Consider the following 71,084-nt stretch of genomic DNA (forward strand, 5'->3'; position numbering starts at 1 on the left):
CAATCAAAACAGTGGGGACAATGTAATAAAATCAAAAGCCTAGAAACTGACTAAGTGCACCCAGGGACTTTCTGTATCATAAAAGCGGCATTTCGGATACATGGATGAAGAACAGGTAGTTCAGCCAATAATGCAAAGACACCTGGGCCACTTGCTGAGGGGCAGCAGAAGCCAGCTCTCCATCTATGTGTACATCCCAAATCATTAAAACGTTACACGAAAAGGTCGAAACACAGAAAGAACTAGAAAAGGAAATAAATTAGGACAAACGCACATTTGAAGTGGGGAAGACCTTTGTAAATTGGACACCAGCGTTGGAGCCATGTGGGCGTGCCCCGGGAGATTTAACAGGAAGCCCTTCTTTGCGGTCCCCCCACCAGCCTCACAGACACAATTCAAAGACAAACCACAGACTGGGGGAAAACAGTTGGCACCACGCATGAAAGACTGTACATCAATAATTTTAAAATCCTCATCAGGAAAAGATAAATGCCTGACAGAACGAAGTCCTTAATGAGCTCGGTCCAGGGGAAAAAAAAAAAAACACAAAAAAAACCAAGGCCCACAAAATGTAAAAATATGTGCAAATTTGAAAGTTATAACTAATGAAAATAAAAACCATTTAATGCCATCATTTTTGCATATCAGGAAGGCAAAGATCGAAAAGAACCGTGATTCCCTCATAGGCCAAGACAGAGGCCAAAACCCCTCATCCTTGGCTGTGGCGGTCGGAGTTGCAGGTCTTTCTGCACAAAGGGCAGCCGAGCAGGTTGGACTCTAAGCCCTAAAGCGTACGTGCCCTTTCCGTCATTTCCCTTCGCTGAGCGGTTCTTTCCAACTTTCCCACAGTAGACGTGGGTTCTGGACTCCCCTCTCCTGAATTTTCCAGGCCCCACAGCCTGGGTGTGGGAAGATCAGCCTGTAATCAGCGCCCCACGCTTCTCCGGTTAAGGGCCTGTCCCCAGTGCAGGTCCAGCGGCCCCGACGACACTGCCCAGTCACCTTGCTGGCACCAGCAGGGCTTCCCGTGAGCTCAGAACAGTTCTTCCCGTGAGCTCAGAACAGTTCTTCCCGAGCAGAGCCCCTGACCATGCCCATTTCTTGGAGTGACAGTGAGACTGCTGCTTGGTCGCCACATCTGAGGCTGCAGTGCCTGAGCGGTCCTGCGCTGCTCTTCCAAGCCCTTGACCCCCAAGGCCCTCGCCCCAGCGGCCCCCAGCCACTGCACCTGGCCTGGAATCTTGTGTTCGTGACTGCCAGGAGCAGGGTGCAGACGCAGGTCCTCCTACACAACCAGACACGCCTGCATCACTGCATGACTGAGATGCGACCTCTCGGAACATGCTTAGCTGGGACCTCAAACTCATTCTAACAATAAAGCAGGGAAAAGAGAAAGAAGAAATGAGCAGAAGCAGGAAAACCTGGTATTGAGGAAAATGAGGGCAAATGAAATGAGTGTGTATGGAATATTCTAATAATTCAGAAACTAAAAATACGTGAACTTGAAGTGTCTGTGTGTGTGTGATGGGGGATGTAAAGGTCATGGGAGAAGTGAGATGCTTCACTCATTTTTCTGGTCTCCTTTCCTTGGCTTTGTAGAAATGAGGGTGGAAAAAACCAGAGGCCGGTGAGAGAGAGGCAGACAGGAGGGAAGGCAGACGCTCTCCTTCCACGCGTCTCCCCAGGGTCTGCCGGGTCTCAGCACACCTCCCCCGGCCTGCCGACATCCCAGGGGGGCAGCGACAGGTAGTCCTGCTGCTTCAGGGCTTTGAAGAGCTGAATGGCTGGCACCTGGGGGACGGCCTGACATGGGGGCTTCTTGGCCTGGAACCCCTGGTCCAGGGCCCTGATCTCAGGACAGGGTCCAGGAGAAGAGGACTGACTTCGGGGCGAGACCGGGCCAGACCCGGCACCAGGGAGGAAGCAGTAATCCCCGACCTGCTGCAGGACCAGGAGACCCTCGGGGTGTGGAGAGACCGGGCTCACATCTGCCCGGGGCTCCCTGGGGCTCAGGATGGGGCTGCTGGCTACCGGAGGGGCAGGGCTGCCCAGAGGGGACTTAGGGGACTGGCCCATGGTGGAGGGGAGCTCCACGTAGCTGTCAAACACCGACGTCAGCGGGGCTGGGGCTACCGGGGGTCCACCAGCTAGTCCGGGACAGAGGCCGTGATTCTGGTCGGAGGGGAGGCCCAGAGGGGGAACCCGGGAGGCAGTTGGCGCCCCTGTGGGTGGGGTGAGTACCAGGTCTGCAGTGCTGACATAACCGGAGGCCACAGCACTGTCCTCGGGCACCCCAGACCCAGCAGACAGGGCTGGGGGACTGTCCTTCATGCCCTGACTGCGCATCATGAGTCCAGGTGCAGGAGGGGCAGGGTCGGTCCTTGACTCCAGGGAGGGGCTCCGCTCAGCCCCAGGGCAGGGCCGTTCCTCCACTCCCTTGGCCTGGCCCCGTCCCATCACCTGGGCCAGTGGGACCAGTTGCACCTGTCCCACTTTTGGCAGGAACATGTATTCCAGGGAGCCTGTGGGCAGTGGCTTCTGGCTTACACTCATCTGCCGGAGCACCTCCTGACCCACAAGGTCAGGCAGGGACAGGTTGTGGGGTGCCCCCAGGTAGGGGCCATTGAAGTCAAAGCCAGAAACCTGGCGCTCAAGCCTGCTGAAGGGGGCTGACAGGCAGGGCAGGGAACTTGAGGACAGCTCCGTAGGCAGGTCTGAGGCGGCTGGAGTTGTCTCAGGCTCAGGTGATGAATCATGGGCATTTTTAGGGTCCTCTATATTAAGAGGTGACACCTCGCTGTTCACGCAGTCTGCAGGGGACACCCTGTGGGAGGAACAGGCGCAGAGATGTTGAGACCAACTGGGCAGACACCTCAGTTCATGCAGGAGGGGCTGTAGGGGATGAGACGCTGGGAGGTCTGGGACCAGCAGGGCTCTCAGGGAGTACAGAGCAGGGCCAGGGGTGGGTCGGACCCAGAACAGGAAGCCGGACATTCCTCTGTCTCCCTGCGGATTGGGCCCTCCATCCTCCATGCTCCTGATCAACGGCTTCCTCTCTCGGATGTGTCGCTCTGACCCTCTGCTCCTTGATATGGCCCAGCCTCGGGGCTCAGGCCAGTGCCCCGCCTGTGCATGCCCAGTCCTCCCGCACTCCTTGTCCCCAACATGCAGTGCCCTCCCCTGAGGGTCAGTGGACAGCTGGCAGCTCAGGTGCTGACCATAAGGATTTACAGCCCCTTGGCCACCCCATGAGGCTGAGGCAGTGTGGGGTGGCCCTGGGCAGCAGGGCACAGTGGGGCCACCTGTCAGACCAGAGCTATGTTTCTTGCTAGCCTAGGCATCAGGAAGTTCTTTCAGCCATCCAGCTGGGATGCCCCTTGCTTTAGTGCAAGCCACCTCCCTGGACGTCTTCACACTGAGCCACAGGCCAGAGGCCACCTCCTCTGAGCCTCCAGTGTGCACGGAGAAGGGGGGCACTCTCCCACCTCCCAGAGACCCCAGGCCTAGATACTCACCCCTCCAGCTCAGGGAAGTGCCTGTCCCATGGCCCCTTGTGTGAGGGGCTCCTACCAGTGATGACACTCCCATTCTGGAAGAGAAGGATATTTGTGGGGCCTCGAGACAGTGATGGTGGGGGCAGGATGAGGAGTGGCGGGGGGGTGCAGGGAGCCCGTAGACACGGGAAAGAGCTCGGTGTGGTCAGGACCAGACATAGCCTTCCGACACCAGGCGGGGAGGCCAGACAGGTGCTGGGGCTTCCCTGGGCTTCTCCACTCCAGCATCAAAGGACAGGGTCCCTGTTCTGGTGAGTCTGCTCCTTGGGGGTGTTGCTGCTTCTGTGTTCGCCCCCTTGACTTCCCACACTGGCCCGAGACCCTCCACATGCACAGCTGGCCCTGCCTGACCAAAGGGCTCTTCCACTCAGTGGTTGTCTCCGCCTCCCGTGATGGGCTCCCAGCTTCACCATTCACCCACCTCCATCCTTCATGAAGCGGTCCCGTCTCATGCCCCACGTAGGCCTCCTGCCCTCAGTGACCTTCCCCATCTGGCACCACCCAGATCCCTCAAAGCTTAGCTCTGCTGTCCTGTCCTCGGGGAGTCGTTCTGCCTCCCACCCACCCTCAGTAAAACGAACCCCTACCCGAGCCCACCTTGGCACTCCCAGGATACCCACACTCAACTCTCTCCTGCTCCACGTGAGCCCCTGAGACAGGGTGCCTTGTGCCTCTCTGGGGCCCAAGGGTCTTCAGGGGTGAACTTGCAGGTGCTGGCCTTGCTCTCAGAGCTCCCCAGCCCCTCCTCTGGCCACCGATGCCCCACTCTCGAAGTCCCCCAGGACGGGAAGGCGGAGTGGGGGTGGGTACATGGGCACTAGCACAGAGGAGCCCCTATCACCCCAGCCGCCCTCACAGCCAGATCCTACCTGGAACAGCTGGCTCTTACTGGGATCAGGGATTTTCTCCTCCCACTTCCGGTTCAGCCTGGAAAGATAGCAGGGAGGTGAGAGCCACCAGAGACCGCAGGGCAGCTGCCCATGCTCACGTACAGCGGGGAAACTGAGGCCCAAGGAGAGGGTGAGATTTTTCCAAGAACCCCCAGGGAATGGGTGGCAGAGCAGGGACTGCAGCAATCAGCTGTAAGATCCCTGTGGCCCCTGGGGTCCTGGGTACCCCTACCCTCACCCATCACGGAGTCCCCTTACCTGTACCCATACATGCCACAGAAGCGCAGGACCGGGAGCAAGGCGAGGGTGGTGAAGACCAGAATGAAGGCCAGGCCCCATGTGGGCAGCACTGCAGGGTAGCCAGGAAAGAAAAAGGGGCATTAGCATCAGGGGAGGGAAAAGCCGGAGGCTCTGGAGGTAGGGCAGGTGGGGCCAGGTCAGTGCAGGTGGAGTACAGGGGGGAAGAGGGAGCAGACACAGGCTAAGGAGAGGGCATTGTTCTGTACTCTCCTCCCGCCACCAATGTTCTAGTGCTAAAGGGGACACAGAGGGGTAGATCTTTTCCAGTAGCAGGAGGTGCCTGGGATTGGGGGGTCGGTGATTGTAGCCCATGGAAACCACAGGGAACGTCCTGAAGAAGGATGTCTATAGGCAAACCCTGGAGGTAGTGCAGATTTGGTTTCAGATCATTGCAATGAAGCAAATTTTGAATATTTTATTTATTTTTAGAAAGAGGGGAAGGGAGGCAGAAAGAGGGGGAGAAAAATGTCGACGTGCAAGAGATACATTGCCTCAGTTGCCTCTTGCATGCCCCCAACTGGGGACCTGGCCCACAATCCAGGCTTGTGTCCTGACTGAGAATTGAACCAGCGACCCTTTGGTTCACAGGCCAGCATTCAATCCACTGAGCCACACCAACCAGGGTGCAATAAAGCAAATTTTGTAATAAAGGAAGTCACATGAATATTTTTGTTTCCCACGGGCATAAAAATGTTATGTCTACACTATACTGTAGTCTATTATGTGTGCAATAGCATTATGTCTTAAAAAACAATATATAAAAATAAAATACTTAGGAATAAATTTAACCAAGGAGGTAAAAGAAAGAAATAGAAGAAGATACAATAAGTGGAAGCATATGCCATGTTCATGAAGAGGCAGAATTAACATTGTTAAAATGTCCATACTAACTAAAGCAATCAATAAAGTCAATGCAATTCCTGTCAGAATACCAATGGTGTTTTTTATAGAACCTACAAAAGACCCTGAATAGCCACAACAATCTTGAGAAAAAAAGAACAGAGTTGGAGGTATCACCCTACCTGATATCAAACTATACTACAAAGTTATAGTAATCAAAGAAGGAAAACTCTGACTCCAAAAAACCTCCGCTGCCTTGCGGCATACCTCTTCAGGGGAAAGGCTAAGGGAGTAAACCCCGACAGAAAATCCGGAGCCGGAGTCCCTAAGGCGGTTTGACGTTGTAGTCAACACCGGCAACTCCTGCGGCGCGCCTGAAGCCAAGCTGTATTGACTCCGTCTTTCCCTTGGATCCTTCAGCTGCGAAGAGAGGGGGGGTCTGCTGCATGGGCAACAGCAGACCCTCCATATCACCCTGCCCAGGCTCTGTAGCTTCAGCATCATCGCAAGATGTCAATTCAACACGGGAGGAGACAGATACCATGTCACTCCCGAGTCGGACTGCACAGCCATTCTCGGCGGTGCAGATAGACTCTTAAGAAGCTACACCATCGTCTCTCGAGACGGACGGCTGCCGACGATAGTAATCAAAACAGCACAGCACTGGTGTAAAAATGGACACACAGATCAATGAAACCAAACAGAGAGCCCAGAAATAAGCCCTCACCTGTATGACAAAGGAGGCAAGCACATACAATGGGGAAAAGACTCTATTCAAAATACGGTGTTGAGAAATTGGACACACGCAAAAAAAAAAAAAAAAGAAGAAAAGAAAAGAAAGAAACTAGACCACTTCCTTACACCCTATACAAGAATAAACTCAAAGTGGATCAAAGACTGAAATGTCAGACTTGAAACCATAAAATTCCTAGAAGAAAACATAGGCAGTAAATCTCTGACATTTCTCTTAGCCATATTTTTCTGATATAGTTCCTTGGGCAAGGGAAACAAAAGAAAAAATAAACAAATGGGACTACACCAAACAAAAAAGTTTTGCACGGCAAAGGAAACCATCAACGAAATGAAAAGACAGCCTACAGATCGAAAGACGATATTCACCAATGATACATCTCATAAAGGGTCAATATTCGTATTTTATAAAGAACACAGACAACTTAACACAAAATAAGAACACACCAATCCAATTAAAAATGGACAGAGGCCCTGACCAGTGTGGTTCAGTTGGTTGGGCATTGTCCTGCAAAGTGAAAGGTCGCCAGTTTGATTCCTGGTCAGGGCACAGGCCTGGGTGTGGGTTTGGTCCCTAATATGGGGCATGTGCCAGAGGCAACTGATCAATATTTTCCTCTCACATTGATGTCTCCTTCCCTCTCTCTCTTTCTTCCTCTCTCTCTAAAAATAAATAAAATCTTTAAAAAAGGCAGGTGTGTGCGTGTGTGTGCGTGTGTGTGTGTGTGTACAGAGGACCTGAAGAGGCACTTCTCCAAAAAGAAAATCCAGATGGCCAGTATACATATGAAAAGATGCTCAATATCACTATTCATCAGAGAAATGCAAATTAAAACCACAGTGAGATTATCACCTCTCACCTGTCAGAATGACTATCATGAATAAATTAAAAAAACAACAAGTGTTGGCGAACAGGAGAAAAGGGAACCCTCCTTCACTGTTGGTGAGAATGCAGACTGGTGCAACTACTGTGGAAAGTCATACGGAGTTTCCTCAAAAAATTAAATGGAACTGCCTTTTGACTCAGTGATTCCATTTCTGGGTAAATATCCAAAGAAATTCAACACTTCCAGTCAAGACGGCAGTATAGGCAGACATGGCGCGCCTCTTCACACAACCACATCAAAATTACAACTAGAGTATAGAACAGCCATCACTCAGAACCATCAGAAATGGAGTTGAGTGGAACTCTGACAACTACGGAATTAAAGAAACCACAACCATCCGGACTAGTAGGAGGGGCCCAGATGCAGAACAGGCTGGCCCCTCACCCAAGCATGGTGGATAAAATTCCAGGAGGGATATCTCAGGAGTGAGGAGTCCCAGCTCCACACCAGGCCCCCCAGCCCAGGGTTCCAGGGCCAGGAAGATAAGTCCCCACAACTTCTGGCTGCAAAAACAGCAGGGATTGAATCAGTGGAAGAAACTGCTGGAGCTCCAAGCAGTTTTTCTTAAAGAGCCCACACACAGACTCACCTGCTCAGACTCACTCCCTCTGAGCTCCGGCACCAGGGTGGCAGCCTGAAAGGCACCAGTGGCATGCTGAGAGAGATTGAGGTATCTGACATCAAGGCATGCAGAGACCATTGTCCCTTTTCTGGGCCTTCTCCCAATGGAGCCAGCAAAGCTGGTGCCATATCTGAGACTCTACCGACCTGGCTAACAGTTTTACCCGCCTCGGGGATTTCTAGAGACTCAAACAAGCAACAGCTGGTCTCAGTGAGCCCCAGGCCCAGCACTAGCAGTAGCCAGCCTACATTCACAGATTGGCTTTGCCTGGGAATCTCCAAGCCCGGCACAAGTAGCATCCATCTCAGATTGCTTTATTGCAGGCAGGGTGGCCCTGAGCAAAACACAGGTGGGAGCTGACCTTGGCCTGCACCACCCAGGAAACCCCAGGGCCAGTGCATCTAGTGATCAGCTACAGGACACATCAGAGCACCACCACCCTGCTCCTATACAGCTGATCCTCCACGGATGTTGATGGTCAGTGGTCACAGCCAGTCCATGCAGCTGACTGGTCTGGGTAAATCCCTCCCATTTACCTGCCAACAGCAACCACAGTTCAACTACAGGAGGAGGGTGTACTCAGCCCACACAAAGGGTGCACCTTGAGTAACCAGCTTGGGTGATAGGGGAGGCTGAGCCATTGGACCCTATAGGACACCTACTACATTAGAACACACTACCAAGAGTGGACTCAAAGCAGCTCTACCTAATACACAGAAACAAACACAGGGAGGCTGCCAAAATGAGGAGGCAAAGAAATATGATCCAAATGAAAGAACAGATAAAAACTCCCGAAAAAGAGCTAAATGAAATGGAGATAAACAATTTATCAGATGCAGACTACAAAACACTGGTTATATGGATGCTCAAGAAACTTAATGTGGACCTCAGCAGCATAAACAAAGATCCAGTCAGAAACGAAGGATACACTAATTGAAATAAATTAAAATTTACAGGGAAATAACAGTAGAGTGGATGGAGCTGAGAATCAAATCAATGATTTGGAACAGAAGGAAGCAAAAAACAACCAATCAGGACAGCAAGAAGAAAAAAGAATTAAAAAAAATGAGGATAGTATAAGCAGCCTCTGGGACAACTTCAATAAGTCTAACATTCATATCATAGGGGTGCCAGAAGGAGAGGAGAAAGGGGAAAGGGCAAGAAATTGGAAACCTATTTGAAAAAATAATGAAAGAAAACTGCCCTAATTTGGTGAAGAAAATAGACATGCAAGTCCACAAAGCACAGAGAATCCCAAACAAGATGGATGCAAAGAGGCCCGCTCCAAGCCACATCATAATTAACATGCTAAAAGTTAAAGACAGAGAATCTTAAAAGCAGCAAGAGAAAAGCAGATAATTACCTACAAAGGAGTTCCCATAAAACTGTCAGCTGATTTATCAAAAGAAACTTTGCAGGCAAGAAGGGACTGGCAAGAAGTATTCAAAGTGATGAAAAGCAAGGACCTACAACCAAGATTACTCTATCCAGCAAAGCTATCATTTAGAATTGAAGGGCAGATAAAGAGCTTCCCAGACAAGAAAAAACTAGAGGAGTTCATCATCACCAAACCTTTACTACATAAAATGTTAAAGGGATTTATTTAAGAAAAAGAAGATCAAAACTATGAATGATAAAATAGCAAAAATATGTATCTATCAACAACTGATTATAAAAAAAAGCTAAGCAAAGAAGAACACAGATAGAATCATGGATGTGGAGAGTGATTTGATGGTTGCCTGATGGGAGGAGGAGTGGGGATGGATGAGGAGGTCAGGGGATTAAGAAGCACAAACAGGCAGTTACAGAACAGCCATGGGGATATAAAGTACAGCACAGGGAATGGAGCAGCTAAAGAACTTATACGCATGACCCGTGGACATGAACAATAATGGGGGGATTGCCTCAGGGAGTGGGGAATGCTGGGTAGAGGGGGGCAAAGGGGGAAAATCAAGACAACTGTAATAGTGTAGTTAATAAACTATAATTAAAAAGAAACCCAAAACACTAATTCAGAATAGTATATACAACCCTATATTCATTTACAAAAGGCAAGATATAGAAGCAACCCAAGTGCCTATCAATACACAGGTGGATGAAGAAAAAGTGGTATGTGTAGAATGTGTATATATGTATATATACACATATGTGTGTGTGTATGAAATATTACTCAACCTTAAAAAAGATGAAATCTTACCATTTTCGACAGCACAGACAGCCTTAGAATGTATTATGCTACAAAAAATAAGTCCAACAGAGGACAAATACAGTACCATATAGCTTAGATTCCATGCAGGTGGAATCTAAAGACCAAAAACAAACAAATGAAATAGAAGCAGTCTCAGGTACAGAGAACAGACTGGTGGTTGCCAGAGGGAAGCGGGTGGAGGACAGGGTGAAGAAGGTGAGGGACTGGGAAGTACAGACGGGTAGTTACAAAATCGTTACAGGGATGTAGGCATAGCGTAGGGACTACACAGTCAATAATACTGCAGTACCGATGTACGGCGCCAGGTGGGGACTGGCACTGTCAGGGGGAAATACTTTGTAAAGTATATCCCAGTCTAACCACTATTCAGATCCACCACTGTCCCATCCCCTCCTGGCCTGAAATTAATAAGAAATGATACTGAATGTAAATAGTGATTGAAAAGTAAAATTAAAAATACATACTTTAATTAAAAATACTTTCTCGCTAACCATCACCCGAGCCCTCAGCAAGTCATAATCTTTTTGCAGGTGGAGAGCGCGCCTCAATGTTGATAAAAACAGACTCTCTGCAAAGCACAGTAAAGAAGTGCAGGAAAGGAGGTGTTTGCCTGTACAGCCGAGCCCTGAGGACGGGGAGGACTGGAGGGGCAGGGATGGGCAAAGCTGCGCTGGTGGAGAAACCAGCAGGTGCGCAGGCCCCTCGGGGCCCCCACGCTTCCTGCTGGGCATCCACCGGCCCCTCAGGAGCTGGGCCCCTCCAGAACGCCCCTCTTCTCCCTCCCCTGGGAGCCCTGTTCTTGTTTCCTGGTGACCAGTCTGGTAAAAAGCGAGAGACAGATGAAAGTGGCAAGTTCAGGGGAATGGGGAAGACAGGAAACCGGACTCCAATCTTCCTATCTCCGACCTGTCTGCGGGCCCAGATGTTGGCTGATGGCAAGTGGAACTCTGGGCTGAGTGGTCACTGGCTCGTGGTGATAGAGGCTAATGAAGCCATGGGTCATATTAACAGAGAGCTAAGGTCCAGTCTGAGGGAGGTGTGATGAGACCTGCTCTTCTCCGCTGTCTCAAGACCTCTGTGACACCAGGTGTCACTCTCCAATGACCAGTGACACGTGGGAGGAAAAGTTTCCCAAGTGGGCTGGGGGTCACATCTCCGTGTCCCCACCACCCCTGTCCATCCCCACAGCTGGGCTAGAGCAGGAGAGGGGGTGGGGGCAGGGCAGACATACCCCACTCGGTGTCCCAGGAGCACTCCGCACTCCACTCGCTCCAGATCCCTTTGTAGCCTTGGTAGGGCTTGACCCTCACTCTTGCCTGGTACCTGGTGGAGGACTCCAGAGGTGGCAGCAACATCTCTCTGATGCTCTCGAGGGTCTCTGTCTTGCTCTCCTGTGGGCGCAGGTGTGGCAGCAGGTGTGCTGAGGCCACTTCTGGGCTCACACGGGCACAGCTGCACACCCCTCCCGCCTCAGGACCCCAGGTCTCTGCTACCCCTCAGCCCCCCGCTGTGGGCACACTCCCCAGGTCTGAGGCAGGAGACCTCCCCCCGTGGAGGACCCTCCTTTAGGCCCATAGACAGAGAGCACTCTGGATGGGACCAGGACTATACCCCTTGCAATGCGCCATGGTGACATATGACAATACCAAGGCCATGAAACCCTAAGGGGTCACGCTATTCCAGCCTCACTTGGAGATCCCTCAATTTCCCAGTTCCTCAGGGGCAGTGTGGACCCCAACTGTGGCCTCCCCAGACTGCCGTGCAGGGTGACTGGACTCTGGACTCTGAGATAGGGGTTCAGGAACCCGGGATCTAATCCCAGATCCACCACTGATTCCTCCCCTCCTGGCCTCAGTTTCTCCATTTGCAGCCTGAAGTTCTGGGGCAGCTGCAAGGTTTCTGGTCTGGCCTCAGGGGAACCTCAGGCTCTGCACCTGGACAGAGAGCTTCCTGGGGGTGGGGGCGGGGGGCCGAGCCCTGGGCTGGGCCCTGCTTGCATCTACAGGGATAGCTGTGCTCTGAGCGGCGGCACATTTGTGTCCGGGTGAGACCCCTCGGAGGGAATGTCCCTTTATGACTGGGAGGACTCTTCATCCAGCAGCTCTCAGCCCTCCTTGCCCAGATAGTCACACTGGCATTGATATTCAGGGTCGCACGTGTTAATATTGGCCAAGTCACATCATTGCTCTGAGCCTCATCCCTTCAGCAAGGGATGAGGCAGTGACCCACCAATCACCAAGGCTTGTGATGATCACGTGCCAGTGACTTCTGACTGGTCACCTGCAGGAGCCAGGCCTCAGACAGGTGGCGCCTTCCCCCATTTGTTTCACATGCCCCGCCCCTCCACAGGCCCTCACCTGCCATGAGGCTGCCTCTTTCTTGTACTGGACCTGAAAGGTGTACTGGATGTGGTCGTAGGCCATTTTCTGCACTTCCCAGCGTAGGCTGTAGACATCTTTGCTCTTGGTCACGTTGAGTGTCGGGGGAGCCATCTGGACTGGAGGGAGGAAACTTTTAGGGAATATTGTTCCTAACATTCCTCCCATGGAACATTCCTTGTGTTCCATGTGAGTCCCAGGTGCTGTCTCCAGTGGCCCAGGACCCCAGGTCCCGCCCATCTCAGGGTCTTCGCACCCCTGCTTCACCATATCATCCGTTTTGACCTGAGGCTGGGTCTCACTTGTTCTATCGCGAGGTGGCCCAAAGCACGGGTCACTCACAGTACTTACGTAAAAATAAAACCACTACGATTGGTCCTATTCTAGAGCCGTGACTCCGTTCTAGACACTGTTAGACATGCTCAATCTGCATGAATCAGTTCCCTCAATGCTAACAGCAGCCCTAGGGTAGGTACTATTAACCTGTCACATTTTTCAGACAGAGAAACTGAGCCCCAGAGCAAGTTGCCACGTGTCAAGGACAGGCAGTTAGCAAGGGGAAGAGGTCAAGGTTGTAACCTGGCTGATACCCAGAGAGTAAGTGGTGGATTCTAACACAGACAAGTAAAACAAATGGGCCCCTGCCTGGAGATGGGGCGGAAGAACTTGGTCATCCTGAAATAATGTGGGGGTTCCTTTAAACGGGCACTTGCTGCATAACAGGAACCAGGGATAGTAACCTGCAAGGAGCATCAGCTTATCCGCCCACGCCCCAGCCCCCATCTGAAGAAGTGGACCCTCGGTCAGTTATTTTGAAGACTGAAAAGATCCATCAGGGGAGGGCTCTGGGAACCTAAAAGCAAACCGCCCAATCAGGGAATGAAAAGCGAGGTTTGGAGGGAGGACCAGGAGGCAGGGCTGGCTGAGAGCTGGAGGTTTAGTGCAGCAGCAGAGCTGGGGGGGAAGGCAGAGCTCAGGGGACGGAGGAAAGGGCACTAATGATGGACTGCTGGCTGGGGAATGTCACTTAACCTTCCGACATGCTATTTGCCATTGTCATTGTTGTATTATTGCTTCTTGAGAACTTAAAGAGGAGATTCTCATGATCTTTGTTCACGTTACTCACTGACTGGACTGCGTTTCTTGAAAGTGACAAACGTAAAGATGGGGTCATAAGGAACCCTGAGTTTATACAGGTTCCACACACAATGAAGCATAGTTGTCCCAAGATCCTCTCATCCCCCCATGGAAGGCTGAGGGCAAACTCACTGTTCTCGGAGCTCTTTATATACTTCTCTTCCACCTTCGGCCGAACAGAGATGTTGTACTGGTTGTGGTTCCAGGGATCAGCCACAGGAACCTGGCACCGGTGCCGGATGTAGTGGCCACAGGCCTCCTCCATCAGCACTGGGGCACATTCTTTCTCCCTGGGAGTCATGGCAGAGGTGAGGGCAGGGGAAGGCAGAGACCACGGGCGGGCGGGATGAGCTGAGACACCCAGGGACAGGAGGAGGCCTGCACAGGGCAAGGCCCAGAGGAGGAGAGGGGACAGAGGGAGAGGACACTCACCCTGCATTGGGGCTGGACTTGTAGAAGAGGGTGAAGGAGACAGAGCTGGTCACCTCGGACCTCACTTCCCAGGAGCAGCTGAGCACGGTGCCCCCGTCAAAGGAGCACTGGAGGTTCCGGGGCTGGGCCTCGTCCCCTGGTTGGGGAGACAGTCCCTCACTCATTCCCTTCGTCATTCCTTCCCTAGCTCTCAGTGGCTGCCTGCCATGAGGCTCACCACAGAGGGACCCTGCGCTTTAGGGCCCAAAAGACCAGGGGCTAAACTTCAGCCTGAACCTGCCCGCTGTGTGCGCACAGCTCAGAGTGAATTCTGTGGACCCTAACCCCCATGAAAACGGGGAGAATGTCTAGTTTCAGGGCTTGGGGATTTCACACAAGAACGGTGTTTTGTCCATACATGGCATGGCTGTCGTGGAAACATAGCTGCTCAGAATGCCATGGGCAGACATGGGGCCCCAGAGCGAGCAGGAAGCGGGGCTGCCTCTGCAAAGTCACATGGGGCGGGTGGGCCCTGGAAGCAGCTCTAAACACACCGCACAGAAGGTTGGTGGAATTCGCAGCGTGGACCCCTGGATTCCTTCCCTCCGGGGGCTGTAATGAGCTGCCCTCCCCGCAGAGGCTCCCTTACCTGGCTGGGAGTCCCAGCGAACCTCTGGGCTCCATGCGCTGGGCCGTCCGGAGAGCCGCGAGCCCGGGCCCAGCCGGGTGCGCACGCGGGCCACGTAGGTACTGCTGGGCATGAGGTGCCCTGGCCCCAGCTCGGCCTCCCGGGAGGTGGAATACAGGGTGGAGGCATCCTGTCGGGAGACAGGGGCTGTTGGAGCAGGTGCCGGCTGCGCCGGGTCCCTGGGGGCTCCGGGCCGAGCTGGCCGAGGGCCGTACCTCCCAGGAGTCCTGAAGCCGCCTGTAGACCACCTCAAACTCCAGGTTTGACAGCCACTGGCTCTGGGAAGCCCCGGGGGCCGCACTCCAGGTCAGCAGGAACCGGTCCCCAGCAGCCGTGATGCGGAGGTCCTTGGGCGCGGGGGGCTGCACTGAAGGAGAGGAGGGGAAGGCACTGGGAGGGGCTGGACGACTTGGGGGGCGGTGAAGGGTCTGCACGGCCTTTGTGTGGACACCTGCGCTTCCCCGAGGAGCGTGGCCCTCATTGGACAAGACCCGGGTCCTCTGTGGGCTTCAGGCCCTTCCTCTGCCAAATCGTGGGGACTCACCGTGACCGTGAATAAAGGCTGTGCAGCCAGCTGAGCCTCGATACAAGGTGGCGGGCAATTAAACTAAACGTAGCCCCCCTCCGTCTCCGGTTCCCCTGCCCAGGATGCGGTGAGTCCCCTCCCACCCAGCAGAGGGCGCTGTGGCTTCCTCTTTCCACCTGCCCGATGCTCTGTGTGTACTTCTCAGCCCAGCATGGAAGTTCCTCCTGTAGAACTTTCTTGGATCCCCTTCCCAGGGAGAATCTTTGCTCCTTTTCCAGTCCCCTCCATAGCCAATTGTGCGGTCCTTATCCTGGTGGGTTTATGTGTTTCCACATCTGCACCCCGACCTGGTAGAGGAGCTTGTAGGTGGCAGGGTTTGGGTCTTGGTCCCCTTCCCTCTCCCCAGGGCCTGCCATGTAGTGGTTCAGTGAATTTGGGGTGGGGGCAAAGTGAACGAAGAAACGAATGAAGACATGTAGGCAGCCTTCAGAGACTTTTTGTGAAATCCTTCCGTCAACCAAGAGCAAGCACACCTTTGCTGGGACCTAGAGGTCTGGGTGAGCAGCTTCTTTAGTGAATGGACAGGTCCTGCCCCCGAAGCCTCTGTGTCTGGACGCCCAGGGATGACTTTCAAACACAGAGAATTCAATGAGAGCCCGAACAGTTGGACATGTTCTACGCTGGACACAGAACGTGGCATGTGAGGGTGTGTCAGAGCTGGAGCCTGAAGGACATCTTCAGCCCACATTGTACCTGCTCCGACACCTTCATCATAAGGGGACCATTTCCTCTTCCCTTGAGAGACCAAACCCACCCCCAGGCCAGGGTCTCCACCCCTTGAAGACTCTCACTCGCTGGCACGTCCGCTGCAGACTGGCCACCCCCGGGGCCCGCTGTCCACACTGGGGACCACCTCTAGCACAGGCCTTACCATGCTGGGCCAGAACAACAGTGATCTGGGCGCCCAGAGGCCTGTCTGGTTGTAATGAGAAGTTGTCCTTGTCGGAATTGACGAACAGCATGTAAGGAATGACGCATCTTCTGGGCACACAGGGAGGGGAAGGGCACTCTGACCAGAGCATGTTGTCACTGAGATCGCAGGACACTGGCTGCAGGGGCTTACTGCCAGGAGAAGACGGGGTTAGTCCAGAGTGAAAAAGAATCGCTCATTCACAGCATTATTGGGTGGTTCCCCTGTGTGAGGCTTTGCCCAGGGGCAGGGGGCCTGGCAGTAAACAGAATACACACAAACCCCTGCCCATAGGACCTACATCCTGCTGGAGGGAGCCACACATGAAACAGCTGAATGAAATAGGTCATGTGTCAGACGGAGGAAACTTGGTGTAAACAAGTACAGCAGGAAAGGATGAGGAGCCCAGAAGGACTGCAGCGGGGGATGCAGTTTGGAACGGGGGAGACAGAGAAGGCCTCCTGGAAAAGGTGCCATTTGAGTAGAAATTTGAAGGAGGATGGGGAGGAGCCACGTAAATTCTGTAAATTCCGGGGAAAGGAGATTTCAGGTAATTGAAATAATAAGTGCAAAGGCCCTGGGGCAGGCTCAGGTTTGTAGGGTTGTATAACTAGGCAGTTAAACATTGCGTGTAGAGTAGAGTATGTGCAGTTGGAAGGTCTAGGAGTCTAATTGGATGAGGTGACAGGAAGTCAACAATTAAAAAGAATTTAAGGAATTTGGATTTCACTGTAAGTGGGAAAAATTGGAGAGTTATAAGCAAAGGAGTGACATATTCTAACATATGCTTTGAAAGGATTCCTCTGGCTGCTGAGTTGTAGATAGATTGGGTTGAGGGGGGTGGCAATATTGGAAGCAGAAGGAGCAGAGAGGAGGCTTCTGGAATATCCCAAGTGATAGGAAATGGTTTGAACCAGGGTGGTGGCGTTAGTGTTGGCCAGATTCCTGTTCTGTTTGAAGATAAAGTTGACTGAATTTGTGGACGGGTTAGATGCTCTGATGGGGAAGGAAAGGTGGTAAAAAGATTCAAACAATGACTAAACCCTCCCAGGTGTTCGGTTTGAGCCACTGGGAGCCCCCATTTAGTGACCTGAGATGGCAAGACTGGAGCTGGAGCTGTCTTTTGGGGACAGAGCAGAAATTTGGTTTAGAGTTGGTTTGGGGTGGAAAATACCCCTTTTCTAAGGGACGATGTGGAGAGGCAAGTGCCCCTATTGGTTTGCAGCATAGGGAGAGGTCTGGGCCGGAGAGAGCAGTGAGAAGTCCAGAGCCTGAGGCTGGCTCTCTGTCACCGCATCATGATATGAGTGCAGGACTGAGTCCTGGGCCATCTCACCCTTCATGTTCAAAACCAAAGAAGGGAGCTGACGAGGAGATGGAAAGGATAGGCCAGGGAGACACAAGGACAAGGAGTGAGTGTGGTGGCCAGAAGTCAGGAGAGCAAAGGGCTTCAGAAGGACACCGTGGTCAGTCCAAGTCAGGTGTGCCCCCGGGCCCAGAAGGGAGAGGCTCAGACTGACTGTTAGGCTTAGCACCAGTGAGGGCTTTGCTGGCTCTAGCGGGAGCGGTTTGGGTGGCCTGCTGGGGGCAGCAGAATCCCGGGGGAGTAGGTTCAGGGGAGAATACAGTATTCCCTCACTTATAGTGGGTATTACGTTCCAGACCCCCCACCCCCCCGCCGCGAAGTAGGAACCTTACATTTATTCTACACTCTTAAACCTATGTAACTTTAACAACATACGTATACAGTACCGCAAAATCCCATGATACAGAGAAAAATCTGCGATAAGTAATTAAATATAATAATTTTAAAAATCCCACGATACAGTGAGGCCACGATAAGCAAACCACGATACAGCGAGGGACTGCTGTAACTGGAAAGACGCTGGGTCTGCTGGATCTGGACAACCCTTTAGAGGGGTGTTGTTACAAAGGGAGGCAGAGGGTGACCTGGCTGGAGGAGATGGGGTCCGGAGGGGTCCCGGAGTTGCACCCTTTCTTGGCATCTGTAAGTGGGACTGTGAATGATTCAAGGGCGGGTACATGGATGGCACCGGAAAGAGTGGAGACCATGGTGGCAGTGATGTCCTTGAACAGCAATACCGGATGGGACCCTTGCTGCAAAATCACAGCAGGAAATCCCTGCAGGTTGGTGTTGGGGGGTGGCGGGCAGGTCCAGGGAGGCAGCAGGCGTGGAGCCTGGCAGTGGGAGTGTGGAGGGGGCTGGGGCTTCTTTCCTGGGAGTCTGGTGTCTCAGTGCAGGAGGAAGCGGGTCACAGCCAAGGCTGGGAGGTGGCGGTGGTAACAAGGAGGGTGCAGAAGGGAAGGCAGAACTTCCGAGGAGAGCAGAAAGAGAGCTGAGTGACCATGCTGTGGGTGTGACGGTGGCTCCTTCTCAGAGTGACCCCCCAGGGAGGTCCCCCCACCCCTGTGACACCAGCAGTTTAATTATTTCTATTACTGTGAGTCAGACTCTCACCAAACCCCAGCATGATGTGAGTCACTTTGCCAAATGGCATATGCCTTGGAGAATATCTGAGGGGAAAGGACAAACTCCTCAGTCTGGAGTTTTCAGGGTCTTGGGGACACAGGGAGCCCAGCCCCATAGGCCAGACACAGGATTCTGGCCACCATGGAGTGGGGATGAGGGACCTCAGCTCCACAGCCTTGGTTTCCTCATCTGTGACCAGAACGGTCTATTCCCTCCCTGCCTGCCTCTAAAATGGAACTTGTGCAGGATGATATCATTAAATTGCAACAAAATTAGAGAAGATTATCACCATCAGCAGCAACAACATTATCACAGATGCTCTTCTCAGAAACCCTGGCATGTGATACCAGCACCGGGGCCCAGAGGCCACCTGACGCAGCAGGAGCTCCTGGGCTGGGGTCTCCCTTCCTCTGTCCTCTGTCCAGCCCCTCCCTGCCCTCCGGTCCCTGCGCCCTGGTGCCACTCACTCATTCAGCCTGCGGAAGAGGGTCATGTTGATGAACTTCTGGGCATCCTGGGTGTCCGCCCACCTGCACACGATATGGCTGGTATAGTCATTATGGCAGCGCAGGGTCTGCAGCGGGACGGTCCCTGGCCTGGGAGAGGCCAGAAGGGGTTCACACCTCTCCCTTTCCGTGTCTGGAGAGAAACACAATATTCTAGTTGATTCACAGCACATTTTCTGAGCCCCTGCAGTGTCCTTCTCCTGGAACAGCGTTCTTGCCACCCCAGGTCAGGGACGTGCATCAGGCACAGGCCCTGTCGCCCAGAGCCCTTGTGTGTCCTGGGAGGAGGGACGCAAACCCACCCGAGAGGCGAGGCGGCTGCCAGCCCTGATGGTTGGAAGAGGGAACGTGCTTCCCATGGTTTTCAGAGAAGCCAAGTTCCCTGGGAGCCCTTGAGAAGTGGGATTCATGAGCCTCAGGAACAGCCCAGCTGGGTCTCCAAGCACGAGGAGATTGCTGGAGCCGAAACAGGGAGAGATCCCCCCAGGGCCAAGGGCCCCAGGGAGGTGGCAATTTGTCAAGGCCACTGTCAGCAGAGCAGAGTGGGGAGGGAAAGGGAGAGGGTGCAGAGGAAAGGCTGGAAGGCCTGCCCTGGAGGTCAGAGCCTTGAATGCCACACTGAAAACTGTGGGCAGAGACAGGGCACACACGGGCTGGACTGCACAGGAGGCCTGAGGATAACGCGCAGGAGTGAGGGAGGATGGGGGCGCGGCGCCTGGGAAGATTAGGGAGAGAGAAGAACCGAGGGAAGGGAGGGAGGGAGGGAAGGCCAGAGCCGCTGAGGCCGGTGAGTTTCCGGGGAAATGCTTGGGGGACAGTCTCACCCATGGGGCCCAGCAGCAAAAAGCAGGCTGGGAGGACGAGGGACGGGGAGGGCGTAGCCAGGCTCACCTTGGGCCCCCGCCATGCTGGGCCCCTGACACAGAGTCAGCAGGGTTATGGGGAGCAGCCACCGGGTTGGCGCCATCTCCTGGTCAGCTCTGGATGAGCAGTGGGCAGCATAGGTGGGTGCAGGTCTGAGCGGGCTCCGGGCCCTCCTGGCCTGGAATCTTGTGTCTCTCTCCAGTTGGGGGCCAGGCCATGACCTTGTCATCTGTTCCTGTGAATCCTCCCTCCAGACCTCAGCCTTCTCTAGGCCTGTGGAGGAAACATCATCTGGGAGCTGCCCCTCCCCATCCTGCACCCCAAAGGACCCAGCCCACTTTTGAGGTGAATCCAGGAGTGGCCCTGGTGCATGGTCTCCAGCCCCCACTGCTGCATCAGCCTGGCACCTTGGACTGTCCCTTCCCCTGAGCCTCAGTGTCCTTGGGTGTGACCATGGGGGAGGAGCACTCATGACCTCTGAAGAAGTGGGCTCCCTCTGGGCCGTGTACCAGGCACCCCCGTGCAGTGCCCTGGTGGTGGGAAACCCTGAGAAGGAGGCCTGGTATTCGATTTGCCTTGAGTTCCCCATGGCTACTGACCTGTGTCTGCTTTGGGGAGTCAGCGGGTGTTGGGGACACAGTGTCCTCCCCTGGGTGAGATCACGTGGACACTCACGCACCGGGGCCTGGTACTCTCCCCGCCTCTGCCCCACTTCCTGGCATTCCTCCCACACCATCTCTGAAAGCCAGTTCCCTATTCTCAGCAGGAGGCTGGGGATTTCCTCTCTTCATCCCGGGGGAAGAATGAAATGCCACTCAGCTGCAGGACCATGCGTGTACACACACACACACACCGCTCTGCACTCAGCCAACTTGACCTTCAACACAGGCTCTGCCCCACTCTTGCCGGGGGCCTGGACTAACTCAGCGTGCGCCTCCAACCTCGCTCTCTGCCTCTGTGAACTGTCCAAAGTACACATTTCATTCCCATGGTTGTCACGGGGAGAACCAAATGCGATGGTGTTTGTAGACTGCTTGGTCTGATAGGTGCTCAGGAAAGAAGAACAGGTTTGTTGGGAGCTGGGGACAGAGTGTCTGCTTGAGCTCCTGTGGATGGGGCACTGCCCTGGGGTGGGCGAGTGGGAAGCTGTGCGGGCTGGTGCAGGTTGGTCTGCCCACTGGCACTAACGTGAAAATGCAGAGCTTCACTGGGCTCTTATCAGAGGTAGAAAGGCTACGTGTGTGAGGAGAGCAATTCAGCCCAAAATAAGTTAAAGGTTTCACATGAGTCTTATAAAAATCTGAGGTTCTGCCTTGGCTGCTGTGGCTCGGTGGATTGAGCACCAGCTTGCAAACCAAAGGGTTGCTGGTTCAATTCCCAGTCAGGGCACATGTCTGGATTGTGGTCCAGGTTCCCAGTTGGGGGCGTGTTAGAGGCAACCACGGGTTGATGTTTCTCTCCCTTTCTTTCTCCCTCCCTTCCCCTCTCTCCAAAAATAAATAAATAACATCTTAAAAAAAAAAATCTAAGATTCTTTTTTGGTAAGAACTCAGTAGAAAGAAACATGTATGTGGGGAAAGCTAATAAGATATTTAAAGATAAGGAGGCTCAACCCAGTAGCAAAATGTATTAGAAAGATCTGACAAAGGAGTGTGTTGTTCTCTCTCCCCTCACCTCTCCCTCTCCCTCTCTCTCCCTCTCTCTCTCTCTCTCTCTCTCTCTCTCTCTCGCTCTCTCTCTCTCTCACACACACACACACACACACACGATAGATCAATAGACACAGACCAGACAAACTGTTTTTGCCAAGAATGCACTCTATGAGGAAGGTGGAATCACGAATCAACACGCAGGGATGGAATAAGAAAAAGTACTAAGACAATTGAACAACATAAAACATATCAGCCCAAATCCCTCTCTCACACCATTTCCCAGATATCAGGCTACTTTAAAATTTAAATGGAAGATGTCAAAGCATATTAAGTTTGCAAACCATAGAAGTGAATACCTTTAAACCATTCAAGCTTAAAAGCAGTGGAAGAAATCAGAGACGCAGGCTGACAGAAGGCACATAAAAACAAAATTTTCTCTATTTTATAAAAATAACCAAACCACAAAGCAAAGGACAAAGTGCAAAAAAGAAATGTTTACAGCAGAATACAGAGGATGGATTACTATCTTTACATTGTAGATGGTTAAAGCAAATCAGTGTCATCAAAGAACATAAGCGTAAAATTCACTCACACAGAAAATCCTTATTAGTGGCTAACAGTGATAAAATATGGACTGTGAGCCAGGCCCGGTTCAAAGGCCTGTACAGATATTACTAATCCGTGTGTCGGTTACTATTAGAATCCCCAATGTATCGATGAGGAAACAGGTAAATCGTCCATGATGACACAGCTAGTACAGGACAGGGTGGGACTGAAGGCCACAGCAGGTGGCCGCTAGGGTCTGTGGCTTTAACCGCTCTATCAACAGCGGCTGCATTTCCTCATCTCCCGTCATGGACACTGACCGAACAGACACATCTACAGCCAAAGCAAAACAAAACTTTAAAACATCTTAACTAGCGCCCGCAGGGAGGTTTGAGGAATCGCAGCCATTCAAAACAATAGGACACTATGCAAAGAACAAATAAACAGAGATCTTGGAATTTGAAGGTAAAAGAATACATAATTAAAGAAACAAACACAGCAATGGGCCAAATTACAGCATGAACACTACACACAGTCACGTTACGGTGGTATATATTGAAGACAGAGCAAACGGGCATGAAGAGGGAAAGTCTTGGAGAAAAGTTGAGACCTGGGAAAGAAATCCAGGAGTCGCAGCACTTAGAAACAGAGGACAGAGAGAATTGAGGGCAGGTATGGTAGACAGTGTTACCCAAGTAACTGACAGAAGCTCAGGTTTTATCTGGAACTTGTGCTGCACAGAAGCAAAGGCTATTCCCTACAGCCTCTTAGTGTTGGGTGTGGTCACATGACTAAATGGTTTTCAAGGAGATACGAGTGGAAACATCGGGTGACCTATCCAAAAAGGTTGTTTAAAGGGAGTCGGCTCAGGTGGGAGAGGTCTACTTTTATTCTCCTACCTTTCTTCCTTCTTCCAGCCTGAAAGTTGGAAGTGATGGCTGGAGCTTCAGCCATCATTTTGGACCATGAGGTTACCTTGGGGATGAAAGCCGTGTGCAACAGAAAGAGGGAAACCTGGATTCCTCTTCTCACTGTGGAGCAACCACACCAGCCTGAAACTGTCTACTTCTAGATATCTTTTTTTTCTTCTTACTCTCATTGCATTTACAGAGGGAAGAAGGGAGAGAAAGAGAGAGAGAGGGAGAGAGAAGGAGAGGGAGAGGGAGAGAGAGAGAGACTTGTTTTTTCACTTATGTATACATTCATCGGTTGTCCCTTATGTTTCCTGACTAGGAATTGAACCCCAAACTTTGGCTAATTGGGATGATGCGCTAACAAACTGAGCTACCCAGCCAGGGCCTCTTTAGGTTTTTATTTTTTTTTTAAATTTATTTATTTACTTTTAGAGAGATGAGAGGGAAGGAGAAAGAAAGGAAGAGAAACATCAATGTGCAAGAGATTCGGCTGCCTCTCACACAGCCCCAACTGGGGACCTGGCTCGTGACCCAGGTATGTGCCCTGACTGGGTATCGAACCAGTGACCTCTCCGTTCACAGGCTGGTGCTCAATCCACTGAGCCACACCAGTCAGGGCTCTAGACATCTTTTATGTGAGGGAAAAATAAACTTCTGTATTGTTAAACCACTGTTGTTTGGGGATTTTTCCATGTGCACCCAAATAGATACCATTAGAAATAGAAGAAAATTTCACAGGGCTTTGAAGGAGACAATAGTTAACTAAGTGAAGAACAAGAATAATTTTTAATAGTGCCATACTCAGTCACATACTGGTGAACTTTTAGTCATCCAAAAATAAAAGGGTAATCCTAGAAGCTTCCAGAAGGAAAGAAACAAATAGGTTATTTTTAATGCAACAAGGGTCTGGTTGGAAAGATTTTCTTGAGAAGTTAGTGACCCCGAACTCTAAATAGATAGTACTGTCTTGAAAATATGGAGAGAAAATATGTTTAAATCTAGAATCATAAAACATCAAGCTTACTTTGAAGTTCAAGGGCAAAAATACCCACAACATTTTGGAAATGTAAGGACAAAAAAAAAAGCTTTGAAGATATTTTCTGAAAAAAATTTTTTTTACTCTAGGATGTGTTTAAAAAAAAAAGTCTAAGAAAGAAAGAAAACATGTGTTATTGGAATCAGTGGTGAGAAAATAAACCAATAAGACTCACAGTTAAATAAAGAAGAACTGTAGAGAGGGCAAATAAATAAATACAGGATAGCAGTATTACATTTAAAAATCCGATGATTTTAACGTGGCAGTTAGCTGTGAGGTTGGGGTGGACAGCAGAGAAGTGAAAACTTGCTAACGATCTTGCCTTGTTTTGGAAGAGTATATAAACAGTAATTAAACCCAACTGTTGTTGGAAAATATGCATGTTTAAAAACTATGGGTTAAAAGTCACTAAGAGTTAGAGGTAACCTCAGAGGCAAGAGGACAGCAGAGAGGGAAAGGAGAAGGGGGGAGAGGGAGAAAAGAGAAGAGAGAAACCAAACATGTTCTCACTCAAAATAAACATACACACCAAAATCCCCAAACCTGTGAAGAAAGTTAATGGTAGGAATAAAAACTAGAAATGAGAAAAGAAACCCAAATTCACTGCAGAGGAAAACAATTTCAGAGGACAATCTGACAGAGAGCCATTAAGAAGCCCATTTGTGATGAAAAGAAACAGATGAACAGATTAAAGGGGGAAAAGGGGGAAAGTTTATCTTTTTTTATTTTATTATTATTATTTTACCCTTACCCGAGGACTTTTTTTTTTTTAATTGCTTTTAGAGAGAGAAAAAGAGGGAGGAGAAAAGAAAGAAACATCGTTGTGAGAGAGAAGCATCAATCGGTTGCCTCCTGTTTGTGCCCACATGGGGGATCATACACGCCCAGATGTGGGATCGTTCACACCCAGACTGAGGATCATACACACCTGGACCGGGGATTGAACACACAACCTTTCAGTTATGGTGAGAACGCTCCAACCAACTGAGCCACATCAGTTAGGGCGGGTCAGTTTATCTTGATAAACGCTCCTAAATAATTGATACAAAAGCCATTTGGTACAAAAGCCGTTCCTGATTAAACAAACAAACAAATGAGGAGATGAAGGAGAGGCTGGCGTTTCTGGTATCTACCAGGGACCTGTGGCAACATCAGAGGCAGAGAGACCATGAGAGCCCTTCCGGCCAGAGGCATGAAGGAGAAGCTGCCCGTGTGGTCAGTACTCTCCCAAATAATCTCTAAATTCAATGCAATCAAAATTGAAATTCCAAAACATTTCAAAAGGATTTTTAATGGGCTTGACAAACTGATGTTAAATTATAACAAACCAAAGATGAGAGACTTGCTCTATTAGCTATATAAATAATAGTGAAGATAATAATAGATAGATGGAACAGAATACAGTAAGGAAAACAAGCAAGTAGGAATTTAGGGAGTAATACTGGCATTTCAAGTTACTGAGGCAAGGTTGGGCTGTGTACACATCATTGATGATGTTGCCACAATTAGCAGGTAACTTTTTAAGTTAGATTATTACTTTATATATTACCCTCCCTTCTAAATTCTAGGTGGATTAAAGGTCTAAAAATCAAACTAAAATGACAAAAGCATCATAAATATTTCTTTAATTTAGGGGTTGAACATGACATCAAATCCAGAAAGCATTAAGTAGAAAATAACAACAGATTTGACTTAAAAGTAATTAACACATTAAAAAAAAAGATTTTGTTTACTTATTTTTATAGAGAGGGGAAGGGTGGGAGAAAGAGAGGGAGAGAAACATCCATGTGAGAGAGATACATTGATCGGTTGCCTCCCGATCACCCCCAACCAGGGACCTGGTCTGCAACCCAGGCATGTGCTCTGACTGGGAATTGAACCAGCAACCTTTCAGTTCTCAGGCCGGCACTCAGTCCACTGAGCTACACCAGCCAGGGGTAATTAACACATTTTTATATGAAACAAGATATCTTAAACATGGTAAAGAAAATAGACAAGTGATAATCTGGAAGAATATATTTTCAACATGTGCAAATAAATTGTTAATACACATAGCGAATGACTCGTTTCTAAAGTGATGATGTGCAAGTCAAAGAACCCGTCAGAAAAGGGACAATGACATTTCCATGCGCTTCATCAAAGGAGTGCCTTTGGTGAAGATGCATAGCTTCACCCATAAGCAGGAAAAAAATCCAAGAAGAACCAGATAATTTTAATTCGTTACATTGGGCTTAATTAAAAGATTCTTTTTCGCCCTGGCTGGTGTGGCTCAGTGGATTGAGTGCCAGCCTGTGAACCAAAGGGTCCCACAAAATGTCCCAGGGCCCTGAGAGGAAGAAGGCCGCCTGGCGAGGCCCCACAGCCGCGGACCCCAGCTCGGACCCACACAAACAGCTGCCCTCCCATGCACAGGGCAAACGCATACACCTGCACCGACCTTCACACACCTGCACATATATGCAGACATCCCTGGATCCCCTCCTCCCCCAATGCACCCAGCCAACACACCTGGGGACAGAACGGACACCCAGTGACAGCAGTTCAGGGTGCGTGTGAGAGCAAAAACATTCTTAGAGGAAGAAAAATACATCTGTAGGTAAGAGACTGGGCTCCTTCTCATTTTCCAAAGGGAGCCTCCCAGGCTGCGCCAAGCCCTGGGCCTGAGCACAGCAGGGTTCCAGGCTTCTCCTCAGCCCCCAGCCTCTCCCCATCCCCAAACCCTGCATTCCCATGGATGCCCTGTGTTCTCTCTCTCTCTCCTCCCCTGCGGCCCCACCCCCCAGGATGTCAGGGACTATTAACACTCTTCCCGTTCTACAGCTGAGGACACAGAAGCCCAGAGCAGAAAGTGACACCTCCAACGGCTAGTGACACCTTAGTAAACAAAGCAGAGACGGACGGTATGCGGCGTCCAACTCCCACGCCTGAGCTTCCAGGACAGTTGAATCCCACCAGTGGGATCTGTCCTCTCCCCAAGCTCCTTACACAGCACCCAAGGAGATCAGCACCCTGGCTGACTCCTCACCCACTAGCTGCCCAGGAGTCTGGGCTCAGGTCTTCCCAAGAGGTCACACCCTCACCACCCCGAGTCCCCAGAGTACACCTGCCTACTCAACACCCCCAGGTTCTCCCTGCCCCAGCCTTCCCACATTCGCCTGCCCCCCCAAGCCAGGCCATACCTCTCCGTGGGGACAGAGGACCTTCTGCTGGCGTCTCCAGGCAGCGGCGAGCCTCTCATACTTCCTATTTATGCTGACGTTGTTAGGAAACCGAGAAGCAGAAAGAGGAAGCGGTGCCCAGGCCTGTTTCCCCGCAAGTGGCTCTTCACAGGGTCACCCGGCTTCTTGGAACTGAGGAGTCCGGCCCCTCCGACTCCCAGTTCAATACTGGTGTGTGATCGGCAGGCCTGGCCACCAGCAATGATAAAGCTGCGGCACACCAGGCTCCTGCGCTGAGCTCGGAGCCATCTCCGAGGGCCTTGCAGTCAAGGACTTAGGTCCCTGGCCAGTCATTCTGTCACATGTTCTCATGCCAAGACCCCTCTCTTCTTCAGGTGCCTTTAAAGGGGCTTCCTTATTGGGGCAGGGGGAGGGTGTGGAGAAAGCAGAAAAATACATTTTCCCCACTGACTCACCAGCCACTACTTTTCGGCTCGTAGCCCTCCCCTGACCCCTTTGTTTTATTTCCCGTAACAGACCCCCCCAAGGACACTTCTTTCGATGGGAAAACATGGAAAAGGGGCAATCTGATGCTTCCTTGGGTTTCACACTCTTGCTTCACCATTGCAGTAAGTGATTAAGGCTTAACTCTTCCAACGGGGGGGCTTGTTGCTTTACCTGGCTCCTCCCACACCTGGCAGCTCAGCTCCCTCTCCCAGCTCAGGGGAGCTCCTGCCAACGTGGGGGCGGGGGTGCACCTCTGCTCTGGCCTCTCTGTGTGATGAGGACTCGGTAGTGAGGTGGCCTGAAAATAGAATATCAGGATTTAACATGGTTCAACTCTGAAAGGGAAAATCGCCAATGATATAAAAACAAGCAAACTAACAAGGGCAATAAGAAGCCAAGGGACAGTCAATGGAGAGCAGCGTAATCATGCTCTCGAGGGTGCCTTTGACGCAGGTGTGAGATGCTACAGAGGCCGGGGCTGTGGTTACTCCTGGTGGTTCTGAAGAGGGGTGGGGCATGCGGGGGGGGCGGGGGGGGGGGCGGTCCCATTCCCAGGCTTGCGGTCCTTTGGGACCCCTGGCTCTCTGCCAGGAGCCTGGCTCCTCTCTGTCTGGGACTTAGGAAGTTTTGCTCATGGAATTTATTTTTAAAGTTCTCCACTTGGATCTGCTTTAAATTGTTTTTCAATTTCCATACTTCAAGGTGTACACATCTTAGGTGGACAGTGTGGTGAATATTCAAAAACCTATCCACCCATGTCTGTACCACTAGATCAAATATAGAACATTCCAGACTCCAGAATCCCTCCTTTGTCCACCCTCCCTGTCACTATCTCTCACTACAAATTAGTTGTGCCTGTTTTTTAAAATTGTCGTAAAAGATACATAACAAAACGTGTCATTTTTACCACTTTTTTAACAAGGTTACTTTATTTTATTTTTTATTTATTTATTTTTTATTTTGTTTATCTGTTTTTAGAGAGAGGGGAAGGGAGGGAGAAAGAGAGGGAGAGAAACATCACTGTGTGGTTGCCTCTCATCCGCCCCCAACTGGGGACCTGATGTGCAACCCAAGCATGTGCCCTGACTGGGAATCGAACCAGCGACACTTGGTTCGCAGGCCGACCATCAATCCACTGAGCCACAGCAGCCAGGGCATTCTTACCATTTTTAAGCGTACAGTTCAGTGGCATTAAACACGTTCACATCGTGGCACAGCCATCACCACATCCACCTTCAGGCTCCACCATCTCCATCTGCATCCCTGTCCCCATCAAACACTCGCTGCCCGTTCCCTCTCCCCTCATCCCTGACGCCCACCATTCTGCTTTCTGTCCCCGCCATTCTGATTCCTCTAGGTACCTCACGGAAGTAGAATTATACAACAGTTGCCTTTTTATGTCTGGCTTACTTTACTTATCACATTGTGTTCGTGATCCATGCACATTGCAGTCCGTGTCAGAACTTCCTTCTTTTAAGGCTGAAGAATATTTCATTACATGCATGGACCATGTTTGTTTGTTCATCTAGGACAAGACATCCGGGTTGCTGCCACCTTTGGCTCCTGTGAATAACGCTGCTGTGAACCCTGGTGCACAAATGGCCCTGCTTTGAATTCCTTGGGGGATTGCCGACCCCATGGTACTTACGGTTCAATTATTGGGGAACAGCCGTCCTGAATCGCGCCCGTTTCTGAACTCCACTATATGGAATCATTTTATGCTCGGTTGCCTCTCAGCTGCTTCAATTAAACAAAGTGACAGGCAAAGGCCTTCTGATACCAGCTTTGTTCCCAAGCCTGCTCTGTTCTGCTTATTCGTTCCAACTTGATGATGGCTCAGATGGCCCCGTCTCTGGCTCTGAAATGATGGGCCAAGATCCCCCTCCGAGGCGCTGTTAAGAATGCAGATTTTAGACTTCCAGGTTAAATGAGAGAGTAAAGCAAATTCCAGACTGTATCTCTCAGGTACCAATCCAAATGAACAAAAAATTGGTTAAGAAATTCAGACAAAAATGTACCAGTAGCAACCGATGGCGGGCATGGAAGTGACCTGCTGTCAATTTTGTGATGCGGAAGCAAGGAGAGTCACGGAGGAGGCTGGCAGGCCAGGGCAGGGCGTCCCTCTGCCCCTTGAGTCAGAAGCAATACTTGGAAAGAGGGTGAGTCAGCAAATCCTGACAGAAATAGCCGTCCGAGTGGAGGAGGGCAGGTTAGGGGCAAAAGAGACGCCCTGCTATAATCTGGAGAAAGGCCCTCAGGTCCCCTGCACACCCCCTGCATGGAGTCAGAGATGGCTAGGCCAGCGCAGAAAGTCACAGCTCCACAATGACCTTTCGCAGGGGGCCAGGTGCTAGAGGACGGTGGGAGATCTATTACTGTATCAGTAGATGTGCCGGCCTAAATATGCAGGGGTCCCTTTGCTACAAAACTCCTGGATCCTGGGTAAACTTAGTCTTTAAAGGCATTGCTGGATTCCCAGGAGGTGAAGACACTCTCTAAGGCAACCTCACTTTTCAAAGAAAAACCAAAACCAAAAAATCAACAAGAATTGTGAAGTAAAACCGAGTATTAAGCAAGCAGGAGCCCAAGAGTCCATCCGTAGATGAGTGGATAAAACAACAATGGGACGTTTACACAAGGGAATAGTCCTTGGCTGTAAAAAAGAAGAACATTTCACCCTTTGCGACAGCACGGATGGACCTGGAGAACACTATGCTAAGTGAAATAAGCCTGTCAGAGAAAGACAATTTGAAAGTCTACATTTAAAAGGCTGAAAGAGCTGTTTCAATAAGTGTTCAAAATTCTAAGTGAGAAGAATCACTTTGTCGTTGAGTTGGCCATGTTTTTATTTTCCCAGCGGCACATAAAATAGTGATGCCTTACAGCGGATGGCAGCTTAGAGTCTATGAAATACAGTAAACTATTGGCAACAATGTAACAGGAATAATGACCACAGATTGAGCATTTGCACTATGGACACTGGCGCTTCATTTACACAACTTCTCCTATTTCTCATGATAACCTTCAGGTATCAGCTATTATTTTCACATTATGGATGAAGAAACTGAGGCATAAAAGGTGAACTATCTTGCCAAAAGTAACATAGCCAGTCTGTGGTAACACTGCATTTCTCTTTTCTTCTTACTTTTATTCTCAAACAATTCCAAACTACGGAAAGTTTTTGGGGCGGCACAAAGAACTCCAATGCACGCTTCGTGTGAAAACCCCATTCTAGCTTCACGCCTCGTCTCAGCGCCATCTTTCATAGCAAAGGGTCTGATCCAGGACCACGTGTGGCATTGAGTTCTCACATGTCTCCAGTCTCGTTCAATCTGGAGCGGTGGCCTCGGTTTCCTTTGACATTTTCAGGCCTGCAGAGCAGCCATTTTACAGAATGTCTCTCAGTTTGGGTTTGTCTGAAGTTTCCTCATGATCAGACTCAGATTATGTGGGGTTTTTTTGTTTTTTTGTTTTTTTTTTTGGCTAGAATAATGGATCCTGGAGTCTTCTCAATGTGTCCCATCAGGTTTCAATTTTGATTTGTCCCATTATGGTGATGATCATTCTGATCATTTGATAAGATGCCATTGGCCATGTTTCTCCAGTGTAGTTACTCCCCCCATCCCCTTTGTAATCATTGAGCATTTGTGGAGAGATACTCTGAGACTATGTAACTTCCATCTGTCACCTCAATGTCACCCGCTAATTCAGTAGTCAATGATGTTTCTTAACTAAATGAAATATTGTCGTGATGGCTGCCAATTTTTTAACTGCCTCACTCCTTCTACATTTATTAGTTGGCATTCTACTACAGGAAAGAGCTTTTTTTTCCCCCCCCTCCCTATGTTTTTATTCACTTATTTAATCAATGCAGACTCATGGATTCCTATTTTATTAAGTGAATTGCAATCAATTGCTACCGTTATTTGTTTGGGTGTTCTAATCATCCCAGTTTTGGCCAGTGAGAGCACCTTAAAATTGGTTCCTGTGTTCTTTTGACATATCGTCATCATTCGGTAAGGCTGCCCTGGTTTTCAGATATCATACAATACTCCCATCGTATCTTGGACTTGCCCTGCCCTGGCCTTGGACTTGGGAATTTCTCTGAGGAGCTCTGCTTCCTTTTAGTGAAGAACAGTATTTAGAGCTCACTGCTGCCCTCCAGCCTTCTCAGTAGACAGAGCCAGGAGATGGATGAATGAATGAGTGAGTGAGTAAATGAACACAGGTAGGTGCAGCTATATCCATTTCTAATTATTTGAAGATCATCATACTCCCAGGGTAATGGATTCCAGCTTTCTCCCAAACGTCTCTGCACATCTCCACTTGGTTGTGAGAAACCAGACTATCGTCTCCATAGGCTTACTCAGTGCTCACCCACCTGCATGCAGCCCACCTCTCTGCTGGGCTGCTACTCTGCTCTGACACCCACATTATGGGATTAAATTGTGCCCCCTCCAAGAGATGTTGAAGTCCTACCCCCTCCCCCAGTATTTTAGATGTGACCTCACTTGGAAATAAGGTCTGTGCAGAGAGAATTGAGCACAAATAAGGTCATTAGGATAGGCTCTCATCTAATTTGAGTGGCGTCTTTATAAAAGGGTGAGTAGGACACAGAGACATGCACAGAGGGAGGAAGATGTGACAACACAGAGAGAGAAGACGGCCATGTGGCTGGAGCATCTGTAAGCCAAGGAACACCAAGACTGCCAGCAAACACTGGAAGCTAGAAGAGGCAAGGAAGAGCTCTCCCCGAGAGCGTCAGAGAGAGCGTGGCTGGCTGACACCTTGCCTTTGGACTTCTAGTCTCCAGAACTGTGAGACAATAAACCTCTGTTGCTTTGAGCCACCCCATTTTGGGGACTCTGCTATGGCAGCCCTGGGACAGGAATATGCCCTCCTTGCATGAGTCCTGGTTGCCCGCCTGCCCTGTCTCTGCACCTCTCTTCTTGGGAAGGACAGGAGGGAGGGAATCTGGAATCGGAACTGAAATAGAGGCCCATCTGTCTCCAAAAGCTGTGCTCTTCATTATTTTACTCTTTTCATACAACAATAGGAGAGACCAAAATAAGCCTATTAGGAATCAGGTCTTTTTTTTTTTTTTTTTTTTTTTAAGATTTAATGTGTTTTATTGATTAAAATATTACATTTGTGCCACTTTCCCTTCCCTCTGCTCCCCTCTACCCGGTGGCCCCCTCCCTCCAGTTGTCCCCCCCTTTTAGATTATGTCCATTAGTTGTGCTTACAGTTCCTCCCAACCTCTCTCCGTCTATTCCATTCCCTCCTACCATGATCTCCAATTCCTATATCATCTCCCTCCCTCTCCCCACTCCCCCTCCCTGTTGACCTCCCCCCACTATATTTCCCTTACCCACAGTTCCTTTTCCACTCTCGTTGCCTGTTTCGTTTGCCTTTGTTTCATCTCCCTAGCTTCTGTTTTTTAAACCAGTCCCTTTAACTTCTCATATAACAGTGGTTTGGATCTAATGAACTCTTTCAGTTTTATTTTGTCCTGGAAACACTTTCTCTGTCCTTCTATTCTGAATGACAATTTCGCTGGATAGAGTATTCGTGGTTGTAGGTTTTGGATTTTCATTACTTTGAATATTTCTTGCCAGTTCCTTCTTGTCTGTAGGGTTTCCCTTGAGAAGTCAGCTGATAGTCTAATTGGGACCCCTTTGTACATAATTCTTTTCTTCTCTCTTGCTGCTTTTAAGATTCTCTCTTTATCTTTAATTTTTGACATTTTGATTATAATGTGTCTTGGAGTGGTTCTCCCTGGGTCCAGTCTCTTGGGAACTCTCCTTGCTTCTTGGACCTGCAAGTCTATTCCCTTCCCCAAGTCTGGGAAGTTCTCCTTTATTATATTTTCACTCAATTTTTCAAGTTCTAGTTCATCTTCCTCATTCTCTGGCAAACCAATGATTCTTATGTTGGGCCTTTTATAGCTGTCCCAGAGGTTTCTGATCCTCTCATTGTTGCTTACCATTTCCTCTCGCTGCATTGGTTGACTGCTAGTTTCTTCTCCATATTCCAGTTTGTTGAAATGGACTCTGGATTCCTCACCATCTGTCTCATATGTGGTTTTGTTCCTTTCGTTATGAAAGTTTTTCGCTTCTTTCATATCTTTTTCCTGCTCTTTTGTGAATTCTGTAAGCCACCTGATAACAATGGCCCAGAACTGAGCCTCTGACAGGTTTCTTATCTGTTCATCTGTCAGGTTCTCTATCTGCTGTCTGGTGAGTTGTGTTACCGGTATTTCTAAAGTTGCCTGCCTCATTTTGACAGATGCGTTTTGTTTTCCTGGGCTGGCTGTCGGGAGCAGGGGGCAGTGCCTGCGTACGCGTCACAAATCAGCGACCGGCAGGCGCGCGACCTATTTCGCAGCCCTGTGGTGCTTTCTGTGGGGGCGGGGGTCCAAGATGGATTCACACAGTTATTCAGCTATAGGAGACCGGGATCCGTCCTCCCGCCCCCCTGGGCCTCACTGTTCAAGGCGATGCTGCGGCTGCTCCCCAGCGCCGGAGTAGCGCAGGAGTCGCGCAGGAGTCGCGCAGGCCAGGGGCTTGATTGGAGTCGCGCACGCCAGGGGCTTAAATGCCTCCAGGATTTTTCGCCGCCCCGCCCCGCCGCTCCGCAAGCAGCTTTGCCTTCTTTAACTCTTACCTGCCCAAATGGCACCGCTGGTTTATAACTTCATATGTTGGGCTTCCGTGTAGCTTTGTTTTCTGGAATTTCTAGTTATCCTTTGTTTTGAAGTAGTTGTATTCCTCTATAGTTGTAGAGGGAGACCTAGCGTGTCTGTCTAAGCCTCCATCTTGGCCGGAAGTCCTTAGGAATCAGGTCTTAATACATCCTATTGCAGGTGTCGGTACACAGTGGCTGCAGGCCAAATGTGGATTACAGCCTGTTTTTATTCAGCCCATGAGCTAATTTTGGCTTTAAACTCTTTTTCATTGCTAGGAAAAAATCAAAAGAAGAAAACTGTTTTGTGATACGCGGAAATGCTATGAAATTGAGATCTTCGTGTCCGTGAATAGTTTGACTGGATCGCAGCACAGTCGTTCACTCATATTTTGTCTGAGGTTGCATCACAGTTTTGCACCACATTGGTCAAGTCAAGTAATGGAAATAGACATCACATGGCCAGCAAAGCCATATTTACTACCTGATCCTTTACAGAAAATGTTTGCCAGTCTCTGTCCTCTAGTAGATAGTCAAAGAGCATCTGATGGGAGTATGAGAGGTGACATCCACCCAGAGAGGCAAGGGAAAGCTCCCAGGGGCACAGGCTGGCCCTGGGCAGTGAAAGGGGACATAAGATTTTGACATTCATTCATTCATTCATGCATTCATTCATCTACGCGGTAAGCACCGAGCCTCTGCTATGTGCTAGGTAATGGAACACAAATGTAAGTAAAACTGGTGTCTGACAAACATGGGATTCATAGTCTGGGGAGGGTGATGTGCAAACCTCTCTCGCCTATGACTGTGAGGATCCCCACTCATGATGGGAAGGTGTGGAAACTGGAGACTCATCCCCTGGGAGGTGAGAGGACCCTCCACTGAGGGGGCACCCCGGGAGCTGGACCTTGGAGTTAATGAAGGCTCTTGCCAGACAAAGGAAAAGGGACATCTGAGGAGCCCTCTTGGAGGTGAGGGCTTTTGCTCTCGTACCCAGCATCCCTGGGACATACTTGTTGAGCTGGCTAGCTGAGGAGGGTGCCAGCAGTCCAGGGGGCCACAGACCCACAGGCAGTGGGTGGCATCCCCAGGTCCCAGCCACGTAGTGGCTGAGTAGAGGCCAGCGCTACCTCTTATGACGTGGGCGCAGTAAGGAATCCCAGGAGTAAATGTGAAATCTTGCACTTTCCTGCTCCTGCACACTCTGCGTCCTGGGACTCTGGGTAGAAAGACGACCAAGGAAAGCTCACCTGAGCCTCATTTCCAAAGAAATCCCAGCAAGAGAAGGAGACTTATCTCTCCCAACCTTCTCCTGCCTCTGTCCCCCCTCAGTGACCTGCAGAACCGCCACTTTAGCCCCTTCCACTCTGGGCTGTGGTGGCTTGCATTTCTGTCTCCCTGTTAGCCCAACAACCAGTCAGGAGCAGGGACCATACCCCTTATTTCTTATCTCTGATGCTGAGGAGTTGTAGGTGCTCCGTTAACATCTGTTGGAAGGACTGGAGTGTCATTGACTTGGATGGAGTTGACAGGATGGGACTGGATCAAATAGGAAAGTAAAGGCACCAAAGATGATCTCGGCAGGACAAAGATGGCCTCCCTACCTCCTCTCCGAAGTCACAGACTCTTTCAGTCGTCTTTTACTTATTTATTTATTTTTGATAAGTAATGAACCCCTTTTATGCATCATGTCTAGGAATTTATCTATAATCATATTTTTTAAAAAAATGTTATGGTATCTAAGTGGACTTCCTTCTTCTTTCTTGAGCAACTGCAACTATCAAAACCTCAATCCATTATCTCCCCGACACAGCCAGCCCTGTCCCGAGGACTTCCCATAAACGATTTACACTTGGTGCACCTGACTGTCGTGCCTTCCTACCTGCTAATAGGCCTGAATTTGTGTTACTTCTCCTCTGGCAAAAACTCAGGCTTCTGTAACTTTCTACCTGTCCCTTTTGCCACCTCCCCCACCCCCCGGCCATCGGACAGCCCCTCCCTATTGCACAACTCCAGGGGGCACCATGTACACTGTATGTGCGTTATGGGGCTTTAAATGGTATCTCCTGAGTTGTGCAAGACAGTGACCCTGAGTAACCACCAGAGTGATCTGTCACTGTCTTGCTCAAAAAGACCACCAGCCCTGGGATTTTCATAACCCAGCGCGTTAACTTGGAGCCTGTCACAGTTATTAAAGATACTCCTCCCAGCCTTTGTGCCACCTCTCCCTGCTGCCCCAAGCCAGACTGTTGTCTCCACGTGTGCTGGGACACTCCTCATTGCTAAGCCCTTGAGTCATTGAGTCCAATTCTCTGTACTATGTTTCTAAGCCAAGAGCCTCCCTCAGCCATCAACATAATCAGGTTGCTGCCATCTTTAAAAAGCAAAACTCTCTTTTCCACTACATTCTTCTCAAACCTCATTCTCCTCCTCCTTATTCATTCATTCATTCCATTTCTTCCTTCCTTCCCTCACTATTTTTGAACACCTGCCAACCCCTTGTTCAAGGCACTGAGGATATATCAGTGAACAAAGCCGACAAGGTTCTGCCTTTGGGACTCTTACGGTCTCAGAAGGGAGGTACACAATCTACAAGGAACGTAATAATTTAGGAAAGAATGGAATGCATGTAGTATTTGGGAAGGGGATACGAGCTCTGGATAACTAGAGCTATTTAAGGGGACTGGGTAGGCGAGGGGACAGCAGGTTGTAGCATAGAACGGAATGGTCAGGGGACAGACACCTCCTTGGGCAGAGGAGACATTTGCCATGTCTACAGAGTCTTGTCTACATTTCCGGTTGTCACTTCTCACCTCCCACTTATTCCTCAGCCCAGGGAAATCTGCCCCATATCCCCGCTGCTGACAAGTCCAACAGGGACGTCCACATTGCCAAAGCCAAGATCACCATATGGCACGGTGGAAGCCGAGCTTAATGCTGTTGAACACTGAGTCCTTGTCACGTGTGGGCCTCACCCTCCAGGACACCATGTATTTGGTTTTCTCCTATTTCTCCTTTGTCAGCTCTCCTTTCTCTGCCCATCCCTTAAGTGACAGTGTTTCCAGGTCCCATCCAGACCCTCGCTCATAGCGAGCTGGGTCTTCCTTAGAGAGCTCCAACCACATCTGCTATGAAATCCAAATCTCTAACCTCTGGAGAGCTCTGTAGGCTCCTTTGTTTAGGAAAGATGAGGCCACTCCCCTCCTGCCAGAAGCTCGCTCTGCATAACTAAGTTTCAGAAATCTGAAGGGTCCCCTGGCAGAGCATGAGGATGGCAGTGGCTTAGGGACTCAGGTCTGGGGTAAGAAGAGGACTAGAGGGTCTGTGGTGGTGGTGGGGCAGAGACCCTGGTACCATGGTCACAAGGGAAGCTCGAAGACAGACACCATCAGGGAGAGCTTCTTGGGGGTGTGAGTGGCCATTTTTGTGGGGGTGTCCTTTTCTCTGTGTGCACCCAGTCCTGGAATCATGGTCCTGAACAGTGCAGGGTGTTAGAGGAGAGAGCTCCCTTCTCTACCTGCCTTGAGTTCCTGTTTTTCTTGGTTTCCCTTGAGGGAATGGGTGTCAGAGTGGACACACAACCACGTGACTTATTCCAGGAGGAGCAGTGGGACTGCTGGACCCCAGATGTCTCTCAGTCACCAAGCTCCAGGTAACTGTAGAAGACACCATGCTGATGTTCCACAAAGTAGCATCCTTCCATTACTGAAAATCACTCAATGCGCAAGGGAACAAGCCACCATGGGTGAGAGCAAGCAGAAACAGCAAACCATGGAAAAAATATTGGAATAATCCGATCTTGGCTGTATTCCTATCTGCAGTGCCGAGAAGACAGAACATGGTTAATCTAAGCCACTCAGGATAATGCTCCTCTTTCCAGCAACTGGCTTAGCAAGGGGCGCATACACTCAATCTGGCCAATGAGACATGAAGGGAAAGCCTTCCCTTTCAAGAGCAGATGTCCTTCCGGATATTGTCCTCTGCCTGTGACATCTGAAGCCACCTCAGCCACCATCATGCACAGTCTGAGCTGTCCCAGCAGAAGGAGGGAAGCACGTGGGTTGAGGATGAGGCTGAGACCCCGCGCTGACTCACCCAGCACTGCTCTGCGTCCGGGCTCCATGTCTTACTGCTCGGCCACTGTCAGTAGTTTTTGGTTGTTTGCATCTGACAGGGTCCCTCCCGCTGCACCCTCATACCTGCTCTATTCTCTTTCCCCTTCGAGACCTCCCTCTCGTCTGCTCCACAAACCGCCCCAGATCTTCCCCGACAGTGATGCCAGCCAGGCCCCTGCTACTCCAAGTGTGGTCCCCAGACCACCGGCAGCAGCGTCACCTGGCGTCTCGTCAGAGAAGCAGCATCTCAGGCCTCGCTGCAGACCCAGGGACCAGAACCCACGTTTCAGTAAGATCCCCAGGGGATGTGTGAGCACGTGATGCTTGGGGCGTGCTAGGTGGCATCCCGTGTTGCCTCTTCTGTCTGTATTTGGCTTTTTTCATTGTCAGTGCCATTACTGTGGGTACGCGGGGCGGCCAGAGCGGAGCACGTGCAGGGTGGCCCTGGGTCAGCTCCTTGCCTCTACCTGCCTGGGCTCGAGCACAGCTCCAGGGCTCCTCACTCCGGAGGGTAGAAGAACGTAAGCCGGTCCTCAGACATGGCTTGTTTTCTGGCCTCTTTTTGTCTTTTTTTTTTTGTGCACAAGATCTGACTACAGAGCAAGGACATGACTTAAACTGCCCAACAAACCGCTTCGCTTGCACCTGCTTAAGCTACTGAATTTACCTACTTGACCCCCTGATGCTTTTCCTTGTTGTCATACCACAGATTGGTCCCTTTGACCAGCACCCCATACCTGCCCCCCATATTTCGGTGTCTCCTGTGGGGGGCTCAGAGGCACCCCACTGCGTGGACCTCAGACCCCCAGCAGCTCTGCCCCAGCTTAGCCTCGTGTGAAGCACGCTGTGACTGTTGCTGCCGCCTAGCATATAACCAAGGGACACCATTTCTTTAAACTCCAATGTTGTGAATTCTGAAGAGATTCTAATATCTGAAGCTTTTCATGCATACTGTCTGTGCTGATCATTAGGTCGCAATGAAGAAGTAGCTGTGTGCATAACCCCCTTATAATCTAAGCACAAGGGGAAGTTTCTGTTCTGTGCATTCAGCTAAGAGGTTATTAGGAAGTAACTGTGCATCTGAAAGGAACTGGGCATCGCCCTGACCAGTGTGGCTCAGTGGCTTGGGCATCATTTTGCAAAGTGGAAGATTCCTGGTTTGATTCCTGGTCGGGGCACATGCCTGGATTGTGGGCCTGGTTCCGCCCCCCCCCCCCCCCCCCGTCAGAATGCGTGCAGGAGGCAGCTCATTGATGTTTCTCTTTCATACTGATGTGTCTCTCCGTCTCCCTTCCTTTCCCTCTAAATAAATAAATAAATATATATATTTTAAAAATTATTTATTTGTTTGTTTTATTTTTATTTATTTATTTTCAGAGAGAGAGGAAAGGAGGAGAGGGAGAGAAACATCACTGTGTGGTTGCCTCTCACTCGCGCCCCCAACTGGGGACCTGACATGCAACCTAGTAAGGTGCCCTGACTGGGAATCGAACCAGCGACACTTGGCTCGCAGGCCGACACTCAATCCACTGAGCCACACCAGCCAGGGTTAATTTTTTTTTTTTTTTTTTAATGAAAAGAATTGGGCATCTTTTTCTTAATCAACTAGTATATCCAGCGGAGAGCCTGGATAGAACTTCGCATGATGGCAAGCGTCATAACCTTCCATATACTTTGACCTAATCCCAAATGTCCAGCTAAAGGCTTTTGTTTTCTCCTCCAAGGACAGAGCGCTGGGCTGCAAATTGGCCTTCCCCACACAGCCCTCCTTGCACACCAGTGTGGCCTTGTGTGGGGGCCTTGACCTTAGTCCTGCGTTTCCATGTGTCCAAAAAAAAAAAAAAAAAAAAAAAAAAACCTAGGAAATAACTAGGGAGGGAGGAGGTAGACGTGTGGAGAGGTAGAAAGACGCTAACCAGATGGCACCTGTGGGCTTTTTCAAATTTTTGCTGTGGGGATGTAGGTGCTTTTAGAATCATTAATATATATATAATAAAACTTCATTTTTAAATTTGACCTTGGATGGAGGGAGACTCCTCTGGGATCAGAATAAGAATTTCCATTCACCATCATTTTGTACATTTTAATTTTCCATTGTATTGCCTACTCAAAATATGTACAAAAAATACATTCTATTCATCCTTGAAAGCCATTTCAAATTCATTGCCCTTCTCCACAAACCCTTCCTCAACGCCCCCCTCCCCCCCAGATATCTCACCTGTTCTTAACCCTCACAGAAGCACATAACACATGGGACTCTTTGAATAAGGGGCTGGTGTGCCCTTGACAGCTGCCTAACACTGCGTGCTACCTCAGGGCTCTCAGACTTTGGAAAGTTACACAGCAGTAACCTTCCCCACCCACTTTACCCCAAGTTATTGCGGTGACCCCTGTAGTGTGGCCAACATTTGGCTGGAGGGGCTAGTACTAGGTAGGGACATTTTTAAAAGCAGCTACAGTCAGTTCGCTTCTGGTTCAGGGCTGCTCACGTAACTTGCCATCAATTCCTAATTCTTAAATTATCCCCCTCGCGCCCCATCATTACACTTTGGATTGGTGAGAACCTGGTCTTGGACTTGAACTTGGGAACAGTTGCTTAATTGCTCTTTCTGGGAGGGAACCTCTGCAGGTTCCACTGTTGGATCCTAAGTTTCTCGAAGCCACCTCATCTGGTAGCAGGAGCAGCACTTGGGAGAGTCAGATGTCCCTTCTGCTTCTTCACACAGACAAGGGCTCCGTCTTCTAGCCACACACAGCCACGAGGGGAAGTGGGGAACGTGCTCTTTATTCACGGTGACTACGTGCATTAGCTTCCTAGAGCTGCAGTAACGAATCACCACGAGCTTGGTGTCTTGAGACAACAGAAATTGATTCTCTCACAGTTTCAGAGGCCAGAATCTGTTGCATCAGGAGGGCTGCGCTTCCTCTGCAGATGGTGTGGTGGTTGCAGGCTGGCCTCCTGCAGCTTCTAGAGGCTCCTGGTGTCCCCTGGCTGTGGCTGCGTAACTCCCATCTCTGCCTCTGTCTTCACATGGTCTTCCCTCCTCATCCCCACGTCTCTCCTTGGCCTTTTTCTTATAAGGATACTTGTCCTTATAAGGGATTTAGGGTCCACTTGAGTAATCCAGGATGATCTCATTTCAAGATCCTTAATTACATCTGCCATTTTCCAAATAAGGTCACACCTACCTGTTTTCAAGGTTAGGATGTGAACATATATTTTGGGCCAGGGGGTTAGGCACCACTGAACCCCGTACACTATGTGTCCAGTACAAATCCTTTTATTAGGAATCAGGAAGTACAGACACTGGGGGACAATGGCCAGTCTGCACCCTGTGTGGGAGGACGGGTGTCCCTGGGAACCCACAGAGCCAAGCTTTGCAGAACTGAGAAAGTAGTCAGGGAGCTGCAGGCGGCTGAGAATGTGAGACAGCGCCTGAGACTGGTGACATTGTCAGTCGCTTCACAGCCGCACCTGCCGCCACTGTGACCACTCCACTCTGTCTCAGCCCCATCCTTCCTGCCATTGCCCATCAGCACCTGCAGCCCGGCTCCCTGACTACTCATGACTCCCGTAGGCTCTTCTGTCTCAGGATCTGTCCTCTGTCTTCTCTTTCTGTGTCACAGGCTGCGATCCCTGTTGGGCAGACACTGAGATGGAATTTATGTGTCGCAGGGTATTTATTAAGATGTGCCCTTGGAACCCAAACCTAGAAGAGGGAAGGACAGGAAGCAGGACAGACAGCAGAAGTTGAGCTGTGAATTAGATCCACCCACAGCTTCAGGCCATGATGAGTCTATATTTATTCTAACCTTGGTGTTCTCTGCCCATACAAAGTTTTTTTTTTTTTAAGGAATATAATAATATTTCTTTTTTTTTCCTCCTTTTTTTTTCTTTTTCTTTTTTTCTAGGGAGAGGGGAAAGGAAAGGAGGGAGAAAGAGGAGGAGAAACATCGATCTGAGAGAGATACACCGATCAGTTGCCTCTTGCACCACCCCCAACTAGCGACCTGGCCCACAACCCAGGCATGTGCCTTGACTAGGAATCAAACCAGCCACCTTTTGGTTCGCAGGCCGGCACTCAATCCACTGAACCACACCAGCCATGTTGCACACAAAGTAAGTGAGCAAATGCCCTGTCCAAAGCTCTGCCCACTGGAAGGACTTTTCCCTGCCACTGTCTTTCAACACCACTCCTATGCGGGCTGCCACTCCCTGTCTGCTGGCACCCACATACCCTGCTGACCCCCATATGGATCAAGCTTAGCTTTTACTTCCTCTGCCAGCATGTCCTACGGGACCTGCCACTCTCTGCAGCCCGAGTGTGCGCTAGGGGCCCCGGCAGGCAGGCTGCTTGTTCCTGCGGCTTGTTTGCTTTCTGCCCTCCGTCCTGTCCATGCTGGAGCCCAGGAGCACCACCTCCATCTCATGATGTAATGCTCCGGGCCTGCCCCCGTCATGACTTGGTGTGTTTGACGGAACCTAAATCACTGTAGCTGGTTGTGGCCACATGGTTATGGGGTACCCCATCACCAAGCATTTTGTCTTTACTGTGGCGCCATAGCATGTAAAGGATTGTCTTCCAAATGGTGTACAGTTAGTTCTCCCCTGCAAATGGCACAGCCTTGCCCCAGACCTCCAGGGATCTCCATCAGGAGTCTCCCACTGGGGCTTGCCACGTGGCAGCTTCACCCACCACTGACCCCTCCAGCATCATACAGTCTGCTGAGCCATGTGACCCAAGGGACAGGGTTCCTAGCAGTGCAGCCTGACCTACGACAGTGCCCTTTCTTTCTCTGGGTCCCTCTCAGATCTGGCAGCACTTTACATGGCCTCGTGTGTAAATTAGAAGTATTCTCAGGTTTGGCATACACGCTGCAGAAGCCTACCAAGCTCTGTATTCTCTCCAGGGTGGAATGTACAGGATGCAACATTTTGTCCTTTACTTTGGTTGGAATGTCCCAGTGCTCCCTCGACCACTGGACCCTTAAAAATTGAAAGTTGCTTCGGAGTTGTCTTCAGTTGGGCCAAGATGGCCAGGCCTTGATACTGCACCCATCAGGCACTGTATGTCTCCTCCCCCTCCCCCGGGAAGGGGCATGACCTTGGGCATGGTGGGGCTCTGCAGCGGAGGCACTCCTAGCCCTTGGGGTAACGAGTCCTTCATGATGGGGAGTCTCAGTGGTGAATCAGTGGCCACCGTAGTGTGGTTCTCAGCTTCTGTTCCCAGCACCAAATCCTCACTCTCTCATCAAGTCTCCTTTGCCCAGGTTCACAGAAGGGAACAAACAGACTCAGCTAATCTAAGCAGTGCAGACAGCCAGCCAGCAGTGGGTGGGGATGGCTTTGGAAAGGCTCAGCTGCGAGGAGGGCGTGCTGAGGTTGGGCCTCCCTGGTGCTCTTACCCATGCGACAGAGACATCACCCTCCCCCTGTCATATGCTTTTGGGGCAAGTCAATGAAATGACCTATGTACATGGCTGGCATGTAGTAGGCATGAAATTAGTGTGAGGCTTTCTGATCTGGTTCCTGCTCTTCACCCTGAAAACGGGAACCCTTCATTTCAACTCGTTTCCTTCATTTCTCTTCAGTTCAACTTTACCAACACGCAGCGTGGCAGCCAAGATCTGTTGTCTACCTGACAGCTGTCACCAAAATCACCCCGTGTCTCCCGTCTCCTGAACCCACTCCCATGCATGGAGTCCCACCAACCGTGTGCCTGGGTCAGTCTGTGGGCCCAGTGGGACAGGGCAGAAAATGGCATGTCATTCCTGATTTTAGGTTACAAAAAAGACACTGGGGCTTCCAGCTTGGGTCTCTCTCCCTCTCATCCCCAAAGCCCCACCAGATCCCTTCTTCTGGGAAAGCCAGCTGCTATGTCAGGAACAGCCCTTTGGCAAGGAACTAAAAGCCTTTTTGCCAATGAACAAGGGGCCAGAAGGTCCCTTCGGAGTCGGCTTGAGTTGAGCCAAGGCTGTGAGTGATCTCGCACATGGGTCCTTCAGCCCCAGTCCGGCCCGCAGGTGGCTGCTGCCCCCGCCAACAGCTTGAATGGAATCTCATGTTTGATCCTGAACACAACCGTCTAGCTAAGCTGCCCTAGATTTTTGACCCTCAAACACTGTTTGAGATAACGTTTCTTGTTTTAAATGGCTATGCTTCAGGGTCATTCACTGCATAGCAATAGATAATTTCTGTATTCCTTTCCCTCACTTTCTTCTCTTCTAACAGAACCGTCGTTTTTCAGGTGTCTGGTGATATGGGAACAGCCCAGGTTCTGGGGGCCTTTGAGACCACAGTAAGAATTTGGGACTTTGTCTTATGGGCACTGAGAAGCTATGAGGATTTCAAGGGGAGGAGTGATAGGATCAGATCTGCTTTTTTGACAATGGTCTTAGGCTGCCGTGCTGAGGCCAAACTGAAGACAAGGGACACCACTGAGCGGAGAGTCGCCAGAGGAAGACGATGCTGGTTGGGATTCTGGGGACGACAGGAGGAAGAGAGGAGAGGGAATAGATTCTAGACCTATTGAAAGGCTCGATTCACGGGGTCTGGTGCTGACATTACCCTGAAACCCTACAGAGCCAGGAGGGGTGGCTGGCAGGTGTTTCTCTGCGCAGCTGCGGGGAGGGAGGACAGGGGCAGGGCCGGGGGGGGCGTGAGGCCTCTGGGAGCAGTGGCTTTTGTTCAGCCGCTGAGCCCTGCACGTGGCAAGTGTTCTTTCAGGATCTGTGGAGGGAATTGATTTCCCTGGTCGGGGAGCTGCTCCGACGCCCCGGACTTGGAGCATTTGGGTTTTGAGCCCTCAGCATGCCGCCTCCCGTCACCGGACCATCTCTGTGGCTTTGCCTTGGACCACTAGCTCTTCCAAGGTCACAGGAGTGCCCAGCACACATCTCCCGCTGGCAGGGGCGTCCTGGGCCCCAAACGGGGAACTGGAAAGGAGGCCCTTGAAACCACCTGCTGTTTTTCAAGGGTGAGCCGACGCGGCGAAGGAGATAGCAGGAACCGAACTGTGTGGTTTGGAGTCACGAGGACGATAAGAGGCTGTTAGTGTTTCATCGCTACAGAGACAGATAAACAACTGCTCTCGTGCGAGGGGTTCCAGGAAAATCCCTGCCCGACAAACCGCTCCTTTCCGAGAGATGAGTATGACTCACAAGGTCTCCGGGTAGGAAGAAAGCTCAGAGCTAAGGGACTTCAGGCAATTACTAGCGGCCGGTAGCGGTCACCCAAGGAGAGGGGCGTCCCCACTCCAGGCTGATTAGGGTGACAGGGGAAGCAGGCTTGTTCTGAAGGGCAGGCTGTCAACACACCTGAGGGCGGGGCCCAGGACACCAGGTGCCGGGTTAGGAAGCCAGCTGGGGAGGGGCAGAATAAGGCGGGCCTTCATCCAGAGCTTACAAACATTTTTAAGGACTTCATTATTATTTTTTTAGAGCTGTTTTAGGTTCACAGCAAAATTGAGAAGAAGGCAGAGATTTTTCCTTATGCCCCCTATTCCCACACATGCATAACCTCCCCCGCTATCAATATCCTGCATCAGAGTGTACGTTTGTTACAGTCCATGAAGGCGCATTGACACATCATTATTACCCATGTCCATAGATTACATTACGGTTCACTCTTGGGGTTGTATGCTCTACAGTTTGGACAAATGTGTAATGACGTGTGTCCATCATTATAGTGCCATACAGAACGGTTTCACTGCCCTAAAGATTCTCCGTGTTCCTCTTCGTTCCTCCCCCACCCTGGCCACCACTGATCTTTTCACTGCCTCTAGTTTTGCCTTTTCCAGAGTGACATGTAGTTGCAATCATACAGCACGTAGCCTTTCCGGACTGGTTTTGTTCACTTAGTTGTATGCGTTTAAGGTTTCTTGGTGTCTTTTCCTGGCTTGGTAGCTCATTTCTTTTCAGCACTGAGCAATATTCCATTGTCTGCGTGCCCTACAGTTTGTTTACTGCCTCATCTACTGAAGAACAGCTTGGTCTCTTCCAATGCTGGCGATCATAAGTGAAGCTGCTGTAAGCATCTGTGCGCAGGTTTCCGAGTGGACATACGTTTTCAGCTCCTGGGAAGAAACCACCAAGCTGCCTTCCTACGTGGCGGGGCTACTCTGCGTTGCCCTCAGCAGTAAAGGAGCACTCCTGTGGCTCCCCCACACTCACCAGCAGTTGGTGCGGTCGGTGTTCTGGATTTTGGCCATGCAGATAGGGGTGTCATGGCATCTCATTGTCGTTTTAATTTGCATTTCTCCGATGACATGTGACAAGGAGAATTTTTTTATATGTTGATGTGCCATCTGTCCATCTTCTTTTTAATCAGGTTGTCTGTTTTCTTATTGTTGAGTTTTAAGAGTTCTTTGAATATTTTGGATGATAGTACTTTATCAGATGTGTCTTTTGCAAATAGTTTCTCCTACGCTGTGGCTTGTCTTCTTCTTTTCATGACGTTGTCTTTCATAGAGCAGAAGTTTTAAATTTTAATGAGGTCCAGCTTATCGATTTTTTCCTTTCATGGATTGTGGCTTTGGTGTTGTATCTAAACAGTCACTGCCTTACCCAAGGTCATCTAGGTTTTCTCCTGTGTTATCTTCTAAGAGTTTCATCGTTTTGCATTTTATATTTAGGTCTGTGACCTATTTTGAGTTAATTTTTGTGAATAGTGTCTAGGTTCATTTTTTCTCCCCGTGTGGATAACCAATTGTTCCAGCACCATTTGTTGTAAAGACTGGCTTTGCTCCACTGTATTGCTTTGCTCCCTTGCCAAAGTTCTGTTGGCTATATATGGAGGTCTATTTCTGGGCTCTCTATTCTCTCCCATTGATCTAGTCATCTGTTTCTTCACCAATAGCACACTGTCTTGACTGCTGTAGCTTTACAGTAAGTCAAAGTCAGGTAGCATCAGCCTCCCAGCTTTGTTCTTCTCCTTCAATATTGGGTTGGCTATTCTGGGTCTTTTGTTTCTCCATAATTAATATCAGCTGATATCCATAAAATAATTTCCTGGGATTTTGATTAGGATTCTGTTGACTCTATAGATCAAGTTGGTAAGAGCTGACATCTTGACAATACTGAGTCTTCCTGTCTATGAACAAAGAATATCTCTCCATTAATTTTGTTCTTTTAAAAATTTTATTCATCAGCTTTATAGTTCTTCTCATATAGATCTTGTACATTTTTTTTTTGGTAGATTTATATATAAGTATTTTATTTGAGGGGGTAACCTAAATGTTATTGTGTTTTTAATTTAAAATTCTACTTGTTCATTGCTAGTATAAAGGAAAGAAGTGACTTTTGTTTATTAATCTTGTGTCTTGCAACCTTGCTATAATCACTTATTATTTCCAGGAAATGTTTTATCAATTTTTTTCAGATTTTCTATATAGGTGATTATGTCATAAGTGAACAAAAACAGTTTTATTTATTACTTACCAATCTGTATACCTTTTATTTTCTTATCTTATTGCATTAACTAAAACCTGTAGTGCAATGTTGAAAAGCAGCGGTGAGAGGGAACACACTTGCCTTGCACCTGATTTTAGTGGGAAGGCTTCGAGTTCCTCAACATTAGCATAATGTTGGCGGTAGGTTTTTTGGTAGATGCTCTTAAGAAGTTGGGCATCATCCTGAGCTTTTTAGGGAGAAAGGTAGGAATTCAGTAATCAGGCATAAGTGGGCCCTGGATCTCAGGAAGAAGGCTGGGCCCAGGAATGATTACAGCCTCAGGGGGAACTGAGGAACAGCTGTGACTCTGTGCAGCCCTTCTGTCTTGGGTCAGGGCTGCTGCTAGGGCTGAGGATGAATCTGAGTCTCCGGCTGGGGAGTGAGGAGACAGTGGCTGAGCCATGGGTACAGGAGAACCTGCAGACATTGCTGAGAACCCTGTCCTGGGGCCGCATTCCAGCTAAGAACGCAGAGACCGCTGGGAGGCATCCTGGGGAGAGGCCCGGACAGACAGGTCCTGTGAGTATGACTCAAGGCATGGAGCTGCCTCTGACCAAGGGTGTCCTGAGGACAGAGGTGCCAGTGGGGCAGCCAGGAGACACCATGTGGCGTGCTGTGCTCAGAGGGGCCAGGCTGGGCTGGGGCCCCTCACAGCCACAGGGAGGCTGGGGCACTGGCCCTGGTTGGGGGAACTGACAGAGATGGGAGGCCCACAGTGACCCTCTCCCCATTCTGGGAATCCCTGCACCACCCCACTATTGACAGGACCTGTCCAGGACTCGTGACGTGCTCAGGCTCTGCTCCCGGTATCAAACATATCTTCTCCTGCATCAGATCCTGCTTCTCCCTGGACTGTCGTTTGGGCCAGGTCTCTATCTCTAGACTGCTTTCTGCCTGTGTGCATCATTTGATTGTCTTAAATTGATAGTTTCTTGAGCACAATAGAGGAAGCAGTAAGCATGTATCTTGGGGTAATTAGCATGGGAATGGGGGAGCTGATTGGATGGACACCTGCACTCTCTCACACCATACCATCTTCAGGAATGGGCCAGGGAAGATTGGACTTTGGTGAGGAGGCAGAGGAGACTGAGTAGATTCAGGGTACATGGGGTCATCAGTCCTGGAGTCCAAAGCCATCAGGGCCTCTCCCATGTGGGTGCTACCCCAGGGACTTGCCCCCCAACACTGTTTCTTCCTTTCAGTCTGGCCAGTGGGCTGGCCTTTGACACAATGGATTCTCTGGTAGGCTCCAGAAATTCTCCATGTCACCTGCTTCTCTTTAAGGGGCCACTCCCTCTGCAACCACAGGGATTTCTGCTCCTCTGCTCACTCAGGCGGGAGGCCCCAGAACTGCCATAAGTGCATTCCACGTTCTTAGGATGTTTGCTTTCCTACTTATTACAAAATGAGATGTGACAGACTAAGTAATCAGTTACTTGAGGGACGTCGAAAATGTTCTGGAGTTGTCATGGACCTTACTCTGCACAGTGGTGCTCAGCAGTGCTAACTTGGTTCTGATGGCATTAGGGGCACCTCCTGTCCTTTTATTTCTTAGAGGAGGAACCCCCTCCACACTGCCTGAGAGAACAGCCCCCGAGGAGGCCTTCACTCCCAGTAAGCACTGAACTGCAAAGGGTGGAAGAAAGGGAGCTAGAATTGGTTACTGTCTTCCCCAAGAGGCCATCAGGGCCAGGGCCCACCCATCGACGCCCTGGTTCACCCCTGTCACTGCCAGAGTCCAGGCTACCAGCGCCTCCCCCATGATGCAGAACTTCATTCCAGAGACCTTCGTCTGCTTCCCAGTCAGACCCGTTGTCTGACCTCTCAGCCTTCCCAAGCCCTTGCCTGTCCTTGTGGGAACTTGTAAAACCCATGAACAGCTCGCTCTCTTTTCTCTTCTCTGTTCCTTTTACTCTTGTTAAGGTTGAATTGCACCCCAGCCCCCTCAAATTCCCATGTTGAGGTCCTAACCCCCCAGTACCTCAGAATGCGACTGTATTTAGAGCTGGAGTCCTTATAAAGGTAGTTAAGTTACAGTCAAGTTACTGTGAGAGTCCTTAGGGTTCAAACGAGGTCAAAATGGGCCCCTAATCTAACCTGAGTGGTGGCAGAGCTATGGTTCAGAGGCTGTTCCTTCCACAACGCCGCAGCCAACAGGTGAAGCATGTGGATTCTGAGTCAGCCTCCCTGGGGCTGATTTCGGACCCTGCACCTGAGCTTGAGTCCTTGGTCAAGTCTCTGAACCTCTCTGGGTTTCAACATCATTGTGTATAAAGTGAGGATTATATTAGTATCTACTTCATGGGTTGTTCTGAAGGCTAAATGGGAAAATACAAATAAGGAACTGTGAGGCACACAATAAACTCATAATAAATGATAGTATCAGTATTAGTTTTATTAGTAGTATAATACCAATTACACTCCTAATTCAGAATAACCTGGCAGGTAGAACAGTGTAACCCAAGACATGGGACGAGAGTGAGAGGAAAAGCCGAGAGACCGTTTACCTGATTACTTTAGAAACTAGTGGCAGAATCGGGTCAGGAACACTGACTTTCTAAGTCCCAGAAAATGAGGATGAAACACATATAATTACAACAAACTTACAACTATCAGCAACTGAATCTAAAAAATAAGAACAAAAACAAACAAAGCAAACAACCAGAACAGGAACAGAATCATAGGTACGGGTATCATTTGGAGGGTTATCTGCTGGGAGGGGGGAGGGGGAGAAATGGGGAAAAGGTGCAGGGATTAAGAAGCATAATTGGTAGGAACAAAATAGACAGGGGGAAGTTAAGAATAACATAGGAAAGAGTGAAGCCCAAGAACTTATATGCACGACCCATGGACATGAACTAAGGGGGGTGGGATTGCTGGAGGGAAGGGGGCTACTGGGTAGAGGGGAGCAAAGGGAAAAGTATTGGGACAACTGTAATAGTATAATCAACAAAATACACTTAAAAAAAGAAATCCATATAATTAACTTATATTTATTGTACAAGTCTAGGTCTAATTCAAAGACAGAAATTACACTAGTTACATGACCAGAGAGCATATAACACAAAGATTTGTTATAAGTATAAAGTTAATTATGCATTATGCAAAGTGAAGTAAGCCAGTCAGAGAAGGACAAGTACCATATGATTTCACTCATATGTGGAATCTAATGAACAAACTGAACTAAGAAGCAAAATAGAGACAGACTCATAGATGGAGCAGGATGACAGCTCAGGGGAGTGGGGACTTCGGGGGATGGAGGGATCGAGCAAAAAAAAAAAAAAAAGAGAGAAAGAACTCAGGGACACGGACAAGTGTCGTGATGGCGGGGATGGGCGGAGGTAGAAGAGGGTATTGGGGGGATAAATGGTAATGGAAAAATATAATATAATAAAAAAGTATAACATTAACTAGATAACTAAAAGTTTAAAGAGAGAACTCTAAGATGTCATGAAGGTAACAACTGTGGGAAGCAGCTACCAGCCCTAGGGCTGATGGTGGGAGGGGGAAGGGAAGAGTTTGGAATTATAGCAATTGAGAGATGGAGAGGAGGGACCTCATAACGGTGGAAAGTGGGAGCATAATTGGGGACTTCTGGCCAAGATGGAGGCCTAGACAGACACACTGCACCTCCCTCCACACCTAAGATGGAATACAACTACCTCAAAACTGGAGACAACCAGAAGTTCTAGAAAATCAAACTGCATGTAAGTCCAACAAACAAAGACATAAAGAAGAAATACTCATTCAGACAGGTAGGAGGGACGGAGCTGGGCAGAGAGGACGTGGTGTGGTGATGGCAGCAGCAGCGGCAGCAGCGGCAGCAGTGGCAGCTGCATGCTGGTGGAAGGCGCAGTCACAGGTTTTAAAAATTGTGGAGGGACACCTGGGGAGCACTCCCAGCACCAGACCAAATCGCGCAGGTCACAGTCCCAGCGCCAGGGAAAATCAAGCCCCATTGCTTCTGACTGTGCAAACCAGTGGGGGTTGGGGCGGAGGAAGAAACTGCCGGTCTCTCAGCAGACTCCACTTGTTTAAAGGGCCCCCATGGTCCTAGAACGTCCGCAGACCCACCCACTCTGGGAACGACGGCCAGGGCAGCAGCTAGAGAGGTGCTAGTCCCACACAAAAGTTGGGGAAGTGCCTGGAAAAGGGGCGAGTGCTGGGCAGATGGCATTGTTCCCTCTCAGACCCCTCCCCCACATACAGTGCCACAACGTGGTGAAACGGGCTGCCCATACTGACGAACACCTAAGGCTCCGCCCCTTACAATGTCACAGGTGCGACAGCTCTACCTAAGACACAAAGGCAAACAAACACAGGAGCCTGTTAGGTTGAAGAGACAGAAAAGTATGGCCCAAAAGAGGGAACGGATCAAGGTTCCAGTGGGAGAACTAAGTGATGAGAAGATAGCCAACCTAACAGACAAGGAGATAGCCAACCTAACAGATGAGGAGACAGCCAACCTAACAGATGAGGAGACAGCCAACCTAACAGATGCAGAGTTCAAAACATTGGTGATAAAGATGCTCACAGGCTTGATAGATGTGCTTGAGTATGGCAAATGCATAAGAGAAGAAGTGAAGTCTATGCTAAGTGAAATGAAGGAAAATCCACACAAAACCAGTGGTGAAGAGAAGGAAACTAGGGTTCAAGTCAATGATTTGGAACATAATGAAGAAAAAAACAGTCAACCAGTACATAATAAAGAAACCAAGAAATGAAAAAAATGAGCAGAGGCTTAGGAAACTCTGGGCCAACTTTAAATGTGCAAACATCCGAACCACAGGAGTGCCAGAAGGAGAAGAGGAAGAGCGAGAAATTGATAACTTATGTGAGAAAATAATGAGGTAAAACCCCCCAAATTTGGTGAAGGAAATAGACATACAAGTCCAGGAAACACAGAGAGTCCCAAACAAGCTAGACCCAAAAAGGACCACACCAAGACACGTCATAATTAAAATGCCAAAGGTTAGAGAAAAAGAGAGAATCTCAAAAGCAGCAAGAGAAAAGCAGAGAGTTACCTACAAAGGGATGCCTATAAGACTGTCAGCTGACTTCTCAAAAGGAACTGTGCAGGCAAGAAGTATTCAAGGTGATGAAAAGCAAGGACTTATAACCAAGATTACTCTAGCCAACAAAGCTATCGTTTAGAATGGAAGGGCAGATGAAGTGCTTCCCAGACAAGGTAAAGTTTAAGGAACTCATTATCACCAAGCCATTATTATATGAAATGGCAAAGGGACTTACTTAAGAAAAAGAAGATCAAAATTATGAACATTAAAATGACATCAAAGTCACAACTATCAACAACGAATCTAAAAAATAAAAACAAAATCCAACTGAGCAAACCAGAATAGGAACAGAATCATAGGTATGGGGATCATTTGGAGGGTTATCAGCTGGGAGAGGGAAGAGGGAGAAATGGGGAAATGGCGCAGGGATTAAGAAGCATAATCGGTTGGTACAAAATAGACAGGGGGGAGTTAAGAATAATAGGAAAGGGTGAAGCCAAAGAACTTATATGCATGACCATGGACATGAACTAAGGGGGGTGGGATTGCTGGGAGAAGGGGAGTACTGGGCAGAGGGGAGCAAAGGGGGGAAAAATTGTGATACTGTAACAACATAATCAATAAAATATACTTTAAAAAAAGGTGGAAAGTGGGCCTCTGAGTGGGGGATACTTTGTTGGTGCTGGAGTCTGGGGGTTTGGGTGCTGCTCAGTGAGGGGCTGGTTCCGCCACAGGACAGAATGGCCACAACCAGGAGGAAGGCACATTCCTGCGGGGTGGCAGGTGCTGGGAACTGAGGAGGGGGTCAGGAACAGTGGGGCCAGAAGGAGCCAGGCCTGTCTCCCTCCTTCAGCCTTTTTGATTCCCTCCAGTGCCCCCACTTCCAGACTAACAGGAAATCAGCTGACAGAACAGAAATGTGACTGGGGAGGCCCAGGCCCAGCATCAGGACAAAGCAGGGGACAGAAGGACCCGGAGGAACAATAGCGTAATAACAGGCCCAGGCAGGCTATCTGTATGGCAGGAAAAGGAGGAAATGGGCTGGGGTGGCTTAGGAAGGGGCTGAGTCAGTCAGTTAGAAGGTGAATTCCATCCTTAATGCCAATAAACTGTACCCGGGATACTGCTGGTTTCTTTCCTGCAGGTTCAGGGGGATGATCCATGGAAAGCGCCAAGAGTGGGCCCTGGCCGAAGTAAGTGTTTGAAACGTGCTCCTGTGGTCAGCATCCTGGGTGTTCTTGACTCAGGGAAACTTGACCTCTTCCATACGGTCAGATTAATAAAATCTTGTACGTTTTAGCCTTTGAACCATTCATCTGATAGAAATTGATGTGTTTTAAAAATATTTTACTTACTTTTATTTACTCTTTAGAAAAAAAGAACACCTTTTTTTTTCTAAAAGAACTTTACTTTTCCCCATGGGCAACATATCTTAACACTTTCAACTGTTGATTTTTTCTAAGTTATCAACTTCCTTGACAATTTGTATGAACCCTGCAGGACTGGGTGTTGGGTGCCAACAGTCTTGACTAGAAGAAGTTCAGAGCATTCAGAGGAAAGTTCTTCATCCTTGGGGCACCCTTTCTGTGACCGGGCAGACGGCCTCTGCCTTCCCCAGGACGAGGGGACAGGTAGCAGCACTGACGAGTCATCCCTAGGTGTCTTCCTACTTCAGGCTTCAGAAGCATTTTGTCTTTTGTGTGTGACTTGGATCTCATCCATCCCTCGCTGGTTTTGTCGTTTTGGTATTCTCTGCCCTGTGCCTGTGTCCCAATATGTGCATGCATGTGCATGTGCGTGCACACACACACACACACACACACACAGGTCTTCAGAGGTTCTGTGATTCAGTCACGGGGATTCTAGGATCCCAGCTGCCCTGGTTATGAGGGTCTAAGATTCTGAAATCTCAAGAGCTAATATTTCTACTCAAAGGCCCCACTTTCCAAGCAGGAAAGACATAAACCCTGGACCAAAATCACCAAACATCCCAACTGGTGTTATTTGGTTCGAGTGTACATTGCTTAAATGTCACATGGTTGAACAATCTGCTCTATAGGAAACTTACTGATGAATTCTTGTAGGCACGAGAGGAAAAGAAGTCAGTTTGTAAATGTCCACTTAACAGTAATGGCTGCGTAATGGCTGTGTCGCCAGCACACTTCCTGGATGACTTCATGCGTATGGGGGCAGCTTTCTCCCCGAAGGAATAGTTACAGGATGGCCTGGGCAGGGGTGTGGTGGGAACGGTGATGGAGGTGTCTGTGACACCCTACAGACTCCACCCGCCTTCACTGAGCCCTTGTGCCCTGCTATGCCATGGTCCCCAGCTCAAATGTTCACAGTTTCATGTTAAAGCTTAGTGACCTACATCTGCATTTATTAGGGGAGCATCGTGTGCCAGGCAATGTGCAAGATATGTTTCTTTATTTTCCCCTAACGGACTATATCAAAGGAAGGTAATACTATTGTTAGTTCATTTTACACACGAGGAAACTGAATCTCTTACACAAGTTACCCAGACAGGAAATGATGGAGACAGGACCCATGTTTGCACCCTTGGGCCAGCAGCTTTTCTCCTCTTCCCAGCAGCCTCTGAGTGGGTGACTGCCTCCCTTTCCTTTCTACCATGATCTTTCCTCTCTACCTTCCGCCTTCCCATGCCCAGTTACACCTGCCCTGGCTTCCTTTAGTCTCCTTCCTCCTTGGCCCTAAAAACAGTCAACCTGCCAAACCAAAGCTATTGAAGAGTTTACTGTACTTGCCTGTGGGGAAATAGAACATTAACCAGAATGTCAAAGGTGGAAAGTCCCAAGGTTTTCTGGCTGGGAAGAGAGCTCCAAGTCCCCCCCTCAAGACAGACTGGACTCCCGCCCCTTCCTCCTTTTCCAATCCAAGCCTCTCCAGTCCACAACCTCGTCCTGCCCGATTTTCAGGAAAGCCCCAGTTCCACCACATTCTGTGGCCAGAAGAGGTCACATTGCCTGGATTGCCTGTTGCAGTCTTGGGCACAACAAAGACTAGAAGTCATTCCCTCTCAGAAATACTGGCATCATCCAATCACTGCAGAGAAGGGAAATGTCACCCCTCAATCCTTCTGTGCCCTTTCTGTAGTCAGGAGAGCATTGTCACAAATGTGTGAAGTGACCCAAGGCAGGGAGGGAGCAAATACTCTCTCAACAGAATAGATCAAAACAATTCATTCCAAAAGTAATAATAATAAAATAAAGCCAAAGTTCTGAAAACTGGAGACTATAAACCTGTCACAGAAGCCAAATTTTAAACTTTTAATCTCTATTATATTGTTGATGTCATATTTGAGACGTAGAAAGAAAATGTGGAACAGACACGTAAGCTACAAAGTGTAACAACGAACGGCTGCGAACCCAGCACGCACACCTACGACAACATGTTCTTCCCAGGGCATTCCCTCCCTCCCCGGATTCTGTGTTTGCTATTTTTTTTCATAGTGTGAACCCCGAGAAGAAAGAATTTACTAAGAAGGGCTGCTGGTGGCTAACTGGGCTCAGATATTTAAAAACAGAGCCTAGCAGCCACTTCTATGCAGGGTACCCTCGTGCAAACTGCGCTTCCAGGAGAAGCCTGCATCGAACCGCCCGCCTCTGTGCTGCCCTGCCCGCCTGCACTGGGCAGCTGCCCTCTGAACCAGCCCCCCGAAAGCAGGTCCTGGGGTCCTGTTTCAGCCAATAGGACTGAGGCTTTCCCCACCAGATTGGAGCTATGCCGCTCCAACAACGAGAGCCGCTTTATTCTGACCGGTCAGGACAAGCGCCTTTTGGACCAATCAAACTGAGAGGATTTGGAGTCCTCCTTTGCATGTGGACAGACCAATCAGGGATCAGGGGCGGGGACTTCTGTCTATATAAGCCAGCTCCTCGCTGGTTCTGACAGTGTATTCCCGAAAGAGCGAAGACTCCTAGGCGGGGTGCACAGTGCAAAGCAGGCTGGCAGGGACCAGAGCAGACCGTCCCGGAGCCGAGCTGAGCTGTGTCGCTGTTGAGCTGTTTTACACTAAAGTTTCTTCTCAGCACCATTCCTGTTGGCACTGAATTGGTGCCGACAACCATCAGTTGACAATAGTTTCTGAACTGTGTAAAAACAGAATCATAGCTTCCAAGATTTGATTTTTTTCGTTCAGCTAGGTTTCTGAAAACCGTTCACGTCTTCGTGTGTGTTTCACCATTAAGTTACAATCAATGGATTGTAACAATCACTGTTCTCTGGACAAATGTTTTGGTTTACATTTGTGAGGGGGTGTATTCAAGAGCTGCCATGAATATTACTGCTTATGTCTCAAGAGTTCATTGTTGGCTCATAAAATACACGAATAGTCAGCTTCACACAATGATGACATGGTTTTTCAGAGAGATTGAATTATATTCCTCATATTATTACTGAATATCTCCTCATATTTGTTGGCCATTTAGTTTTTCCTCTTCCGTGGAAGACTTATTCATGTATTTTGCTCATTTTTAATATAGTTGTGTTTTTCTTATTGATATATGGGAATTCTTTACATATTCTGTATACTAGTCTTTTTCAGTTAATATATCTTGTAAATATCTTCTAGTTTTTGGCTTATCTTTCCCTTGTATCTTTTCATGACCAGAACTTCCTAAGTTTAATGTAGTCACATTTATTAATATTTGTTTATTTTGTTTACGATTTCTTTCCCTACCTCAAGTTTAGGTAGATAGTAGCCTGTAAATCTTCTCAAAGTATTGCTTTTCCCTCTTCTGACTTAAGCCATCTAAAATTGTCTTTTGGAATGGTTTGATTCAAGGATCCAGGCCCATTTGGTCTGGGTTCCCTACATCTGAGCAATTTGCCCAAGCCCCATTCTTTGGTTTCGTTCTTCTTTTCCCCACTGGTCTGCAAAACTACCTCTCACATACGTCAAATACAATGAATGTCAATGGTGCAGGGTATTTCTGGGCTCTCTCTTCTGCTCTATCCAAAGTTCTCAGTCCCTGTGCCAATGACACTCTACTGTCCCTTCCATTGCTTTATTTTCTTCGTACTTTTTAGAGAGTCATGTTTTAAATTTAAATAACTTTATTTTATAATAGTTTTCTTTTTAAATTAAGTTTATTGGGGTTAATAAGTTATATAGGTTTCAAGTGTACAATCTATGATATATCACCTATATATTTCATTGTGTGCCGACCACTCGAAGTCAGATCTTCCGTCACCATATATTTGACCCCCTTTATGCTACTTCCATGGCTTTATAATAAGTCTTGCTACCTGAAGGGCATTCCCTATTCCTTTCTTCTTCTTCAGGAGTATGTTGGCTATTCCAAGTCCTTTACTCTTCTGTATAAATTTTAGAATAAGTTTATGAAACTCTACACAAACCAACAAAACTGAAAAAAAATATTGGCATGTCTTTTCTAATTGCATTAAACCCATGAATATCCGTGGCTCAATGGGGAAAACTGACAGCTTTATATACTAGCTTTCTATCTATGAACATGGGTTGTCTTTCTATTTATTTTGGTATTCTTTAATATTTTAGTTGAATTTTATAATTTTATACATACAGGTCTTGCGCACCTTTAGTTAGATTTATTTCCAGGTACCTTGAAGACTTTATTAATGTCATAACATTTTTTTTCAAATTGTTTATTGCTGGAGTCAACTTCTAGCATTACTATAATGTCACATATTTAAACTTTATTAACTAGCTAAACTCTATTATCACATCTAATAATTTACCCGTACATTGTATTGGGTTGTCTATGTAGGTAATTATATCAACTGTGAATAATGACCGATATACTTTTGTCTTCTAATCCTTATACTTTAATTTCTTTCTATTGCCCTATTGACCTCACTAGAACCTGCCGTGTTGAAGAAATGAGTAATAATGGGCATTCTTGCCTTCTTCCTCCTTTTTAAAGGAACTGCTATTAATATTCTAATATCTTCTTATTAAAAATGACGTTTGCTGTAGGTTTTCTTGAAGAAAATCTTTATCAGTTTGAGGAAGTCTCTTTATTCCCAGTATACTAAGAGTTTTGTGTGTGTGTGCATGCATGTGTGTGTGATTTAATTATGACTGGATCTATAATTGTTTCAATTTTCTTTTCCCCCATCTGTTGGGATGACCATATAGTTTTTCTCCCCTACTGTCTTATGTGGTAGTGAATATTATAGATGTTTAAATGCTAAACATCTTTGAGTGCCAGGTTGAAACTCAATGTAGGCATTTGGGTTTCTTCCCTCCCCCCGCTTGCTGGTTTTTATTTGCTAATATGTTTATTTATATTAATATATGTGATTGGCTTATACTTTTAACTACTTGTACTATGTTTGGGCATCAAGATTATTCTGTCTGCCTAGAAGAGTTGGGAAGTATTTTGTCTTTTATATTTTGAAAGGCTTTTTTCCCATCATATTAGCATTCTCTATTCCTTGAATGTTTGATAGAACTTGGCAATAAACTTCTATATGCCGGATGAGGCCCAATGCTTCTGCTTCTATTTATTTAACTGTTAAAGGAAAATTCAGGCTCTAGTTCTCTTGGTTTGTTTTTATCAAGTTGTACTATTCTAAGTATTTGTGTTTTAAAAAAATTAAAATTTAAGAGATATAGCTTTTGATAGACTTAATTTCTTTTAAATCTGTTTTATCTGTAATTATGCTTCTTTCATTCCTAATACTGTTTTTCTCTTTCTTTTTTATCTTCATCAGCCTTGCCAGAGTCTTTCCAAAGAACCAATTTTTGGCTTTATTCATCTTTTCCTATTGCATTTGTTGTAGACATTGAGTTCTGCGCTTATCTTTATTATGACTTCCTCTTAGTCTCCTTGAGGTAATTGCATTGTTTCTTTTTTAAACTTCTGCTGCTGGAAGCTTAACCTGTTCATTTCCAGCTATTTTTCTTCTTGTGCACTTTGTGTCTTGTTATATTTTACAATTAAAAATATTTTTTAATCCTCACCAACTTAGAAATTTAAAGACCCACTTCCAAGGGAAGAGCGATGGGGGGAAAATGGAACAACTGTAATAGGACAATAAAAAAAGAAATTGAAAAAAACGCACTTCTAAGTTACTGATAGCTCAAAGGTGGTCATAACTGAATTTAAAGAACACTGATGGCAGACTGACAATGTGCCATATCAAAACTTGTGGGATATGGCAAAGCCACATTTTTAAAAGTTAGAGCCATTTGGGGCGTGTTGAGCCACCAAGCCAGGAGTCACCGTACTGACTAGGGGGTCACAGGGCAGGGAGATCAGGTCGTCACTACACAGAAGAGGCCACGTCTGGAACTACAGTGATTCATGTGGGTGCCTCCTAGTATTTTCTTGACCACTGGTCCTGGTCAATGGAACGCTGAGGCAACCCAACAAAGATAAGACTTCTAGGAACTCAGATCCCATAAGGATGAACTCTTGGGCCACCCGGCCAAATAAAAACCCCTATTTGACCAACATGCCAGCAGAGGGAACATGACATGAGCGGTGAAAAGAAGGAACTTGAAGTACCAGTCTGAGACCTGTGACAGCAGGCATGCGGGGACTGTAGCAGCCATATGTGTATTATTTAAACCACCGCCCCTCCAGCTACTTAGGTTTCAGTTGAGAGTATGGATTGATATTGCCCTACGACGTTACTGTGGCTAATGAGTCTTCCCACGTTCACTGCTCAGAGAACATGGGCTTTTCATTCGGATGAAGGACCAGAGTGGGTGGTAAGGGACAAAATGCGTGCATTGTGCCAGATGTCTTCATTTTTCCATTCCCACCTTAGTCTACACTCTACTCCACCCTGCTCTGTGCCTTAGGAAGCCGACCTGTGTGAACTTAAATAATTGCCTAGTCCTCTGGCTTCCCATTATGTCTGGAATGGGGAAACCCTCCTCCAAAGATGGGAGGGAGGAAGGAGGAGGAGGATGGGATATTTATTCCTCTGGTTCTCTCCTCGAAGGGTTACTTTTGGTCAACTATGTCCACCAAGCAAAGGCCACTGGTCCTCTCAGCTGGCCTTCTCTGCACAACTCTCTTCTTTCAGCTTCTGTAAACACTTCTTTGCTTTATTCTTATGGACCTGGGAATGCAACAGCTCCATAGTCCTACACTGCCCCCATCTTTGTAAGTAGCTCATTTATCAAACCCTCTCTGAATTATCCTAATTTGAAGATGCCACAGTTTTCCTATTGGATGTTTGATTATGGGTCAGGAACAGGGTTCTCAAACAAAGCAGCAGCATTGCAATTGATTCTTTTTAATGATTTCTTCCAGGGATGTATCCCATTAACTTAAACATCTATCTAGAAAGTCTATTTCTAATTAGGTAATTTGCCATTACCTTCTAGTCACTCTTAACGGCGAATTGTTACCTGATCACAAATAGTCACTGTATTATCAAGGAGAATGTTTTCATCTGTGTTCACGTCATCACTGTTATCATGATTACCAGTTAACTCTTATCTGCGTTTCACACCACTTCGGCAATTTCCCCATCACGCAAGGAAGGCATGGTAGACGGATCACAGAGTTCAACATTTTTCTGCTACCAGCTCCTCTAACTTATTCACACTTTCAGCTGATAAGCGTTTTGCGCAAGAATGAAGTTTTATATAATCTTTTCATTTGTCCCAAAAAAGTCTTCCAAGTTCATAGGGGCAGGTTCATTTTTCAAATATTCTTGTAGACAGAGTCTGTGCCAACCCTTTGAGAAGGCTGATTTATCAGCATCATTCCAAACGTTGGCAACTGTCTAAATGATTCTTAAGGCTGAACTCTTTCGGAAAGTCATGGAATCTATACCCTGTGATTGTAGCGAGTATGCAGTCTGAAATAAGTATTTTTCCCCGCTCTACAATTCTTTGCTCACAGGCTATAATACATGTATCCCACTGGGAGAAATAAAAGTTGAAACACTGCTTTTCACAGGAAGCTCAGGAAGGAGGTGTACATAGCAATTTTGGGGAATGATGATAATATCTTATAACTGGTGTTTTTCCAGTCCAGAATGCCTGCCGTGAGTTAGTACCAGTGATATAAAGTGGTTATTAACCAGTCAGAAAGCCTTCTCTGGTTACTCACGCTGTCCTGTTTGTGTAACAATGGACAGTAGGTTGCAAACACTCTTCAAAGATGATGGAAGTTGGCTTGTTTCAGGTAGTTCCAAATGTATCCTGCATGTACCTTCAGCACTCGGCACTGAGAACAGCCAACAGAGTAGACATAATCGGGGGCCCTCATCAGCCATTCTGCAGAGCAGGTTTCTTCCCACTGTCAATTGGTTATGTCAAAGTTTTCATCAGACGATATCATAGCAAACCCACTGATGCAATTTTAAGCAACCTCGTGATCCGTAAAATCATTTTCGCCTCTGATGCTGACATTTTCTTACTTCGGTTATACATGAAGTCAAAAATCATTCCCTAAAAGCAACAAGATATAAAAGAACCACCGTGGCAAGTGTGGCTGGTAAGCATAACTATTCAGCTTAGGGTCAAGAATTGCCACTAAATGACTTTTGGGGCCAAGTTTACACACAAATAGACTGTGAGTCTGTTAACTCCCCACCCCCAAGCTGTCTTTTGCATAGTAGTTGCCAGAAATTTTTTTTTTTCTATGCCTTTGCTTTCAATGTTTCCACATCTTTACATTTTATGTGTCTCTCATGTGTGTGACACTTACATTGACTTGGTATTTTTTAATCCAATTTACCAATCTTTTAGTTGGTGCTTTGAGTGCATATGTGTTCACAGTATCAAAATTATTGATATATTTGGACTTATTTTTACCAACTTGCCTTTTGAATCTTCCTTCTTTTTCCCTCTCTTGCCTCTTTTTAATTGATTTCTCTTTTTCTTATCAGTTTTGATCTAAATATTAGGAAATATGTAAGTTCTGTTTCTATTCTTTGAATGATGTTCGTTAAAATTTTACCATGCACATTTAATTTGACAAAGTCTAATAGTTAACAAATTTTTAACTCTGCTTATGAATAGCATTAATACCTTAGAATATTTTAATTCTGCCTTTCCCAAAGTCCTTATCATCATCATCATCATCATCATTACCCAGTATTTTAGTTCTGCCTTTTTTTAACCTGACAAATTAGATACTATTATTACTTTATACTGAGAATGTTTGCTTGAATTTATATGCATGTGTATCAGCCAGGGCTCTGTCAGAGCAGCAGGATCGCTGGGAAAGACATAACAAGAGATTGGCTTTGAGAGCTCGGTCTTCCTCCATTGTAGGAGCTGGTTAAACCATTTACATGATGCAGCTGCATTTGTGTCACATCTGCCAGGCAGGCAGTCAGAAAGAGTAGATGCGCAGGAAGTGAGAGGAGCAAAGACAAACTGGAACCTGCAGGTATGAGCTGGAACCACGAGGACAGACTGTAACCAGGTCAGTCTCTCACCACCTCCAAGATTCCAGTGAGGGTGACCTGCAGGAGAAACTGGTGCCCTTTGTCATGAAGCCAAACACACACTTGGCCCAGGAGAAGGAGTCTCCACAAGAGCTGAAACCTGACATCAAGGAGGTTACTGAGAGGTCTGTTCATCAATATAAGTGTTATTCTTTTGTGGTGATGCCAACATCACTGCATGCTCTGAAGACCTTTAGACCTTCTCTTTGACTTCTGTGTTCTAAAGTTTCAGAATGTGAACCAGCAGACAAGCAACAATGTGCCCGAGCTGAAACAGCGTCTCTTACCTGAACTAAAAAGAAGTTGGCTGTGGCCTCACATTTGCCTCCTAAATTTGTTACAAAATGTCTCTGACCACCCATGCTAATCTGGATCCGTACAGAAAAGGGAATTCTTGGAAATCTAATACCAGCTAGGCTAAGTCAACACAATACAAATCCACCCTAATGCTTAGCATCATCTTTGCTTATCATTTGTTATTGCATCTCAGACTATTCTTCAAGGACAACTCACATTCCTTCTTCTTGAAGAACGTGCTTTAAAAATGCTTTTAGTTCAGGTATCTTGGTGACAAGTTCTCAGTTTTTATCTGTACTTGTCTTCATTTCACCCTCACTAATGAAAGATTTGATTTTCAATCAATTCTTGATTGAAAGTTATTTTTGCTCAAAGAACTTCCAGCCAAGATGGAGGCATAGACAGACATGCTGCGTCTCCCTCCACAACTAAGAAGGAATGCAACTACCTCAAACTAGAGACAACCAGAAGTTCCAGAAAATCGAGCTGCATGGAAGTCCCACAAAAAAAGATATGAAGAAGAAATACTCATCCAGACAGGGGCAGAGCCGGGGCGGAGAGGACGAGGTATGGTGGCGGCAGTGACAGCAGAAGCAGTGGCAGCAGCAGGGTGGTGGAAAGCACAGTCACACATTTTAAAAAGTGGGGAGGGACACCTGGGGAACGCTCCCAGCTCCCAGTTGCAGCACCAGGGAAAATCAAGCCTCATTGCTTCTGACTGTGCAAATCAGTGGGGTTGGTCTCTCAGCAGAGTCTACTTAGTTAAAGGGCCCCCACGGTCCTAGAACGTCCGCAAACCCACCCACTCTGGAAACGATGGCCAGGGCAATAGCAAAGGGATGCCAGTCCCATATGGAAGCAGGAGAAGTGCCTAGAAAGGGGGCAAGTGAGATGAAAAAAAAAAAAAAAAAAAAAAGAAAGGGGGCAAGTGCTGAGCAAGCGGCATTGTTCCCTCTCAGATCCCTCCCCCACATACAGCACCACAACATGATGAAACGAGTCTCCCTGTACTGATGAAAACCTAAGGCTCTGCCCCTTACAATGTAACAGGAGTGACAGCTCTACCTAAGACACAGAGGCAAACAAACACAGGAGCCTGTCAAGATGAGGAGACAGAGAAGTATGGCCCAAAAGGGGAAATGGATCAAGGTTCCAGTGGGAGAACTAAGTGATGAGAAGATAGCCAACCTAACAGGTGCAGAATTCAAAACACTGGTGATAAAGATACTCACAGGCTTTACAGATATGCTTGAGTATGGCAAACACATAAGGGAAGAAGTGAAGGCTAAGCTAAGTGAAATGAAGGAAAATCCACACAAAACCAATGGTGAAGAGAAGGAAAGCAGGATTCAAGTCAGTAGTTTGGAAGATAAGGAAGAAAAAAGCAGCCAGTACAGAATGAGGAAACAAGAATTGAAAAAAATGAGCAGAGGCTTAGGAACCTCTGGGTCAATTTTAAACGTGCCAACATCCAAATCATAGGGGTGCCAGAAGGAGAAGAGGAAGAGCAAGAAATTGATAACTTATATGAAAAAATAATGAAGGAAAACTTCCCAAATTTGGTGAAGGAAATAGACATACAAGCCCAGGAAACACAGAGAGTCCCAAACAAGCTAGACCCAAGGAGGACCACACCAAGACACATCATAATTAAAATGCCAGAGGTTCAAGATAAAGAGAGAATCTTAAAAGCAGCAAGAGAAAAGCAGAGTTACCTACAAAGGGGTACCTATTAGACTGTCAGCTGATTTCTCAAAAGAAACTTTGCAAGCAAGAAGGGACTGGCAAGAAGTATTCAAGGTGATGAAAAGCAAGGACCTACAACCAAGTTTACTCTATCCAGCAAAGCTATCATTTAGAATGGAAGGGCAGATGAAGTGCTTCACAGACAAGGTAAAGCTTAAGAAACTCATCATCACCAAGCCATTATTGTATGAAATGTTAAAGGGACTTATTTAAGAAAAAGAAGATCAAAACTATGAACACTAAAATGACAACAAACTCACAACTATCAACAACTGAATCTAAAAATTAAAAACTAAATCCAACTAAGCAAACCAGAATAGGAACAGAATCCTAGGTATGGTGATCATTTGGAGGGGGAAGGGGGAGAAATGGGGAAACTGTGCAGGAACTAAGAAGCATAATCGGTTGGTACAAAATAGACAGTGGGGAGTTAAGAATAATATAGGAAAGGGTGAAGCCAAAGAACTTAAATGCACAACCCATGGCCATGAACTAAAGGGGTGGGACTGCTGGAGGGAACGGGGGTACTGGGTAGAGGGGAGCAAAGGGGATAAAATTGGAACTACTGTAACAACATAATCAATAAATATATACTTTTAAAAAAGCTAGTTTTGCTCAAAAATTTGAAGCTATAATTACATTGACTTTGGCTTCCATAGAGGCAGTTGATAAATCTGCTTACCATTCTAATTGTTTTTATTTTGTAATGATTGCAACTTTTTCTGACCGTTTTTAAGATCTTCTCTTTGACTTTGATATTTTGTAGTTTCAAAATGTTGTAGCCAGTTGTGCACCGCTTTTTATTTGTCCTGCCTCCCCAGACATGCTTCTTGTATCCATAGATTTAAGGTTTTCATTACTTTTGAAATATTACATATGCCATCTATTTAAATATTACATCTTCTTCATTCTCTATATTTTCTCTTTCTGAGATTCTGATTTTAAAAGAACTCTCATTATGTTGTTCATATCTCAACTTCATTTTCATATTCTCCAAGTACTTGTCTCTCTGAATTATATTTTGGCTAATTTCTTTGGTTTTATCTTCCAATTTATCAGTCTTTTCTTCACCTGTGTGTAATATACTATCTAACTCATCTACTGAATTTTCTGTTTCAACTGATTTTCACACACACATACCTGTACACATGTGAATGCATAAGTGTGTGTGTGTATATCTATATGTATATATACATATAGATATACACATATATATGTATATATATTCCATCTATCTTTTATAAATTTGGTCATTCTCACTAGCTTGTTCATTGTGATGATTTTGTTCTTTATTTCTTTAAAGTGTTTAGTCATGTAGTTCAATAATCCATAGTCCCTGGGACTCTAAAGCTATTGTTTGCTGTCACTGCCTAGTCTCACTCACAGAGAGCTATTGACCTTTAACAATAAGCCTTTCACTTCATCTTAATCTGAGTGACTCCCATCATTCTAAACTGGGAACACTTTACTCTAGGGAGGAACTTTTTTTCTGCTTCTGCTTCTGCCACTCCCCCAGGGTCACCTCCTCCCTTACCCGCCAGGCCTTGACCTCGCAGAAAAGCCCCTGGTCCAGTCTCCCTACCTCATGGCCTCCCCAGGGCTCGGTATTCTAACAGCAGCATTGCCTCTGCATTCCAGAACAATTCCAAAATGAGGCCAAATGGATTCTGGCCCCAGCTCTGATCATGGGTGGGAGGGGGAGAGCGGGAGGTCACTGGAGAACCCCACTACTTCTTATGAAGCTCGTAATTCTTTCAAGGGTGTGTTCTATGTAGGGTCTGGTTGTTTCGCCCCAGTTGGAGCCCTCCACAAATCTGGTCAGGCAACAGGTTAGAAGCCAAACAATTGGATTTATGTGAACAGACGTTGCAAGGTCTGTTTAATTTTTCTTAAATGGATGTTTTCGCAGGTGTGCCCTCGCTGTCCAGGCACTCCATCGGCTCAGGGGACTGTGTTGTAGACCTTGTAGTCGTCCTTCTGGGTGACGTGGAGCTTCCAGGGGAAGAGGCGCTTCTGGGCGGGCTGAGCTGGGGCCTGCCTCACCATGAGCCTCACATCCTCGTCCGAGAGCAGCCGAACCAGGTCCCCGTCAGCATCCCGGTAGTTTAGGGCAATGTCCTCCTTCTGGAACTCCCGCCTGGGTGGGGAAGATCAGGGGGAATGCAGGGCTAGCAGCCTTAGGCCTGAGCATCGGGGCAGAGAGTGGGGCAGAAGGACTTTCAGGGTCTGGACCCAAATATCCAAAGTCAAAGGAGGACGCAGGCCTTATCACCTAGTGGTCCGACCGCCCACCGCACAGATGGGCAAACTGAGACCCACGGGTGGAAGGGAATCCCACATTAAGTTAGTGGCACAGCCTGGAACGTCTGGTGTATAAATGTGTTGAACACTTAGGAATGGCTGTGGGGAAGAGGAGCGAGTTTGGCCAGGCGCAGGGCAGAGCAGAATAAAGCCCCACGAGACACCTGTGTGAAGCTGTTGAGACTGGGATTGGCTGATGTGGGGCACGGGTAGACGGGCGCGCTTACTTGCTGGTCGAAGTTAAAAACGATCTGACCTTTCTATGGGTAATTTGACAAAATGAGTCAAAAACTTAACTGATTTGCCAGTACCTTGATCCCAGAATTCCACCTCTAGAAAATCATCCTAAGGAAATAATTGGGCAAGTCACCAAATACGTGACACAACATAATTTACGGTAGTAAAAAAGACCAACAAAAGGGGATGGTCATAGTAATCGATGCGCATCCATAGAATGATACTGTGTAACCAATTAAAGTAAAATTTCTGCAGGAGAAGGGGAGGGGGGCCCTGAAGAAAGCTGAGTGTACATCAGATCGTGAGAGGAGTAAAGCCAGGAGGTGGCTTCACTTGTTTCTGCCTTTCTGTGATTTCTGACAGTTGTTAAAATAATGAATAAGCATTACTCCTAGTCAGGGAGGTAACAACGCTGTTTCCCGTCTGTGAACGGATTGTCCCGTCTGGATCTTGGGAGATGGCAGTTCCCTGATAGTGGAGGACCCAAAGTCAAGGTTTTTCCCTAGAGACTTCAGCTCCAGCTGCAAATCTACACCCACAAACTGTGTGACCCCACCCAAGCACCTTTACCTCTCTGCGGCCCCCCACTCGTCTCTGACCCGGGGAGCTGATGCCTATTCTGCCGGTCTGGGCTGTGGATAAAGCAAGAAGGCAAAACGGATACAGAGAGCGCCTTCACGCCTTGTGTTTCTCCTTCGGGTCGCTCCTCCGAGGTCTGTGATGTGCTCCTCCACCCCGGTCCCCCCACCCCCTCACCTCATGAGCTGCAGCAGGTCCTTGAACATTGGAGTGCTGCTGAGGTCTTCCTCCACTGCGATGTCCCTACGGAGACAACAGGAATCAGGGAGGATGCATTAGGCCCAAAGGGGGACATGAGCATGACCCTGGCCAGGCCATGAGGAACTGGGACATCCCGTTATGGCCTTGCGGCTTCTCTGGAGGACAGTGGGGGCCACCGCAGGCTTTAAGTGTGTGCCGGGGGTGGGGGTGGGGTAACAACATCTGATTCAGGTCTCGGGACCCAGACTATGATATGGAGGCGGGAGTGGGGGTGGGCAGGAAGGTGGACAGGCGCCCCGCACAGGCCACGAACTTGATGGTGCTGATGGTGTCCTCATAGTAGTAGCAGCGCAGCCAGTTGGTGGGGTCGTCTTCCTCGGGGAAGTCCTTGAGGATCTTCACGAAGGATAGGGGGAAGATGCCTGTGGCCCCCCGGACAGAGCCCTGAGAAGGAAAGAAAGGGCTGTGTTGCCCGTGCGGAGAAAGACAGAGGGGCCCCCAGTTCCTTCATCATGACCGGGAAGGGCAAGCGGTTTGGATGCCCTTATGTAGAGGGGGGAGAAGTGACCAAAGTCACCAAGCTGTGCACCCCAAGAAGAGTCCCATTTTAGAACAGGTCGGGATCTGAATTTATCTGAAAGTCTGCTCTCATCTCTCATTCACTCACTCACTCACTCACTCACTCATTCATTCAAAGATCCCGTGAGTCCCAGCTGCCTCTGAGCTCTCCAAATAGATGGAAAGCCTTGCCTTCCCTCATGGAACTCCCCCTGCTGTGGAAGGGACAACATGCAGGTAAACAGGTGAACTTTGTGGTGACTCAGATGGTGTGGGTGTTAAGGTGGAAAACAGAAGAGGGGAGAGACACGGAGGGGTGGCCCCCACTCACGCTTTCATTCCACAGATAACACCGAGCACCCGCTTTAGACGGAGCAGCCAGAAAGCTCCCTCCCAGCCCCAGCCTCTCGCCTAAACTTCAGGCCAAGACCCAGCCACTGCCTGCACTCTGCACGCGTCCTCTTAGTCTCCACAGCCCTAAGGAAGACATCACTTACGTCCCATTTTACAGACGTTTAAACTGAAGCTCAAAGTAGTCTCTTTGCGTCTCCCCTGATTCTCTCCTCAACCTGAGGCCAGAAGCTGGCCAGCACACTGACACAAAGAACTTTCCAGAAAACAGGAAGGCAACAAACATTTCCTATCCCCAGAGAATGGCCCGGCGATAGCCCTCAGGAAGCTGTCAGGGCTGATGAACACCTAACAGAGTCCCAGGACAGGAGTAAAACCAAAACTGCCAAGTCAACGGGACTGATGGTTCTTGCTCCTCTCCAGTCCTGGATGCTGGGGACCCTCCCAGCCCTCAGAGCTCCCTTTGGGACCCATCTCAGTCGCCCAGCATCCCCAATAGAAAGGAATCGTATTTAAAAAACAGACCTAACACAAAAGGCTGGCACTGGGCCAGAGCCTCCCACCCGGTAACCTCCATTTCCATTCACAGAGATGGAGATGCCGTGAGCCCTCATACGGGCCACACTTGCTGCGTGCGGGGACAGAGCAATGGCCGTGACAGGCCCTGACTCCGGCGGCTCTTTATTCTCTCAACAGCACTGGCTCTGGCCAGATGCCACACACCCCAGCCATCTGTGGGCCGAGCCCTGAACAGCCACGCCTCCTTCGTCTCTTCCAGGAACCCTGTGACAAAACTGCCGGCCTTGCCTCCATTTACAGAAAAGAAAACCACTGGGTTGGGCAAGTTTCCCAAGGTCACAGAGTTGGTTAGAAACACCGCAAGGCCGTGACACCAGACGGGCTGAGTCCAGAGCTCAAGCCCTTCACTGTTCATTCTTGCTTCTTGCACATCTGGGACGTTATCCCAGATCACAGACCAGCACATCCCAGCTGCCTCCCAGGCCCGAATGTCTGGAGACATATTTGACTGTGGCAGCTGAGGGGTGTGACTGGCACCTAGTGGGCAGAAACCAAGGGCATTGCTAAAGATCCTACAATGCAGACGGCCCCATTACAAAGAACTCTCTGGCCCCAATGTCAACAGTGATGTGGCTGAGAAACCTCGTGATAGACCAAGAAATTACACTTCCCTAGAACAACTGTTTCTTGGGGTCAGACAGAATTAAAGGCAAGTGTAGGCTCCAGGATCATCTAACCAACCACACACCTGTCTCCCCAATGTCTATATCCCC

The 71,084-nt window shown here is 48.3% G+C and overlaps 2 protein-coding genes across 2 annotated transcripts in view; both read right to left on the bottom strand.

Moving 5' to 3' along the window:
- Positions 1 to 1,513: 1,513 nt before the first annotated feature.
- Positions 1,514 to 27,397, bottom strand: CSF2RB (colony stimulating factor 2 receptor subunit beta). The gene is made up of 14 exons (XM_090272490.1): positions 27,351 to 27,397; positions 20,051 to 20,296; positions 19,121 to 19,292; positions 16,124 to 16,314; positions 14,882 to 15,033; positions 14,628 to 14,796; positions 14,000 to 14,135; positions 13,700 to 13,857; positions 12,410 to 12,549; positions 11,284 to 11,443; positions 4,703 to 4,793; positions 4,424 to 4,481; positions 3,516 to 3,589; positions 1,514 to 2,824 (listed from the first exon to the last, which is right to left on the bottom strand). The coding sequence occupies exons 2-14, from the start codon at positions 20,250 to 20,252 to the stop codon at positions 1,699 to 1,701; spliced, it is 2,829 nt and encodes a 942-aa protein (XP_090128616.1). The 5' UTR covers positions 20,253 to 20,296; positions 27,351 to 27,397; the 3' UTR covers positions 1,514 to 1,698.
- A 39,998-nt stretch (positions 27,398 to 67,395) lies between these two features.
- NCF4 (neutrophil cytosolic factor 4) overlaps positions 67,396 to 71,084 on the bottom strand; it is an 18,201-nt gene continuing 14,512 nt past the window's right edge. The window contains exons 8-10 of the mRNA XM_090272491.1: positions 69,197 to 69,327; positions 68,860 to 68,925; positions 67,396 to 67,702 (exon numbers count right to left, since the gene is read on the bottom strand). Of these exons, the coding sequence (XP_090128617.1) occupies positions 67,507 to 67,702; positions 68,860 to 68,925; positions 69,197 to 69,327 (393 nt within the window). The 3' untranslated portion in view covers positions 67,396 to 67,506. The remainder of the gene's footprint in view (positions 67,703 to 68,859; positions 68,926 to 69,196; positions 69,328 to 71,084) is intronic.

The sequence above is a fragment of the Furipterus horrens genome, unplaced genomic scaffold (genome assembly GCF_987537825.1).
Source record: "Furipterus horrens unplaced genomic scaffold, mFurHor1.1.pri manual_scaffold_4, whole genome shotgun sequence".
In the NCBI taxonomy this organism is placed as follows: Eukaryota; Metazoa; Chordata; class Mammalia; order Chiroptera; family Furipteridae; genus Furipterus; species Furipterus horrens.

Bases quoted from the DNA above. Each gene is read 5' to 3' on its own strand.
- CSF2RB (XM_090272490.1), bottom strand. From the start codon at position 20,252: ATGACAAGGTCATGGCCTGGCCCCCAACTGGAGAGAGACACAAGATTC. The intron at 14,136-14,627 runs GTAAGGGAGCCT...CTCCCCAACCAG, and splicing joins TCGCTGGGACTCCCAGCCAG to GGGACGAGGCCCAGCCCCGG. The intron at 3,590-4,423 runs GTAGGATCTGGC...CTTCTCTTCCAG, and splicing joins GTAAGAGCCAGCTGTTCCAG to AATGGGAGTGTCATCACTGG.